The sequence below is a fragment of the Phyllobates terribilis genome, unplaced genomic scaffold (assembly GCF_046119375.1).
Source record: "Phyllobates terribilis strain yellow unplaced genomic scaffold, ASM4611937v1 Scaffold_5__5_contigs__length_657084704, whole genome shotgun sequence".
NCBI lineage: Eukaryota > Metazoa > Chordata > Amphibia > Anura > Dendrobatidae > Phyllobates > Phyllobates terribilis.
In genome coordinates, this window is record NW_027362765.1 from 37255740 (window position 1) to 37327828 (window position 72089).

Consider the following 72089-nt stretch of genomic DNA (forward strand, 5'->3'; position numbering starts at 1 on the left):
ACCTGCTCTCCGGGTACCAGGGGAACAGCGGGAGCATACTGGTTGTAAGTTTTCTCTTGTCTTTCCCTAGCCTGACAGAGACTTCGCTCCACGCTCTCCTGTACTCTCCGGTACTGCTGCTGCCTCTCTGTGTCCCAGTCTGCTTCTGGTGAAGTGTCCTCGGGTATCAGGACTCCCATTTCCAGGTCAACAGGTAACTTACCAGGTCTTGCCCTCATTAGGTAAGCCGGGGTACAGTTGGTGGAACCTACCGGGATGTGGTGTTCTACCCCCTTGACTCGCCCGAAGTCTAACGGGTGTTTACTAAACACTCTCTCGTACTCTTGAACCACCCGATAGACTCCCTGTTTCTGATGTGAGGGAGTGGAGTCAGTACCCAAATGTAGTTGCTGACACCAGTCCTCCATTGTTTTCTTAGAGCCGTTACCTTCCTCCGGGTGAGATGGAGGCAAGGGTTCCACAGATTGTATAGCATTTTGGTTAATGGTATATAATTTGGCTAGCGTGGCATACCGGGGCAGGTACACTTCCCTCTTCCCGATATTGATTATGCGAACGGGCACCCTTCCATGGCGTACATTAACCACCCCCCGTGCTGTCAAGATGGTGGGCCTACTGTCTGAGTAAACTGGTTCTACCATTGCCTGGTAATCTCTACCTCTCAGACCAATAGCTGCCCGGCACCAAATCATCATTTCACTTTTTGGGGGCATGGCAATAGGGAAAGGGTCACACATTCTCACGCTACCAATCTCACCGCCGGAGAGTTCCACCTGTTGCCGTCGCATCAGTGCCCGGATCTCTTTTTGGAGCACTCGCTGCTCGCCGGAGCTGGCGTTCTTGGCAACCTGCTGTAAAAGGAAAATCACCTCTGCAAGACAATTTTCAATTACATTAGTTCCTAGAGTTATCTTTGGGTGACTCTCGTGTTTGTCAATGTCTACAATGATCAGTCCCTGTGCTGCCAGTTCAACTCTACCAATTTTAATGGTCACCTCTTTAAATCCGATCTGTGGCACGGGCTGACCATTGCTGGCGATGATACTCAAGTCGTCGTCAGGGTAGCGGGTTATATCCGAGTCATTCCAGTACTGCTTGAAGAGCACGTACGGGATGGTGGTGACCTGTGACCCGGTGTCCAGTAGGGCACTCATAGGGATGCCATCCAGTACCACAGGCAAGACTGGACGTCCTTCGACATATTTGTCGTGCCAGTTCGATGGGCTTGGTGATCTTTTTCCTGGGGGTTGGCCCTCTACCCCCAGGTTGTGCCAGTTTAAAGGACAGTACCTTGCCATATGTCCGGGTTGATTGCAGCGGCGGCAGATGGGTCGTCCGTCCTCGTTGTACCGGTCACTGGGTTTTCCTCTGTCCGGTGGGGTCCTCCTTGGTCGACGCCACGGGATGTTCTCCGGTCCGGATGCCAGCTGGATCTTCCCTGGAGTGGAAGCCTGTAAAGACTGCACAGTTCGGGTTAACGCAGCAACGCTTTTAGCTAGCTCTTGGACCTGATGGTGCAGGTCTGGAGCCGGGTCATTGTTCAAAGCCTGCGCATCAGCCCCTACAGGCCCTGCCGACAAGGGCGCCGCCTCCTGGTGGTAAGTGATAGCTGGGCGCCTGTGGGTCACAACGCCATCCGGTGCCGGTTCTCGGAGCACCCGGATGGCTCTGTCCTTGAACTGTGCAAATCCCAGATGAGGGTCCTGTAGGGCCATTGCCCGCAACTGGGTTCGGTGGGCATTGCAATATAAACCCTCTATAAATTGTTCAGTCAACAGCCTGTCCTCATCTCCCACGCCGTCAGGGTCGGTCTGCTTAACGGCTCTCAGGGCCTCTTGTAGGTTCAGGGCATAGTCCCTTATACTCTCATGGGCCCGCTGTTTGCACCCGTAGAATCTAAGCTTGATCTCGGCTGAGGTGCGGGTATCAAAGGTGTCCCTCAGCCGGGTTAGTATCCCTGCGACAGTCCTCCCCCCAGGTGGCCAGGACTTTACCTCCCTTTGGGCTGCCCCGGTTAATTGGGCCACCAGGATGCTTACTTTTTGCTCTTCTGTGAGGGGGTACACTTGGAAGAGGCTATCCAGTTTTTCTCTAAAGTCCTGCAGGGTATGTGACTCCCCTGAGTACTGGGGTAGCCAGGCTGCCCCCGGGATATAGGGCATGGTGAAAGGCATGACCGCAACAGCGGTGGCGCTGGCGGGGGTTGGAGCGGTGAAGCTCTCCTCCGTATCCGACATCCTTCTCCCCCCTAGTGGACCGTGGCCTACCTTGCGATGATCCTCTTCCGTAGGCCGCGGCTCCGCAGTGGATCGTCAGGGTTGAGGACCTTCCGTCGCGCTCCTGTGACGTCGGCGTCTGCTGGGCTCCTTCCAGGACCTTACGCAACGTCCGGACGTGAGGCGGGGCTTCAGTTCTCGCGCGTTTTCGGAGTCCACGCCCCTCTTCTTCCCGCGCGGCGTCCTCAAGATGGCGTCCAATGGCGGGAAAACTCCACGGATGGCGGGAAGAAGGCCGAAGATGGCGCCGGATGGCGGGAAAACTCCACCGATGGCGGGAAGAAAGCGGAAGATGGCGCCAGATGGCGGGAATCTTCACCACGGGTAAGTTTTCACAGTCTTTTTCAGGCACGCAGTACCCGGTGGTTGCGGGCACGAAATCCTGCCGACTACGCCAAAAGTTGACGCGCCCCTGGGCCTTCTGTGTCGTGCGGCATCGCGTGCACGGGGGCTTACCCGGAGCCGGATCAGATGGGGGTAGTAGTCTCGTGGCGGTGACCCGGTCCGTGCCCAGGGAGTCAAACTAAGTGGCGCTGTTTTAGCGGTAGATGTTGGACGACTACGCCACCCGTTGAGTGCAGCCAGGGAGCTGCTGCTGCAGGGCAGACCGCTGAGGCCGGTGGTAGGATTGTGCAGCGTGATAGTATAACCCCCAACGGGAGGGGTATGGCCTCAGGGCAGCCGACGTGGATGATGGGGGTAGCAGGAACCACTCAGAGACGATGCGTGTAGTTCAGGGTCTTTACTGGTGACAAAGATAGACCCTCCCGGAGTACTTGCTAGCGATCGGGGCCTGGTCAGTCCTTGAGCAGATGGGATCTCCCCTGGCCAGGCGGAGTTGTAGGCCTTCCCAGCTAACTGTACTCTTCTGGCTACCTTGCTAGAGGCGGGTAAAAGTAGCCCACGTCCCTGAGTGTACCGTGTGGTGCTCACCCGTATGGCCGGTGACTCGGGGCCTTCTAATGGCTTCCGCTCCACGATGGCGGTGCTGGTCCCACGCGTGTGACCGTGCCTTCGGGTTTCTGGGCCAGAGGACCTGCAATCCCCTGCCGGTCGGTTTCTGCTGCTGGATAGGAGTTAGTCCCCACAGCCTCGGACTCCGGGTCCGGTGATAACTTCTCAGTCAGGGCGAGCTCTGCAGCTGCCAGCCCCTGACTCCTTGTAACACTGCTCCCACAGAGCTCCTGTTGTTTCTTCCTATGCTGCTTCTCTGTCTCTACTTCTTCTCTACTTCTTCTCTACTCCTAACCCTGCCTCAGCCCCGGGTTTATATAGGGGAAGTCCTTCCCCTCCCAAGACTGGGCAGGAGGTGTGGCATGCACAGGATCCCTGACCAAAGGACCTCCCACCTGCTCTCAGACATAACATTACATTACTGTGGGAAACCAGACCCCTGGGGTGCCACACATGCAAAAATGCTTGACAAACGCTTCTACCTGGCAGGAAAAACGCATGTAAAATCCGCATGCGTTTTTCCTGCCAGGGAGATGCAGAAAAAATCTGCAGCATTTCTGCATCGTGGGCACTTAGCCTTAGGGGCTCTGTATATGGAGTCTACAAACTATTCTATGAAAATTTGTCAAACAGTGCTCCATCCCTCCCGCCATATGGCTAAGCTGTACTATGTGTACAGTACTACAGCCACATATTTGTTATTGCCACGTTCAGCAGAAATTGTGACAAATTTTGGTGCAATTTTACCCCAAGTGACAATGTAAAATCTGGGGCTAAAACAAAATTTTTGTGGTAAAAATGTAATTATTTTTTCTTCACTGCCCAATGGTATAAAATTCAGTGACACACCCGTGGTGTCAATATGATCACTGCAGAGGTGTAGTTTGTAAAATGAAGTCACTTATGGGGGTTCTGCTGTTCTGACACCTCAGGGGCTCTCCCAGTGGGTGATGGCATCCTCAAACCATATCAGAAGTGAAGGAGCGCCATAGTTTAGTGCAGATTTTACTGAGTTTTGCATTGTGCCTGAAGAGTAGTTTCTGATTACATATAGGGTATTGGCGCACTCAGCGAGAATTGCACAACAAACTGTCAGGTTAACTTTTCCTATTAGCCCTTATAAAAATTAAAAACTTGGGGCTAAAACAATATTTTAGTGGTAAAAATTTAATTATTTTTTCTTCATCATCTAATGGTATAAAAGTCTGTGAGGCACATGTGGTGTCTACATGCTCATTGCACCACTAGATGAATTCAATGAGGGATATAGTTTGTAAAGTGGGGTCATTTATGGGGGGTCTGCTTTTCTGGCATGTCAGGGGCTCTGCCAATGTGACAGGGCATCCTTAAACCACTCCAGCAAATCTGCATTCCTTAATACATAGTAACATAGTAATGTAGGTTGAAGAAAGAACTAGGTCCATCAAGTTAAACCTTTCTCCCCCAATTGTTCTCCCTACACTAACACTACACTAACGTACTGGGACTTCGCCTCACAAATGTATTATTGCTATTTTTATTATTGCTGCACTATTACAATTAAAAAATTACCAGTTTATAATTTTTTTAGTTAGTTTTATCTTTTGTATTACTCTTGTGTTTTTAATAATGGTATTACTAAAATCCCTATGCCTAAATCTGTTGATCCAGAACAAGGCAAAAACCCCAGGACAAATTCAGCCAATTTGCGTCACGGGGAAAAATTCCTTCTTGAACTTGAGAAATGGCAATCAGTCCTAGAACCCTGGATCAAACCTAATTATAATACTAGTTATTAGTGTTGAGCGAACATGCTCGACACTGCTCGGTACTCGCCCGAGCATCACGCTACTCGGGATGTTCGGCGAGCACCGAGCATTTCCGGGTTACTCGGGCGGGAGCTCGGGTCTCCGCCCTGCATGTTTGGCGCTCTTTACAGAGCCAATGAACATGCAGGGATTGCCAGCCAGTCACTGTAATGCTGCAGCCATGTTGGTTGTGGGCATTACAGTGATTGGCTGGCCGCACAGCGTCACCTCGAGTATTTAAAACCGGGCGCCGCCATCTTGGACACAGTCGCTCCGGATTAGACAGTGTAGGGACAGCACTGCTGATTTAGGGAGAGATATAAACTGCGAAATAGTTAATGTAGGGTCTGTAAAGGCTGCCAGAACAAACAAACAGTCCTTTTCAGGACTAATATCCATCCCAGATACCAGGCAGGCAGGCTGTATAGGAGACACAGTGGTTATACCAGCAAACGCTGCATTACAGTCCTGTGTGCTCCTGTTGCTGAAATTGCTGGACTTAGCACCAGGTGTCGGGGGCCAGGAAAAATCCTTTTTTTTTCATCTAAATCCTCCTTTTTTTTTTCCTCCTTCACACTGTACAAATACCCTTCTTATTAACCTTTTGGTGTGTCGTCCCCCCCCCAAAAAAAGCGTGTCTCTGATTTTTCAGACACAAATATAACTGTTGAAAATAGTCTGGTGTAGGCTAGAGAAACAGAAGTGTTGTTTTGCACTTCCACAGTTCAAACCTCTGTATTATCCATTTTGGGCCATTTGTATCTAAAAAAAAAAAACAGTTTGAGTGTGTCGCTCACTGTTCAACAGCAAATATATATATTTTAAAAAGTCTGGTATACCCCAGTAAACAATAACTGTGGTTTTGCCATCCCACGGTAAAAAATCTCTATTATTCAGGTTTTGGTATATTTTCCGTAAAGAAAAACAGTAGTGTCTCCTGACTGTTGTGGCACAAAAATATATCTGTTGAAAATAGTCTTGTGTAGGCCCGACATCCCAGTGTGGTTTCGCAGTTCCACGGGTCAAATCGCTGTACTATCCAGTTTTGGGCCTTTGGCATCTAAAAAAAAAAGCAGTTTGAGTGTGTCGCTCACTGTTCAGCCGCAAATATCTCTATTTAAAAAAGTGTGGTATACCCCAGTAAACAATAACTGTGGTTTTGCCATCCCATGGTAAAAAATCTCTATTATTCAGCTTTTGGTAGTTTTTTCCGTAAAGAAAAACAGTAGTGTCTCCTGACTGTTGTGACACAAAAATATATCTGTTGAAAATAGTCTTGTGTAGGCCCAACATCACAGTGTGGTTTCACAGTTCCATGGGTCAAATCGCTGTACTATCCAGTTTTGGGCCTTTGGTATCTAAAAAAAAAGCAGTTTGAGTGTGTCGCTCACTGTTCAGCCGCAAATATCTCTATTTAAAAAAGTGTGGTATACCCCAGTAAACAATAACTGTGGTTTTGCCATCCCACGGTAAAAAATCTCTATTATTCAGCTTTTGGTAGTTTTTTCCGTAAAGAAAAACAGTAGTGTCTCCTGACTGTTGTGACACAAAAATATATCTGTTGAAAATAGTCTTGTGTAGGCCCTACATCCCAGTGTGGTTTCGCAGTTCCACGGGTCAAATCGCTGTACTATCCAGTTTTGGGCCTTTGGTATCTAAAAAAAAAGCAGTTTGAGTGTGTCGCTCACTGTTCAGCCGCAAATAACTCTATTTAAAAAAGTGTGGTATACCCCAGTAAACAATAACTGTGGTTTTGCCATCCCATGGTAAAAAATCTCTATTATTCAGCTTTTGGTAGTTTTTTCCGTAAAGAAAAACAGTAGTGTCTCCTGACTGTTGTGACACAAAAATATATCTGTTGAAAATAGTCTTGTGTAGGCCCTACATCCCAGTGTGGTTTCGCAGTTCCACGGGTCAAATCGCTGTACTATCCAGTTTTGGGCCTTTGGTATCTAAAAAAAAGCAGTTTGAGTGTGTCGCTCACTGTTCAGCCGCAAATATCTCTATTTAAAAAAGTGTGGTATACCCCAGTAAACAATAACTGTGGTTTTGCCATCCCACGGTAAAAAATCTCTATTATTCAGCTTTTGGTAGTTTTTTCCGTAAAGAAAAACAGTAGTGTCTCCTGACTGTTGTGACACAAAAATATATCTGTTGAAAATAGTCTTGTGTAGGCCCGACATCCCAGTGTGGTTTCGCAGTTCCACGGGTCAAATCGCTGTACTATCCAGTTTTGGGCCTTTGGTATCTAAAAAAAAAGCAGTTTGAGTGTGTCCCTCACTGTTCAGCCGCAAATATCTCTATTTAAAAAAGTGTGGTATACCCCAGTAAACAATAACTGTGGTTTTCCTCTTCCACGGTTCTAATCTACTCTTTATTACCCTTTTTCCATTGATAGTGCAAGTGTAAGCTATTTTACTTCATTTACAATGGGCAAGGCGCGTGGCAAGGGACGTGGAAGTGGACGTTCTGGTGATGGTTCGTGCAGAGGACGGGGCCGTGGCCAAGGTGAAAATGTGCCACAACCAACAGCCACATCTTCTCGCTCCCACTTCTTGACCGAATTACTAGGGAAGCACAGAACAACACCAGTATTGAGAACTGATCAGTGTGAACAGGTTATTAATTGGATAGCAGATAATACTTCCAGTTACCTGGGCACCACCACCTCCGGTCTGTCTTCCACACGGTCAACTCTTAGTAGCCGTGAGTCTCGACCGCATACTCCTCCTCACCCTGATGCTCCTTCCTCCCACCATGCCGAGTGTCGTCAGACAGCAAGTGATCCCACACTTGGACACTCTGAAGAGCTGTTCACTGGTCCATTTCCATATTTGGGCCCCTCGCCTGATACGCTTGAAGTGGTGGAAGAGGAGATCCCATGTTGCGATGCCCAAATATTTGAACAGCCACGGCCACAGGAAGTCGACGTTGGCAATCTGTCACAAGAGGTGGACGATGAAGAGACACAATTGCCAGGAAGTGAGGAGGAGGATCGTGGTGCGCAAGTGGAAGAGGAGGAGGTGATGGATGATCTAGTAACTGACCCAACGTGGAAGGAGGACATGCAGAGTGAGGCCAGCAGCACACAGGGGGAGGCAGGCAGAGTACCGCAACAGGCAGGAAGAAGCAGTGTGGTGGCCGCAGACAGAAGGCAGGCAACCGTTCCCCGTAACACCAACACGAGGGACGTTGCCAGTACAAGCGGTAGGTCTTCCAGAGTCTGGAATTTTTTTAAAGACTCTGCTGATAACCCCAAAAAGGCCATATGTTCCACCTGCCATGCCAGCATCAGCAGGGGTGACAAAACTACCAGCCTGACCACCACCAGCATGATCAGGCACATGGCAGCAAAGCACCCGACTTTGTGGGGCGAAACCCAGGGTCCACGACCAGTGTCAGCGGGTGTCACCACTGCTTCTTCCACTGTTGTGCGTGCAATAGAACCCCCTGTTGTGTGTGCAAGGCAATCCCCTGTCCATACTGCATGTAAAGATGCCCCCTCCTCTCAGTCTTCACTTGTTATGGCAGTATCTCAAGAAACAGCATCAACGTCCACGTCTACGTCCCACCGCAGCGTTCAATTGTCCATATCCCAGACCTTTGAACGAAAGCGGAAATTCGCAGCTAACGCCCCACAGGCCACAGTCCTAAATTCGCACATTTCCACGACTGCTTGCGTTGGAAATGCTGCCTTTTAGGCTGGTGGAGACGGAATCCTTCCGCAATCTTATGGCGGTGGCCGTCCCTCGGTACTCGGTCCCCAGCCGACACTATTTTGCCCGGTGTGCCATCCCCGCACTACACAAGCACGTGTCCCAAAGCATCTGCCGTGCCCTCAACAACGCAGTTACTGGGAGAGTCCACCTGACAATGGACAAGTGGACAAGTGCTTGTGGCCAGGGACAGTACATCTCTCTGACGGCACACTGGGTAAACATAGTGGAAGCCGGGACCCAGTCGGACCTTGGGACGGAACACATCCTCCCCACACCGAGGATTGCGGGCCCTATGTCAGTCAGAGTTGCCCCCACAGTGTACAGCTCCTGCGCATCCTCCTCCTCCTCCTCATGTTCAGCCTCCATCTCAGATATCACCACATCAGTTACAAGCTGGAAGCATTGCAGTACTGCCTCCGCCAAGCGGCAACAGGCTGTGCTGAAACTCATAAGCTTAGGTGATAAACCTCACACTGCTTGTGAGTTGTGGACAGCTGTGAAAGAGCAGGCAGATCTGTGGCTGAGACCGCTGAACCTACATCCCGGCATGGTCGTGTGTGACAATGGCCGTAACCTGGTGGCGGCTCTGAGGCGAGGTGAGATCACACACGTACCATGCCTGGCTCATGTGCTTAACCTCATGGTTCAGCGGTTTCTTAAATCGTACCCCGAGTTGCCAGATCTGCTCGTGAAAGTACGCCGCCTGTCAGCTCATTTTCGCAAGTCGGCTACAGCTTCCGCCACCCTTGCTGTGTTGCAGCAGCGTTTGCAGCTTCCGGCACACCGACTGGTGTGTGATGTCCCCACACGTTGGAACTCTACCCTCCACATGTTGCAAAGGATTTGTGAGCAGAAGAGAGCAGTTGTGGAGTACCAGCTGCAACAAGGCCGTCGATATTCAGGTCAGACTCCACACATAAGACCTCAGGAGTGGACCTGGATGTCTGACATATGTACCATCCTGACAAACTTTGAGTGGCGATGACGTCATCATTAGTATCAGCATCCCACTTGTCTGTCTTTTGCAACGCTCTCTGCAGAGAATTAAAGAGGAGGCATTGCAGCCAGAGTATGATGAGATGGATCAAGAAGCCGTAGCGGGCGATTACACACAGCCCAGCCTCATCCCAACGTGCATTGGGGGACAATGAGGGAGAGGAGGAGGAGGAGGAAGAACAGGAGCTGCTATCATGCGTTGTAGACGGTAGTACCTGTACAAGTGTCATACCGTCGGTTCAGCGTGGGTGGCCAGAGGACAGGGGGGAGGAGGAAGAGGAGGAGGAGGAGAGCATGGTCAGTCGTCATCTTGGTGAGGACACGGAAATCTTGCCCGTTACCAGTCTGGCACGCATGGCTGACTTTATGTTACGCTGCCTTAACCGTGACCCTCGCGTTGTCAAAATGTTGGGTGACAGTCATTACTGGTTGGTGACACTTGTAGACCCCCGCTACAAGGAGAACTTTCACTCTCTTATTCCTGAGGTGGAGAGGTCTACAAAAATGGAGCAGTACCAGAAGGCCCTTGCTGCAGAACTCTTAAAAAAATTCCCATCTGAACACGCTAGCGGCAGAGGTCACAGTTCGTTGCCCAACCAAGGCGTACAGGCGAGAGAGATGCAACTCCAATCCAGCAGAGGCAGGGGAACACTGTCAACGTTCTGGGACAGTTTTCTGACACCCGCCCAGCTTATAGGCCCTGAGGCGCGGGGTACTCTCACAAGGAGTGGAAAGTTTCAAAAGATGGTGAGGGAGTACCTTTCCGACCGTACCAGCGTCCTCCGTGATTCCTCTGTGCCTTTTAATTATTGGGTATCCAAGCTGGACACTTGGAATGAACTCGCTCTGTACGCCTTGGAGGTCCTGGCCTGCCCTCCCGCTAGCGTGTTATCGGAGCGTGTTTTTAGTGCCGCTGGGGGAATTATAACTGATAAGCGCACTTGCCTGTCAACTGACAATGCTGACAAGCTGACCCTTATCAAAATGAACAAGGGCTGGATTGGGCCAGACTTCTCATCACCACCAAATGACAGCAGAGTAACATAAAGTGAAATCCACTGTGTTATTTCGGGAGGTGTATTCACATGCACCGCTTCACACCCACACATGGGTATACGCTTCCTCGTTTCGGCTGTTTTATCTTCTTCTCCTTATCCTCAGCCTCCACCACCACTATACCACCAGGGTGCCAGCATTGCAAGTTCCTCCATCTTTATTTTTGGCAGCTTTTGCTTGCAAGGCATAAGCAAATACTATGGGACACCCACTCCCCAATAATGGGACTTATGTTTGTAATATGCTGTACTGCATGGCTCTTGTAAGGGGCATTGCAAGTTGCTCCGTCCTAATTTTGGGCAGCTTTTGCTTGCAAGGCATAAGCAAATACTATGGGACACCCACTCCCCAATAATGGGACTTATGTTTGTAATATGCTGTACTGCATGTGACGCGCCCCCTGGGCCGTGTGTACACGTGTGTGGGATACCCGGTGCCTGGTCTCTGGGGTCTGTAGTCTCCGTGGCGGTGACCCGGTCCCGTGGCTCAGGCTGGTCAAACCAGTGGCAGTCTTTCTTAGGTTTTGAGGTTAATTGTCCGACTGCACCACCCGTGGATTGCGGTCAGGGAGTACCACCGCTGCGAGGCAGACCGCTGAGGCTGGTGTTGTGTGCGCAGCAGAGAATGGGATAACTCCCCACGGAAGGAGTATAGCCTCAGGGCAGTGAGTGTGGATGATGGGGGTGATGGTGCACGAGCGCAGCAGGAACGACTCAGAGTCTTTGCAGTGCAGTTCAGGGTCTTTACTGATGATTATAAGGTAGACCCTCCCGGGAGTACTGGCTAGCATAAGAGGCCTGGTCAGTCTGTGAGCAAGCAGGAGTTCCCCTGGCCAGGTGGAGTTGTAGGCCTCCCCGTCTGTCTGCACTCTTCCTGGCTACCTTGCTGTAAGCGGGTAGAAGTAGCCCACGTCCCTGAGTGTACCGTCTAGTGCTCACCCGTATGGCTGGTGACTTGGGGCCTTCTGTTAGCCTCCGCTCCACGACGGCGGTGCTGGTCCCTTGCTTGTGACTGAGCCTCCGGGCTTCTATGGCCAGAGGACCTGAAGTCCCCTGCCGGCTGGTTTCTGCTGCTGGATATATAAGTCCTCACAGCCTCGGACTCCTGTGTCCGGTTCCTATTGTCTTCTGCCAGGGCGAGCTCTGCTCAGCTTCCAGCCCCTGGTCTTTAGCTCCTAGCTCCTACAGAGCTCCTTGCTGTTACTTTCCCTTGCTCTCACTCTGACTCTGGCTGTTCTCTGTTCTCTGACTCACTCAACGCCGCCCCAGATCCAGTTTATAAGGGCAGAATTCTCCCCTCCCAGGACTGGGGCAGGAGGATGTTGCATGTTTAAGGGATCCTGACCAGGAAACCTCCCACTTGCTCTCCGACGTAATATCTCTATTACTGTGGTGACCAGACCCCTGGGGTGCCACACATGGCTCTTGTAAGGGGCATTGCAGTTCCTCATAATTTTTGGAAAGCCTTCCATTCACTGCTTAGGCCAACAGTGCACAGGAGACCCAGTTGCTATAAATGGAAAAAAAAAAAGGTTTAGTTAACGCCCTCTGACTTCCATGTCATTTCCAAGGGGCATTGGAGTGCCTCGAAATTTTTGGTAGGCATTGCACTCACTGTATGCCCTATAACTGTGTAGCCGAACCGCTCCTTTTGTTACAGAAACATATCCTACAAGGCATATCTGGTTGACTGGCCTGATATTGATGTGAATGGTCCCTGTTCCTCCTGCTCTTTCTCCTTTGCCACTACCTCATCCATCATTTATCACCTGAAGCTTTGTTTTAACGGGAGTCATAGAACTTGGATAGTAGCAGGAAAACATCCAGCAAGGTAGGATATGCGCCAAAACGCTGACCACCTCAGGCTTAGCCGCTACTACATACATGCGCTTGCATTACAACAAAACAAAGCAGATGCTAACTTCTATCATCCTCATCATGCTCCTCACCTTGGCACTCTCAACTCCCCTGATGGAGAAACCAGGGCCCACTGGAGGAGTCTGATAGTCCGGTGGGCTCGGCCAATGCTGCCCTAAAGCAGGCCAGGCTGGGGCGTGGCCTAGCTCTTGATGTGAGAGGTCGGGTGGCAGTGCCTCTCCACCACCATTAGCTTCAATTATCCTGCACAGAGCCCGAACCAGCCAAATCCCTTATCAGGAACTGCTGTCTGAGGGTCCCGGGAGTCAGAGGCGAGCTTCTGCCAGACTCAGAGAGTCCAACATGGGCCGCAAAAGGCAGAAGGATGCCGGGGCCTGCAGCAGTGCCTCAGCCCAAGATGGCACCGAGACAGAGGAAGAGGCGGGAAGGAGGAACACAGCCTATGCACGGAGGCTGGAGGCTTCAGCACGGCTGCACAGGTATGCGAGGGGCATGAAGGCAGATGAAGAAGGAAGTGAAGGCAGTGAGAAGCATGGAGATGAGGAGGAAGATGGTGAGGAGATGCCTGTGCCTGTGCTACATAATGAACAGCAGGAGGAGGGGGATGGTGACACTGTGCTGGCAGCTGAAAGTTCAGATGAGGCAGAGCCGACTCTGCGAGATGTATTCCAGGCTGTCTTATACTGCAAGACTGCTTTAACTGCTCTGACAAAGCAGGTGAATGGTCTGAAAGCCGACATGGGAGGCATTGAGGCTTCTATGCAGAAAGTTACAGCCAGATTGACTGAGGTGGAGGGCAGAGTTGGTGTAACAGAAGATCATTTAACCTCAGTGCAAAAGACGCAGCAACAGCACACTCAGAGGATCACGGTAGTGGCTAACAAAAATGATGACCTGGAAAACCGGTCACGCAGGAACAATTTGCGTATTGTGGGCATCCCTGAAAGAGCTGAGGGTGCTGACCCCACAACCTTTGTTGAAACCTGGCTGCTGGGAAAGTTTGGGTCTAATATCCTGTCGAGGGTGTTTGCTGTGGAGCGTGCCCATCGAGTGCCCATGAGACCCCCAGTGCCTGGAGAGGGCCCTCGTACGATGTTAGCCAGAATCCTGAACTGCAGAGACCGGGACACTATCTTACGTAAGGCCAGAAAATTGACAGATCTTACCCTGGAGGGCAAACGCATTGAAATATACCCGGATTACTCGGCTGAGGTGCAAAAGCTGCGGCTACGGTATGGTGAAGTGAAGAAACAGCTCCGCTCTTTGAATGTGAAATACTCTACAATTTATCCTGCCAAATTAAGAGTGGAAGCCTTTGGAAAGGTCAATTTTTTCCCGTCACCGGTAGAGGCCGCCTCGTGGTTGGAGCGGAACCGGAGCAAATTGAGAGAAGCTGAGGACTCGGCACGGTGAATGCACGACCCTGCTATCCTGACCACTGGACAGGGTTGTGGCTCTGCATTGCTCTGCGAAACCGCAGAGGAGGGGGAGAAACCCCCGCTGGGATCTACGTTTTATAGTTTTATAGTTAATTTGTTTGATTAATGGTTCGGGACTATGCATACTATTGATTATGTGGTGGAGAGACTGCCAATGCTGGAGGAGGACACGGCGCATGTTGATATGCGGTATACTACGATGTTGCTCAGGTTCTTTGAGCTCCCACTTTCACGTTGGGAAGAGAGTGACAAGAGAAGGGTGGGGGGAGGGGGTGGGGGTGGGGGGAGGGGGAGGGAGGGGGGGAGTTGGATGGGTTGGATTTGCGGGAAAATGGGGTTGCTTATGCTGTTTGACCTGGTATGCTTGGGAACAAAATGGAAAGATGTTACTTGATGATGGTGGATTGTTTTTTCTAATGCACAATGAGTAACCGTACGGTTCGGATTTTAAGTTGGAATGTACGTGGTATATCTGACAGGATTAAGAGGGCAGCAGTTCTGAATCACATCAGATCTTGTGATCCTATGATTGCGTGCTTACAGGAGACCCATCTCACTAGAGATACTAGGCACTGGCTATCGAGAGGGTGGATGTTAAAGACATATCATTCCACTTATTCCTCGTACTCCAGGGGGGTGTCAGTCCTAATACACAAAAACGCACATTATGAAGAGCTGGCAGTGCAAGTAGACAGTGAAGGGCAGTATGTATGGATTGCGTGCAGATTGTATGGACACAAAATGATTTTAGTGGCGTTATATATCCCTCCACCTTATTCTAAAAAGGAACTTCAAGCAGTAATGGACTTGACGGCCAGATGGGGGGAGGCTCCGATGTTGATTATGGGAGATGTTAACAACACCATGAATGATTACTGGGATAAAGTACGTCCGGCAGGTATGGAAGCTGGACGGGACGGAATGACTGCATTTGGCACCTACGTGGGGGAGCTGGGGCTGGTGGATCTGTGGAGAGTACGAAATGAGGGTAAGAGGACCTACTCGTGTCATTCGGCTACACACGGAACACTGTCAAGGATAGACCTGGCTTTTGGGGATACTGCTATGGATGGGATGGTTGGGGAGGTGGAATACCTACAGAGGACTCTATCGGATCACAGTCCTATGGTTGTCACGCTTCTAGTGGGATCTGCTCAGGGTCAGAGGGGAGGTTGGCGTCTTCACCCGACGTGGCTTAAAGTGGTGGATATGGGTGGCATAACCAAAGAACTAGAGCACTTCTTCCAAGTGAATGAAGGGAGTGCTGAGGCCACAGTGGTGTGGGAGGCTATGAAGGCATTTACGAGGGGACTCTTTATAAGTGAGATCTCACGGTGTAAGACCAAAACTAAATTGGCAGATCAACAAATAAAGGATGACTTGACAAGGGCAGAGGCAGACATGATTTTGGCGCCAACGAGTGTAGCTCACAATAGACTAAAATTGGCACAGGAGGCAGTTAATAAACTGCACATGATGCAAGCTGAGAGGAAAAGGGCATTTCAGCAAGCCTAATTCTTTGAGGAAGGAGAGAGAGTGGGTCACTTGTTGGCGGTGATATCTGCGGCACAGAGGGAGTCTTCCAGGGTGTACAGGTTGAGAGACCAAACGGGGACGACTCTGACAGACACAAAGGACATATTGGAGGTCTTCAAGGAATATTACATGGCACTGTACAATTCAAGAGTACGGGACACGGAGGGGGCCGTAGAGGAATTTTTGGAAGGCATCTCACTGTCTAAATTGTCTGAGGAAGATAGGATGAGGTTGGATGAACCTGTGAGTGTGGAGGAGGTGGAATGTGCAATTCTGTCTATGCCCAATAACAAATCACCGGGTGCTGATGGTCTACCTGGGGAGGTGTACAGGGAGCTGGTGGAACTGCTAGCTCCAAAATTGAAATCTGTGTTTGATGAGGCTTTGGTGAAGGGGGCGTTACTGAGATCAATGGAGGAAGCGGTGATAGTGGTTCTGCCAAAGGAGGGGAAAGACCCCATGGATGCGGAGTCGTATAGGCCCATATCGTTGTTGACAACGGATGTCAAAATACTCGCTAAGATCCTGGCCACCCGGCTCACCGGGGTTGCGCATACTGTTATTCACGAGGACCAGTCGGGCTTTATGCCCAACCGCTCCACGGCTGTTAACTTGAGAAGATTATTTCTTAATATGCAGCTGCCTGCTGATAATGGTGGCGGGAGAATAGTGATGTCATTGGACGCTAGAAAAGCATTTGATAGCGTGGAATGGAAATATTTATGGAAAATCATGGAAATAATGGGATTTGGCCCCGCATTCATGGCCTGGGTGAAGTTATTGTACTCATCCCCAAGGGCGGTAGTTAAGGTGAATGGTGAACGGTCCGGGATGTTTGACTTACATAGGGGCACAAGGCAGGGGTGCCCGCTGTCCCCGCTATTGTTTGCGGTGGCAGTGGAGCCCCTGGCGGCCAAAATAAGAGCTGAGAGAGGAGTGGTCGGATTTAAATTTGGGAGGCTGGAAGAAAAAATATCACTGTATGCCGATGACATCCTGTTATTTCTGGAAAATGCAGGAGAGGCATTGGGGTGCACGATGGATGTAATTAAACACTTTGGGAGCATTTCGGGACTGGAGATAAACTGGCACAAGTCTTATGTCATGGCTGTAGATAGACCAATAAAAGCGGAGGAGATAGATGAGAGGGGGAAGCAGCTCCAGCTGGTTTCACAATTTAAATACCTTGGGATATGGGTGGCGCTTCCATTGACACGATTCACGGATCTGAATTTAGTTCCTCTGCTAGAGAAATTTAAAAAGAAAATAGGCGCATGGTGCCAATTGGCTTTGACGGTGACGGGTAGAACTAACCTGATTAAGATGGTCCTTATGCCACAACTAATGTACGTTTTGCACAACTCACCGATATGGCTACCAAAAAAACGGTTTCAGGGTATTGATTCTATCTTCAGATCCTTGATATGGGGCAAGAGGCAGGCAAGGATTAAATTGGGAACGCTGCAAAATGGGAAGGAGGAGGGAGGATTGGCCGCACCCAATCCCTGGGTCTATTTCTTGGCAGTACAGGGCCAGCATGTCAGGGGATGGAGAGAACCCGATTGTGGAGGGGCAGCTTGCCGGGTGCTGGTACATGTGTCGGGGAGACGCCCACTGGTCCAGGCGTTAGAGGATGGTACCTTTAAGAAATTGGGAGCAATATATCCTACCTTAGGCTTGACTCAGAAGGTATGGGACACTATTAAAAAGATCAGGGGGGTGGACGGGCTGACTAAGTACTCACCGGTGTTGGGCAATGAACATCTGCCGGAACTTAATAAGCTGTGTCAAATGGGCAATTGGAAGGCGCAAGGAGTGAGATATGTGTGCCAGCTGCAGAGTGGAACGGACCTGAAGACCTTTGAGAAATTGAGAGAAGAATTTGATTTGCCTTTGGTATGGGGATTTCAATACTATAGGCTTCGACATGCTTGGAGGGCACAGTGTGGATTGGGAGCCATGACGGTTCAGGGTGACATTGTACTAGACTCTGTATGTATGAAGGGAGGGACGAGGGGAGTCATATCTAGCTTATATCATGACCTACTGCACTCCTATCTGGGGGGAAATCACTTCATTGCAAAGAGTAAATGGGAAAGGGAGGTGGGTACCCTCACAACAGAACAATGGGAGGCAATTCTAGAATATGTCCCGAAGATCTCTCTAAGCGAGCAGGCACGGATCTCCCAATTATACATAATACATAGGACATACAAAACACCGCTGCGCCTGTACAAGGCGGGCTTGAGGGGAGATTCCAGTTGCCCTAGATGTGGCACGGACCAGGCCGGACTGCTACACATGCTATGGTCATGCCCACGGCTAGTGGTTTATTGGTTGGTCGTTGTTAACAAAATTGAGAGGGCTTATACATGTACAATTGACAGAAACCCGGTGCTGTGTGTTTTGGGGGAGGTGGATGGAATACCTGTCTCAGAACATTACAAAGTGGCGATAGCGCGATTGCTATATGTGGCACGCAAACTAATAGCACGAAAATGGACAGATTCGGAACCCCCCACTAGGAGGGAATTTATTGCTCAGACACGTACGGTAATGCATTTAGAGGAAAGCATTTACAGGCGGAGGCATGGAGAGAGAACTTTTGGGAAAATATGGTCCGCATGGATGGCGGTAATATGATTGTCAATGTTCCCAGGTATGCCCGGCATAAGGAGTATTGGCGGGAGGGGGGAGGGGGGAGAGGGTTTTGACTGTATTACTACACGTTATGTGAATTGTTATATGTATATTGATAACTGTTTGCTGTAAATTTTTGAAACCTAAATAAAAATAATTGGTTTAAAAAAAAAAAGCAGGCCAGGCTAAGAAAAGTGTGGGAAAGGTTACTGGGACAAATAGGGGTGGCTGGGGACCGAGTATGGACACCCGGCCATCCCCTGGAGGCTGGGGAGCAAGCGGGGACACCCGGCCACCAGGCGGCTGGGGACTGAGTATGGATACCAGGCCGCCGACACAGCCATGGCGTGGTGGCCAGATTCCGCCTCCACATGCCTAAAAGGCCCAATTTAAAGTGCAAGCACGCAAGCAGTATGGTATTGCAGCCTGGGGGTGGGTGGGTGGCAGGCTGCCTACTTGCGCTTGCATTGCAAGGAATGGGAGAGGTACAATTGAACACTGCCCTGGGACAAGGACTTGAATGGGGATAGTTGCAAGTCTGCAACAACAGGTGCAAGGTGGGAGGCATCTTCGCATGTACCATGAACAGGGGTTTGGCATGCACACACTACAGCGGAATAGGCTCTCCTTCCCACTAAATGCACTGGGGAGGGCACAGGTAATGTTTTGGTATACGTGCTTAATCTTATCACCAGGACAAATAGGGGCGGCTGGGGACTGAGTATGGATACCTCGCTGCCGAAGCAGCGATGAGGTAGTGGCCAGCTTTGGCCTCCTCCAAACTAAAAGGCCCCATTTCAAGTGCAAGCTAGCAGTATGGAATTGCAGTCTGGGGGTGGGTGGGTAGCAGGCTGCACACTTACACTTGCATTAAAAGAAAACATAGCAGATGCTAACTTCTGTCATCATCATCATGCTCCTCACCTTGGCACTCTCAACTCCACCGATAGGGAAGTCAGGGCCCACCGGAGGAGTCTGGTTCTCTGGTGGGCTTGTTCAATGCTGCCTAAAGCAGGCCAGGCTAAGAAAAGTGTGTGGGGGGATGTTCCAAGGAGGGGGACCGTTTATGGACACCCGGCTGCCCCCAGGCGGCTGGGGACCGTGTGTGGACACCCGCCCGCGGGGCGGCTGGGGACCGAGTATGGATTCCAGGCCGCCAACACAGCCATGACGTGGTGGCCAGATTCCGCCTCCACATGCCTAAAAGGCCCAATTTCAAGTTCAAGCAAGCAGTATGGTATTGCAGCCTGGGGGTGGGTGGGTGGCAGGCTGCATACTTGCGCTTGTATTGCAAGGAATGGGGGAGGTACAATTGAACACTGCCCTGGGACTAGAACTTGCATGGGGATAGTTGCAAGTCTGCATCTTCTGATGCGGCAAGGATCACTTATGATGGGCACACTTTTAGACAGTGACCTGGGAGTCAGAAATGCTTCCAGGGGTCCCCATGCTGTTCCCATGTCTTTTCAGCACTTTATGCATGTGTCACACAGCACATGGCCAGATAAGGTTGTAAAATGTTAAAATGACATTTCCCGGTGAATGCATTTGTCATAGTTGAAAGCAATACAAAAGTGCAAAAACGCATAAAAAATGCTACTTGTGAACATAGCCGAAGGTGTGGAGGAGTATTTTTGTTTTTGGTCATTTATTTTAACTTATACACAAGTCTTTTCCCTGGAAAGGATGTTCCTTAACATATTTCACAGGAAAAAAGTTTCACTTTCGTTTTTGAATGTTTTATTGTGAGCCCGTAAAAGTGGCTTAATACCTCTGACCACGTTGTTGACAGCAGTGACCTGGGGGTCAGAAATGCTTCCTGGGGCGATCCCCATGCTGTCCCCATGTCATTTGAGCACTGTCACTATCATTTTGGGCACTTGTTAGGCTTTTAAAAGACTGCCGGGGGTGCCACCGCAAAAATGCTCGAGTCTCCCATAGACTAACATTGGACTCGTTGCTCGGGTCGAGCACCCGAGTATCACGGCGAGCTCGGCCCGAGCTTTGAGCACCCGAGCATTTTAGTGCTCGCTCAACACTACTAGTTATGTTAATTACTATTACCGTACTAAATGTACTACTATACTATAGGTGTAACATTTTGTCTAATTTAACTGTAACCCACAATGTTACCTGTATTGAGGAAATCATCCTGCCCTTTTTTGAAAGCGGTTATAGTGTCTGCCATCATTACCTCTTGCTTTAAGGCATTCCACAGTCTGAGTGCTCTGACTGTAAAGAACCCTTTCCTGTTTAGGCTCCAGAATAGCCTTTCTTCCTCCTTAGTATTTACTTTGGAAGGAATAAGTCATGTGCTAATCCTTTGTGCTGACCACACATATATTTATACATGTAAATGAGATCCCCTCTGAGGTGTCGTTTCTCTAAGCTAAACAAGCTCAACTTTTCCAACCTCTCATCATGAGAGGCCTTCTATCCCTTGTAATAATCTAGTTGCCCACCTTTGAACTGACTAACTTCTGAATATCCTTTTTAAAATGTAGAGCCCAAAACTGGATCCCATATTCCACATGTGGCCTCACCAGTGATTTATAAAGGGGCAACAGTACGTTGAAATCGCAGGACTTTATTTCTCTTTTTATACATCCTAAAATCTTGTTTGCTTTTGCGGCTGCTGCTTGACATTGAGTACTGCTACTTAGCTTACTTGTAACTAGAATACCCAAGTTCTTCTCCTATTCTGTAGTCCCGAGTATACTCCCATTTAATGTGTATGCAGCAATAGGATTACTCCGTCCGAGGTGCATTACTCTACATTTATTTACATTATACCTCATCTGCCAAGTGTTTGCCCATTCAGTCATCTTATCCAGATCTTTCTGCAATATCGTAATGTCAAAATCAGATTAATATCCTACAGTTTGGTATCGTCAGCAAAAACTGACACTTTACTCTCAATCCCATCCCCAAGGTCATTAATAAAGGTTAAAAAGAATCAGTCCTAGCACAGATCCCTGCGGCCCCCACTGCTAACTATATCCCATTTAGAGAACATACCATTTATGACAACTCTTTGTTTCCTATTATTTAGCCAATTCCTTACCAATCTACATATAGTTCCCCCAAGTCCTTGCTTTTGTAGCTTCAGTATAAGGCTGCTATGTGGTACAGTATCAAATGCCTGTGGAAAGTCCAGATAAATCACATCAGCCGAATTACCAACATCCAGATTTGCACTTACCTCCTCATAGAACCCCAACATGTTGATCAGACACGACCTATTCTTCATGAATCCATGCTGATTATCATTTATTATAATATTCTCTGTGATATAACTCTGGAGGTCATCTCTTATGATGCCCTCAAAAACATTGCACACTACTGATGTCAGACTTACCGGACGGTAGTTACCTGGATCCACCTTTTTACCTTTCTTAAATATCAGTACCACATTGGCTATCGTTCAATCCTGTGGCACTACTCCTGTTACAAGGCAGTGTAAGAAAATGAGATTCAGCGGTTTGTCAATTACTGAGCTCAATTCCCTCAGTATCCGTGGATGTATACCATCTGGGCAGGATACTTCTTTTTGTGTTAAACTAGTTATATTAGGTGGTGAAATTTAATTTTTGCTCTGTTGAGGATCCCTGGAACAGACGATTTGTTGTTGAACATGGATGAAAAGTGCCTGTTTAATATCTCAGCCTTTTATTTGTCCTCTATAATTATCTTGTTATTATCATCTTTTAATGGGCCAATACCATCTTTTTTTTTCTTTTTGGCATTGATGTATTTATAAAAATTTTTGAGATTTATTTTAATGTCGCTGGCGATTTGTTTCTCTGTAGATAATTTTGCTAGCTTGATTTCTTTTTTTACATTTCTTATTTAGGTCTTTATACTCCTGAAATGTTATTTGTGTATTCTCGGCCTTCAAGATTTTGAATGCCCTTTGTTTTTGTCTTATTAAACTTTGTACTGTCTTATTTATCCATAATGGTTTCTTTTTATTCTTGGACATTTTATTACCAGAGGGTATACATTTTCTACAGGATTCGATTCTAGTAGTATTTCCTTAAACATGCCCCATTTACGTTTGGTGTCCCCAGTTACCATGACATGGTCCCAGTCTACATGATTAAGCGTTTCTTTTAATTTGTTGAAATCAGCTTTTCTAAAGTTCCAGGTTTTTGCATTTCTTTTTTGAAATGTTTTATTGAATATTACATTGAAACTTACCATATTGGGGTCGCTCACGGACCTATAGATCTGAAATTGTATCTGGTCTATTTGACAGCACCAGATCCAGCAGATTACCTCCCCTGGTTGGTTCATCTACCAGCTGAGAGAGGTAATTGTCCTGAACTGTGGATAAGAACTTGCAGCTTCTAATCCACTCCTTCCCTTCTGAGCTCCGTCTCTTCAGAGCTTTGCACTGTGCCTCAAAATTAGTTTTTCACCACATATCACATACTCAGGAAAAATTGCGGAGCAAATGGTACCATTCGTTGTCTCCTATAACCCATTTTGAAAATTAAAAATTTGAGGCTAAAGCAACATATTTGCTTGAAAAATGTGATTTCTTATTTTCACGGCACAACTTTAAATTTCTGTGAACGTAAAAGTCTGTGAAGCACCTGTTTTGTTCAAGGTGCCCACCACACCTCTAGATAAATTCCTTGAGGGGTCTAGTTTCCAAAATTGGTTCACTTGTGAGGGGTTTTCACTGTTTAGGCACATCTGGGGATCTGCAAATGTGTCATGGTGTCCGCTATCCATTTCAGCCAATTTTGAGATCCAAAAGTCAAATGGTGTTCCTTTTCTGAGCCCTGCCATGCGCCCAAACAGTACTTTTCCACCACATAAGGGATATCGGTGTACTCAGGAGAAATTGCAGAACAAATGTTGGGGTCTATTTTTTCCTGTTACCCTTGTGAAAAAAAAAATTGGGGCTAAAGCAACATTTTTGTCGGATAAAGTAAAATTTTCATTCTTTCCTTCCACATTGCTTTAACTCCTGTGAAGCACCCAGAAGGTTAATACACTTTTTGAATGTGGTTTTGAGCACTTTAAGGAGTGCAGTTTATAGAATGGTGTCACTTTTGGGTATTTTCTGTCACATAGGCCACTCAAAGTCACTTCAAATGTGATGTGATCCGTAAAAAAATTGGTATGGTAAATTTTCTTGGAAAATTAGAAATTGCTGATATACTTGTATCCAAAGAAATTAAGCTGATATAAAATAGGCATGTGGTAAATGTTATTTATTAACTATTTTGTATAATATAATTATGTGGTTAATGAAAATTAAAAGTTTGAAAATTTCACAATTTTCCCAAATTTTGCCAAAATTACAATATTTTCACAAATAGACGCAAACAATATCGACCTGCATTTACCACTAATATGAAGTACAATAGGTCAGGAAAAATAATCTCAGCATTCCAGAGTTATTAATACATAAATTGACACTGGTCAGAATTGAAAAAAATTGGCCTGGTCAGGAAGGTGAAAATGAGCTCGGGGTGAAGGGGTTAAATATAAAACTATAATAAAATATATCTGATTGCTTTTTCTTTCTTACACTATGAATGTTACTCCGGTCTCTATCTGGAGTACTTTTTCTGGTGAGGCGCAAAAACGAGTCTAAATGAATCAGGGCCTACAACTTTGTTTTACGAAATCCAAGGTTTAGAATTTTATAGGGAATCCGTTCCACATAATGGTGAAAAACCTACTACACTTATCACGAAAAATGCTTTTAAAAAAATGGATCCCACGAGATGTTCCTACAAAGAAGGAATGGATCGTAGATGTAAATAGTAATTGCAATATGAACATGTTTATTATCGTAATATACATAAACTAAAGATATTTGTTCAGACATTGAGATTGTGGATTTAAAGAAACTGTAATGAATGGCAGATCACTAAGATTGAGCGTTAGGAAAGAAGAGGAAGGAGGAAATGTTGGGTATTTTTTGTGAGGGGGGGGTGTAAGGGATTGTAATACTCTTCATATAGTGACTATATAAATATATAACAATGTGAAATATTCAATGCTAATGTTACATTGCTGTTTTAGATAAGAGATATCTATTAGGAACTACCTTACATATATTTTAATTCTAATATAAGTTCTAAATTGCTTTTCTTTCTCATTTACTTATTTGTCATTTCTTTGACTGTCTATGTTATGTGTTTTCTTGCAGTTTGTCAAAATATATGGTTTCTCCCCGTGTTGAGTTTTTTGATGGACAACTAAAAGTGATTTCTGTTTAAAACATTTCCCACATTCTAAACATGAATATTGCTTCTTCACTGTGTGAGTTTTCTGATGTCTAACAAGATGTGATTTAACTGCAAAACACTTCCCACATTCTGAACATGAAAAAGGTTTCTCCCCCGTGTGAGTCCTTTGATGAACAACTAAATCTGATTTCTGATTAAAACATTTCCCACATTCAGAACATGAATATGGCTTTTCCCCTGTGTGAAGTTTTTGATGTCTAACAAGATGTGATTTATCTGCAAAACATTTCCCACATTCTGAACATAGAAAAGGTTTTTCCCCTATGTGATTTCTCTGGTGTATAACAAGACTTAATTTCTCGCCAAAACATTTCCCACATTCTGAACATAGAAAAGGTTTCTCCCCTGTGTGAATTCTCTGATGGACAACTATATCTGATTTTTGTTTAAAACATTTCCCACATTCTGAACATGAAAAGGGCTTCTCCCCTGTGTGAAGTATGTGATGTCTAACAAGATTTGATTTCTGTTTGAAACATTTCCCACATTCTAAACATGAATATGGCTTCTCCCCTGTGTGAATTCTCTGGTGTGTAAGAAGCTTTGATTTAGTTGCAAAATATTTCCCACATTCTGAACATAAAAAAGGCTTCTCCCCTGTGTGAATTCTCTGATGGACAACTAAACATGATTTCTGATTAAAACATTTCCCACACTCTGAACAAGAAAAAGGCTTCTCCCCTGTGTGAAGTGTATGATGTCTAACAAGATTTGCTAGATTTGCAAAACATTTCCCACATTCTGAACATGAAAAAGGTTTACCCCCTTTGTGAGTTTTCTGATGGATAACTAAAGCTGATTTAATTTTAAAACATTTTCCACATTCTAAACACGAAAAAGGCTTTTCTCCTGTGTGAATTCTCTTATGGACAACTAAAGATGATTTCCAATTAAAACATTTCCCACATTCTGAACATGAAAAGGGCTTCTCTCCAGTGTGAATTATCTGGTGTGTAACAAGCTTTGATTTCCGTGCAAAACATTTCCCACATTCTGAACATGAAAAAGGTTTCTCCCCTGTGTGAGTTCTCTGGTGGACAATTAAAACCGATTTCCGATGGAAACATTTCCCACATTGTGAACATGAAAATGGCTTCTCTCCTGTGTGAATTCCCTGGTGTCTGACAAGCTTTGATTTATTTGCAAAACATTTCCCACATTCTGAACATGAAAAAGGCTTCTCCCCTGTGTGTAGTTTTTGATGTTCAACAAGAATTGATTTATTTCCATAGCATTTCCCACAAACTGAACATGAATATGGCTTCTCTCCTGTGTGAATTTTCTGGTGTTTAACGAGAGCTGATTTATCTCCAAAAAATTTCCCACATTCTGAACATGAATATGGCTTCTCCCCTGTGTGAACTCTCTCATGTCTAACAAGCAGTGATTTTTTGTTAAAATATTTCCCACACTCTGAACAAGAAAATCTTCTCTCCTTTGTGTGAATTTTTTTATGTGTAACAAAAGACATTTTGAGGGAAAATGTATTTCTTTTTTCTTCACTTGATAATGGCTTATTTGCTGTAAGAGCAGTTTGATTTTGAATGCCTCTTTTGTGACTTTTATTTTTCTTAATAGTCTGTGATGAATCAGAAGCTAGGACCTGTTTAAAAGGATCAGATGATAGATCTTTGCTGTGACGGGTTGATATATCTGAAACAGTGGCATTCACTTCAGTTATTTCTTGTATGATATCAAGGTCATCTGATTTAAAAATTGAAGAGGTCACTTGTCCCTCTGATCTTCTAGCACAGTCACCTGCCAATAATAAAGATGATTATGTTTTAATAAAATAGCCTTAAAAATTATATATTTATAGCATTTATAAAATATACATAGAAATTGCAAGTTATGTAGAAAATATTTTTTTTGCTAAGTCAAAAAAACAGTTCACAATCCAACAGTAGACCTCAGGGCAGGGCACAGGACAGCATGATATTTGACCCTTTGTTCATTCTGCCTCCCAAATACCAGAATAATAAGTTGTGAATCAAGGACACGAGAAAGAGCTGAAAATCTGTTCCTCCCAGTTGCTCAATGACCCCTCGCACAGCAGAAGGTCTGTGGTGCAGCAACCTCCTTTGAAGTAATCAATACCAATATGAAATTCCGAGCCCCCCACTCGAATACTCACTTCTCCCCATTCCCCGCAGCTCCAGTCTCTTCTGCGTCTTCTGACTCTCTGTGACCTCTCAGGGCAAAGGGCGCGAGGATGTCACTATGGGGCCATTATAGATTCTATGGAGCAATATATGGGGCCATTATATACTCTATGGAGCAATATATGGGCCCATTATAAACTGTATGGAACTATATATGAGGCCATTATAAACTGTATGACTCAATATATGGGGCCATTATATGCTGTACTCTATGGAGCAATATATGGGCCCATTATAAACTGTATGGAACTATATATGAGGCCATTATAAACTGTATGACTCAATATATGGGGTCATTATATACTGTATGGAGCAATATATGGGGCTATTTTACTGTATGGAGCATTATATGGGACCCATTATACTGTATGAAGCAATATATTGGGCCATTATATACTGTATAGAGCAATATATGTGGCCATTATTTACAGTATGGAGCAATATATGGGGCCATTATACTGTATGGAGCATTATATGGGGCTCATTATACTGTATGGAGCAATATATGGGGCCCATTATTTTCTATAAAAATGAAGGGAAAAACGATCCAGCGGAAATAGAGGCTTTCTTTAAAAAATAAAACTTAACATTTATTCAAGTATAAAAAAAACTCCAAGTGTACAGGTGATGTAGTATAAAATACTTTTAACAGGACCTACTAGTTTCGGCACTTTAGTCTTACTCATGGACGGACCCATGAGTAAGTGCTCTGCACTTCAGCAGAGATTGTGCAGTGATCTGAATTTCTTAGGATCGCAAACATAATGGAGTTTGTGACGTGCAGTGATGCCATTAATCCAGGGTTACAAGCCATGCTAACACATCTACTGAAAATGTTAATAAATGTACACTACCGTTCAAAAGTTTGGGGTCATTAAGAAATTTCATTATTTTTGAAAGAAAAGCACTTTTTTTTCAATGAAGCTAACATTAAATGAATCAGAAATACACTCTATACATTGTTAATGTGGTAAATGACTATTCTAGCTGCCAACGTTTTGTTTTTATTGCAATATCTACATAGGTGTATAGAGGCCCATTTCCAACAACCACCTCTCCAGTATTTTAATGGTACATTGTGTTTGCTAACTGTGTAAGAAGGCGAATGGATGTTTAGAAAACCCTTGTACAAGTACAGTGCCTACAAGTAGTATTCAACCCCCTGCAGATTTAGCTGGTTTGATAAGATGCAAATAAGTTAGAGCCTTCAAACTGCAAACGAGAGTAGATTTTATGAACAGAAGCATAAATCTTACAAACCAAAAAGTTATGTTGCTCAGTTGAATTTTATTAATTTTTAAACATAAAAGTGTGGGTCAATTATTATTCAACCCCTATGTTTAATATTTTGTGGAATAACCCTTGTTTGCAATTACAGCTAATAATCGTCTTTTATAAGACCTGATCAGGCCGGCACAGGTCTGTGGAGTTATCTTGGCCCACTCCTCCATGCAGATCTTCTCCAAGTTATCTAGGTTCTTTGGGTGTCTCATGTGGACTTTATTCTTGAGCTCCTTCCACAAGTTTTCAATTGGGTTAAGGTCAGGAGACTGACTAGGCCACTCCAACACCTTGACTTTTTCCCTCTTGAACCAGGCCTTGGTTTTTTTGGCTGTGTGCTTTGGGTCGTTGTCTTGTTGGAAGATGAAATTACGACCCATCTTAAGATCCTTGATGGAGGAGCGGAGGTTCTTGGCCAAAATCTCCAGGTAGGCCGTGCTATCCATCTTCCCATGGATGCGGACCAGATGGCCAGGCCCCTTGGCAGAGAAACAGCCCCACAGCATGATGCTGCCACCACCATGCTTGACTGTAGGGATGGTATTCTTGGGGTAGTATGCAGTGCCATCCAGTCTCCAAACGTCACGTGTATGGTTGGCACCAAAGATCTCGATCTTGGTCTCATCAGACCATAGAACCTTGAACCAGTCTGTCTCAGAGTCCTCCAAGTGATCATGAGCAAACTGTAGACGAGCCTTGACATGACGCTTTGAAAGTAAAGGTACCTTACGGGCTCGTCTGGAATGGAGACCATTGCGGTGGAGTACGTTACTTATGGTATTGACTGAAACCAATGTCCCCACTGCCATGAGATCTTCCCGGAGCTCCTTCCTTGTTGTCCTTGGGTTAGCCTTGACTCTTCGGACAAGCCTAGCCTCGGCACGGGAGGACACTTTCAAAGGCTGTCCAGGCCGTGGAAGGCTAACAGTAGTTCCATAAGCCTTCCACTTACGGATGATGCTCCCAACAGTGGAGACAGGTAGGCCCAACTCCTTGGAAAGGGTTTTGTACCCCTTGCCAGCCTTGTGACCCTCCACGATCTTGTCTCTGATGGCCTTGGAATGCTCCTTTGTCTTTCCCATGTTGACCATGTCTGAGTGCTGTTCACAAGTTTGGGGAGGGTCTTAAATAGTCAGAAAAGGCTGGCAAAAGAGATCTTTAATCCACACATGTGAAGCTCATTATTCTTGGTGCCTGAACTACTTCTTAATACTTTAGGGGGACCAAACAGAATTCTTGTGGTTTGAGGGGTTGAATAATAAATGACACTCTGAATTAACTTTTAACGTTTTAAACAAAAAAAAAAAAAAAAAATTTGCTGCAGTGCATTTCCCACTTCCAGGCTGATCTACAGTACAAATGTCACAATGCCAAGTTAATTCCGCATGTGTCAACCAGCTAAATCTGCAGGGGGTTGAATACTACTTGTAGGCACTGTATGTTAGCCCAGCTGAAAACGGTTTGGCTGATCTGAGAAGCTATAAAATTGACCTTCCTTTGAGCTAGTTGAGAATCTGGAGCATTACATTTGTTTGTTCTATGAAACTCTCAAAATGGCCAGAAAAAGAGAACTTTCATGTGAAACTCAACAGTCTATTCTTGTTCTTAGAGATGAAGGCTATTCCATGGAAGAAATTGCCAAGAAACTGAAGATTTCCTACAACGGTGTGTACTGCTCCCTTCAGAGGAGAGCACAAACAGGCTCTAACAATAGTAGAAAGAGAAGTGGGAGGCCCCGCTGCACAACTGAGCAACAAGACAACTACATTAGAGTCTCTAGTTTGAGAAATCGATGCCTCACCGCTTCTCCACTGGCAGCTTCATTAAATAGTACACGCAAAAAGCCAGTGTCAACGTCTACAGTGAAGAGGCGACTTAGGGATGCTGGCCTTCAGGGCAAAGTGGCAAAGAAAAAGCCATATCTGAGACTGGCTAATAAAAGGAAAAGATTAATATGAACACAGACATTGGACAGAGAAAGATTGGAAAAAAGTTTTATGGACAGAAGAATCAAAGTTTGAGGTGTTTGGATCACACAGAAGAACATTTGTGGGACGCAGAATAACTGAAAAGATGCTGAAAGAGTGCCTGATGCCATCTGTCAAGCATGGTGGAGGTAATGTGATGGTCTGGGGTTGCTTTGGTGCTGGTAAAGTGTGAGATTTGTACAAGGTAAATGGGATTTTGAATAAGGAAGGCTATCACTCCATTTTGCAACGCCATGCCATACCATGTGGACAACGCTTGATTGGAGCCAATTTCATCCTACAACAGGACAATGACCCAAAGCACACCTCCAAATTATGCATGAACTATTTAGGGGAGAAGTAGGCAGCTGGTATTCTATCTGTAATGGAGTGGCCAGCGCAGTCACCAGATCTCAACCCCATTGAGCTGTTGTGGGAGCAGCTTGACTGTATGGTACGCAAAAAGTGCCCATCAAGCCAATCCAACTTGTGAGAGGGGCTTCAGGAAGCATGGGGGTAAATTTCTCAAGATTACCTCAGCATATTAACAGCTAGAATGCCAAAGGTCTGCAATGCTGTAATTGCTGCAAAGGGAGCATTCTTTGACGAAAGCAAAGTTTGAAGGAGAAATTATTCTTTCAAATAAAAATCATTATTTCTAACCTTGTCAATGTCTGGACTACATTTTCTAATCATTCTGCAACTCAATTGATAAATAAAAGTATGAGTTTTCATGGAAAACACAAAATTGTCTTGGTGACCCCAAACTTTTCAACGGTAGTGTATATTAGAACTATCAACCACACATCTTATCATGGCAGAGGTATAATGTTTTTTGTGTAGTTTATCGCAATCATCTTTTCAGTTATTCCATTTATTTCTCACAGAAACTGAAAAGTCATCTCTGGACTTTTCAGTATAAGGTAGCCCTTCAAGCCGCGTCCAGGCCTCGGAGGTCACGTCACATGTTAAGTTTGTGGCGCACATCTTAATGTCACCACGTCAAAGACTTATAACAAACAGTAACCTCCAAGGGCTGGATGCGGATAGAAGTCCTGGTCTATAGTAAAGAGGACAGATGGAAAGAAGATCGAAAGTCAGCCATCAAGCAGCAAGGCGGCCAGAGAAGTCAGCGAGGAGATGAGTATTAGATGTTTTTTTGTGTTTTTTTTGCTGGCTCTGAACAAACCTACAGAACCTATTTGGTAACTGCCTGTATTTACAAATACGGCTATTAAAAGAGGGATTTGTTATACAAGTAGGATTAGAGGATTCAGATTTCTTTCCTTATCTGCAGATAAGACGTTCTATTCAGTCTCTGGCTTTTCGTTTTGGGGGAACAAATCCTTTCATGGATTATTTATTGTCAAGTGAAATCTGTAAAGGCAGAATTATTTCCCTATAAAAACATTTGATTAATCGACTTTCAGAAGAGAATAAATTCTGGGATCAGATCTTGGATTTATCTTAAACAAAGGGAAATAATTGTAAATTTTGCTAATGTTCTTCTCTACGTCACATGAGAGAATGTTCCAATTTATGGTTATTCACAGGTTGCTCCGTCCCCGGCTTTTATACAGAAGATCGGATATATTAAATATTCTAGATGTCTCATGTGTAACTCAAAGAATCTATCTCATATGTATTCGGACTGCCGGGAAATTAGGGAATTTGGTAAGAAAGCTGTTTTGTTAATGAATTTTTTTTTTTATTTCGTTATTTCATAGGAGTCAAGGTGGATTGTCCTACTAAAGTATCTAATTACTTCACTCTTTATAAATATTAACTTCTAGAAATACTATATTTTAACAACAGGTTAAGTTACACATCCCAATATATTAAATGCTGGGATATTTAGAAGCAAAGAATATGGGTAAGAATAATTGATTGAAGGGTTTTCTCTTCATTTCTCTTGTCTGAATGGTGGGGTGTCGGGGAAGTGTTTAAATAGAAAAAGAATGGAAAAAAATGTAATATATAAAAGATAATTGTATTATATTTCCTGTGTCTACTGTTTATATTTTTTTTTATGTGTCTACTGTTTATATTTGAGCATATAAATTAAAAGGATTTGGACTGGTGTCTCGTCATAAAAGCAAGGTCCACCATACGGAATATATTTTTCTTCACATGATTTTCTATGTTGTCAGCACATTCTATGTATATTGTCATTTGGCTTTGCAGTGTAGAGATCTGAGAAGGTAAGGGTCAGCATCTTCTCATTCCAGTGAGTAGGGTGGATCCTCTGGGCTGCCAAGGGGCAGGTCTCACTCTAACCAAAGGACTTCTAATGCACAAAGTAATGAGGACAGTTTTAGTTTAGCAGGAGAATGGGGACCATTTGATTGTGAAGTGGCCGGAGTGCATAGAAGTTAAAGTAACGGCAACCAAAATAATCTGTGACTTTTCTGCAATTAGTGGTTACTACTCACCTGGGTAGTCATATGTAGGAATCTCCTCTTTACATCGCTCATCACCCCTCATATATGTCTCTGTAGTATTAATAGGGGTTAGATCTTTACCCTGAAACAAATGTTGTAAATGTCACAGACAGACTGAGAAGTCACATCTATGATCAGCTCTAATCCTGCCATCTCCACCATTCTCATTACACAAGTATAAAACATATTATACTGGTGGATAAAACAAGACTGAGCACAAGACCTTCACAGCCGTCTACACATCATAGGGGAGATCTCATGACACCTTCTTTCCATCTACCTGATGATCCTCAGGAACATCTGGATATTCTTGTTTATAGTCCTGAGGAAGAAGAGGATGGGGACATCTCTCTGGTGTTGTCCTCTTACTGGATAGAACTGGAGGAAACACATACAGGGACTGAATTCATTCTTTACATACAGATAATTATAGGCCGTGTGTATTTAATCCTGTCTATTACCTGGTGATGTGGGGGGCTGGGGATCCTCAATCATGACGTCCTTGTACAGATCTTTGTGTCCTTCTAAATATTCCCACTCCTCCATGGAGAAATAGACGGCGACATCCTGACACCTTATAGGAACCTGACACATGCAATGATACCATCATCACCCCTATCCCTTTATAGTGTTACTATATAATATCCCAGCATTCCCAGCAGTGTCACCTCTCCAGTCAGCAGCTCAATCATCTTGTAGGTGAGTTCTAGGATCTTCTGGTCATTGATGTCCTCATGTATCAGGGGGTGAGGTGGAAGCCCCGTGATTGAGCTCTGGGGTCTTCCCCATCCCTCAGACACAGGGTCCTGACAGCGCTCACTAGAGGTCTTCTTCACTATTGTGTAAACCTGGTTATGGAGAGACACATTAATAAATCTCACTACAGACATTTCCAGATTCCTCACCTCTCCAGTTCTGTCCATCTGTTATTCCCATAGATAAGAGTGATGTAATGTGACGTCATCAGAATCTCTCACCTCTCCAGTAAGCCGAAAGAGGATCCCTTGGGTGAGGTGTAATATCCTCTCCGCCATCTTGTCTCTGTCCCTATCCATCTCTTACATAGAAAATCTCCACTGAGAGAATCAGATATTGTAGGACCTGAATGGGTAGAAGATGAGCTGATGTAACATCATAAGGTATCCCGTGTAATACTACAATTACTGGAGATAATAAGGGGAAACATATGAGGAGATAGAATGTGTAGATGTTGTATTGTTAGTTTGTATACACTGGAACATTAGATGAATTAGTGACAGTCAGCTTGTCCAATTCACTGACTAATTTGGTCACTGCTTCAGCTGCTGACTGGCTGTAGAGATCACACGTGACCAAGATATACAGAGACTGACGGGGTACCCAGCAGTGATGGTACAGGTATTGTGGAGATCATTAATGTGAGTAGTAATATTTATACTGTTTTCCAGTTTTTTCTTCTCAACATTTATTTCCTACTACGGCTCTATAAACATATTTGGCCAGAGTCCGTCCCCGACTATATCTCCACCAGCAGCTTGTATGAATGTTTCCCGTCTTCCCCGGTCTGTAATCTTTTTATAATCTTAATAATAATGTTTTTATTTATATAGCGCCAACATATTCCACAATACTTTACAATACAGACAATTTAAAGACATTTTCGGCACTGTCCCCATTGGGGCTCACAATCTAAACTCCCTATCAGTATGTATTTGGAGTGTGGGAGGAAACCGGAGAACCCGGAGGAAACCCACGCAAACATGAGGAGAACATACAAACTCCTTGCAGATGTTTATTGTGTTAGATCTCAAGTTTGATTCACATACTAAAGATTGAGGCATTTTTCTTTCCAAAAACACAGCGGACAGGAGTTATTTGTAACCTACAGCAATAACTCTTATAAAGTCTACATGGACAATATTGTGACATTTTTTAAATGTTTTTCCCCTTGGGTATTATATTTGATTCTGGAATTTTCCCTTTAGGCTTTACTATATTACAAGAAATTCGCCAGTCAAAAGCAGTGTGTTAAAATGTTATAAAATAAAATTGGTAGGAACAATTTTTATAAAAACCATGGAAAAAGCACAAAACACACGTTGCCTCTTTTTATCGAATGATAAACATTAGATTAAAATAAATTAATTCTCTTCGGCAACAAAACGGTCATGCTTTTGACATGGTATGGGCACGGCTGCAACGATAATCCCAACTGTTTAATTATTTGCTTCTGACAAAAACAGTCATAGCATTTAAGAAGGTGGTCAGAGTTACGTTGCTCCTTCGATCGGCCCATTGCCCCCGTTACTATTCGACGGTGGAGTGCTGCTGAGTTGCTATGGTATCTGAAGGTTTAAAAATGGTCCCTGAGCCTAGAACATAGGAAAGTCTATTAGGCCCTGCCAGAGGCAGAGTGTAATAAGGTACCTCTTAGGCACCATAGACAGACTAAATTCAGGTAAAACCGCTGATTTGAGCAAGATCGGCTGCCTAATGTATATGGAGGCCTCCTGACAGATGATAGGTGAGTGAAGGATCAGTTATGCTTTATTACAGAGGCCGATCCTTTTGTTCTCTCTGGAGATAATCCTCTGCTACAGGAATCTGCCAGCAGCTCTCTCATACAGACCACAGGAAGGTTAGAGTGTTCATGTGTATGGGGGAGTCAGGAGAAATAGCCGTCAGCTGCATGATCGTTTGGCCGACAGTTATCTAATGTGTATGGGGCCATTAGTATTACACTGACAGGAGGGATAATACACCGCACTACAGTAGTGCAGTGCATCACCAGAGCAATCAGAGGCTTGTATGTTGTATAATCAGACTAATGAGAGATGTGGAAAAAAGCTTAAAAATAGGTTGTAAGTGAATAGAAAACACAAATATCACAGTTTTATCAGTAAGAAATATAAATCACTGTAGGGAAACAATCTCCCTGCACAATGTTGGTGAAATGACATCCACAACGACTTTATTATACTCCATTATCCTGTACAACTATCGTGTGGTGATTATCTCAACTGTCCCGGGTTCAACTGTACAGACATTAAGAATAGGACTAAACGAGTATTTATTAGCTAGTGGGGTGGGTGGTACCAGACTGTGGGGGGCAGCCTGTAGTATCATATTGTGTGTGGGGGGGGTGGCGGTATATTGTACTGTGTGGTGGGTTGGCGGTACTGGGGGAACATTATACTGTGTGAGGATATCGCAGTACTGTGGCAACATTATACTGTGTAGGGGGATGGCGGTACTGTAAGGGGCACAGGGTGGTAGTCATGGCGAGGGATTGCTGTTTCCTCCCACACCCTGGCTCCCCACAAATAAAAAAATAAAGTCCTGTTCTTCGTGTCAGCTGTGTGTAGTAGATAACACTTATTTATTCCGTTGGGGCTCCCACCTGCTCTGGGACTCCGACCTCAGCTGCAGGCAAACAATCAAGCACAGTTTATTGTCCCTTATTTAACAGTTCAACTTTACTTAAAATGTTTAGTTCAATTTTGGTTGTAGTTACAGCACATTGGGGTACCATAGACACAGTTTCAGCCTTCTTCAATACCCCTTTCACTCCTAACTCTTTGTTCCCCAGGTATGATCCACCCAGTACCGCAGCTTTCCAGAACCCAGTTCTGCTTCCTATAAGGATGTCGCTGTCCATTTCCCCTTCTTGGGAAGTGAGTAAGGCTGGCTCCTCCATGCTTTCTCTGGGCCGTAGGGAAGTTGCCTTGCAGTTTACCGCTCCTTTTTCCATAGTGCTGGTTCTCTCTTTCTCTGCCCCTTGCTACATCACTGTTGACCTACAGCCACTGGCCTTGAACTTCTTCACTCCTCTCAGTTGTCCCTCCTGCACATACTGTTTCAAAAAACTCTTAATCTCTGACTAAACTGACTCACTAACTGAAAAAAACCTGTTGCTCTACTCTGACCCAAACTCCTCCCCCTTTTGACTGGACCAATCACCAACTTCAGTTGCTGGGCAGAACTTCTCCGTTACTACTAGTGATGAGCGAGCATGTTCGCTACTGCTCGGTCCTCGCTGAGTATTTCTGGGGTTGCCCAGTGGGAGCCTGGGTCTCCTCCCTGCAGGTATGGCACTCTTAAGAGCACCAATGAACATGCAGGGTTTGCCTGCCACTCACTGTAATGCTGTAGCCATGTTGGTTGTGGCATTATAGTGATTGGCTAGCCGCACAGCGTCATTAGGTCTATATCAGATCTGGTGCCGCCATGCTCTTCACAGTCACTCCGGAATCAGACAGTATAGGGAGAGGTGCTGCTGAGCTAGGGAGAGATTTGCTTGTTTCTAGTTAGTGTAGGTGTACCAAACTATATTAGAGACACATATCCATCTCAACAAACAGTCCTTCTGAGAACTAATCCATCTGCAGAGATATCAGGCAGGCGGTGCATATAGCACAAGAGGCTCCATTCGAGTTTTGTCTGCTGCTGCTGTTAGATATTTCTAGAAATAGGGGCCAGGAATAATTTTTTTTTGGATCTTAATCCTCATTATTTGCTTAAAAAGCAATCCAGAGAACACCGTTTTTCTACACCATTTGTTTGTTGACACTGCAGAACACAGTCAGGTCCTTTCTATATTACAGCGCTAAAAATTGAGCTACTTAAAACTGTGGTTTGACCGTTACACAGATCAAATACAGTGCTGGCCAAAAGTATTGGCACCCCTGCAATTCTGTCAGATAATACTCAGTTTCTTCCTGAAAATGATTGCAATCACAAATTCTTTGGTATTATTCTCTTAATTTAATTTGTCTTCAATGAAAAAAACACAAAAAGAATTGTCCTAAAGCCAAATTGGATACAATTCTATACCAAATCTAAAAAAGGGGGTGGACAAAAGTATTGGCACCATTTGAAAAATCATGTGATGCTTCTCTAATTCGTGTAATTAACAGCACCAGTAACTTACCTGTGGCACCTAGCAGGTGTTGGCAATAACTAAATCACACTTGCAGCCAGTTAACATGGATTAAAGTTGACTCAACCTCTGTCCTGTGTCCTTGTGTGTACCACACTGAGCATGGAGAAAAGAAAGAAGACCAAAGAACTGTCTGAGGACTTGAGAAACCAAATTGTGAGGAAGCATGAGCAATCTCAAGGCTACAAGTCCATCTCCAAAGACCTGAATGTTCCTGTGTCTTCCGTGCGCAGTGTCATCAAGAAGTTTAAAGCCCATGGCACTGTGGCTAACCTCCCTAGATGTGGACGGAAAAGAAAAATTGACGAGAGATTTCAACGCAAGATTGTGCGGATGGTGGATAAAGAACCTCGACTAACATCCAAACAAGTTCAAGCTGCCCTGCAGTCCGAGGGTACAACAGTGTCAACCCGTACTATCCGTCGGCGTCTGAATGAAAAGGGACTGTATGGTAGGATACCCAGGAAGACCCCACTTCTTACCCTGAGACATAAAAAAGCCAGGCTGGAGTTTGCCAAAACTTACCTGAGAAAGCCTAAAACGTTTTGGAAGAATGTTCTCTGGTCAGATGAGACAAAAGTAGAGCTTTTTGGGAAAAAGCATCAACATAGAGCGTACAGGGAAAAAAAAAGAGGCATTCAAAGAAAAGAACACGGTCCCTACAGTCAAACATGGCGGAGGTTCCCTGATGTTTTGGAGTTGCTTTGCTGCCTCTGGCACTGGACTGCTTGACCGTGTGCATGGCATTATGAAGTCTGAAGATTACCAACAAATTTTGCAGCATAATGTAGGGCCCAGTGTGAGAAAGCTGGGTCTCCCTCAGAGGTCATGGGTCTTCCAGCAGGACAATGACCCAAAACACACTTCCAAAAGCACTATAAAATGGTTTTAGAGAAAGCACTGGAGACTTCTAAGGTGGCCAGCAATGAGTCCAGACCTGAATCCCATAGAACACCTGTGGAGAGATCTTAAAAAGGCAGTTTGGAGAAGGCACCCTTCAAATATCAGGGACCTGGAGCAGTTTGCCAAAGAAGAATGGTCTACAATTCCAGCAGAGCATTGTAAGAAACTCATTGATGGTTACCAGAAGCGGTTGTTCGCAGTTATTTTGGCTAAAGGTTGTGCAACCAAGTATTAGGCTGAGGGTGCCAATACTTTTGTCCGGCCCTTTTTTGGAGTTTTGTGTGAAATTATCAATGATTTGATTTTTGCTTCATTCTCTTTTGTGTTTTTTCCTTGCAAGCAAATTAAATGAAGACAATAATACCAAAGAATTTGTGATTGCAATTATTTTCAGGAAGAAACTGAGTATTATCTGACAGAATTGCAGGGGTGCCAATACTGTATAATTGCGCTGAAAATACTGCCATTTCTGGCCTCCATTAAAAAAAATTTCAGTGTGTCAGTGAAGCAATTGGCACCAGCTGGCTGTTCAAAATAGTTACCTACAGGCCAGGTATTTAAAACTGTGTTTTCTCTGTCACACGGATCACATATAAGTTCGCTCCAAATTAAGTCATTTGTAGTGAGCGTGGAAGATATTGTCCTCCATATAAAATGGGCAAGGTGCGTGGCAAGGGATGGGGAACTGGACGTGATGGTGATGATGGTGCATGCAGAGGCTGAGGCCGTAGGCTAGCTGAAATTGTGCCACAACAAACACCCACATCTTCTCGCTCGACCTTCCTGTCCCAATTAATAGGGGACCGCCGAACACCACTATTGAACACAGAGCAGTGTGAAAATGTTATTGGTTGGATAGCAGATAATGCTTCCAGTCACTTAGCCACCACCACCACCTTGTCTTCTACACGGTCAAGTCTCAGTAGCTATGAGTCTGGACCGCATATTCCTCACCCTGATCCTCCTTCCTCCCACCATGCTGAGTGCCCAGAGACAACTGATCCCACACTTGGACACTCTGAAGAGCGGTTCACTTTTCCATTTATAGATTCGGGCCTCTTGCCCGGTCCACTTGAAGCAGGACAACAGGAGATCGCATGTAGCGATGCCCAAATATTTGAGCAGTCACGGTCACACAAAGGCGATGGTGGGAAAGTGTCACAAGAGGTGGACGATGATGAGACACAATTGCCAGAAAGTCAGGAGGAGGACCAGAGTGCGGAAGTGGAAGACGAGGTGGTGGATGATATAGTAACTGACGAGGACATGCAGAGTGAGCACAGCAGCACACAGGGGGAGGGAGGCAGAGCACCTCAACAGGCAGGAAGAAGTAGTGTGGTGGTCGCAGAAAGAAGGCAGGCAACCGTTCCCCGTAACACCAACACAAAGGAAGTTGCCAGTACAACTGTTAGGTCTTCCCGAGGCTGGTTGTTTTTTAAAGACTCTGCCCATAACCCCAAAAAGGCCATTTGCACCACCTGCCAGGCCAGCATCAGCAGGAGTGGCAAAAAGACCAGCCTGACCACCACCAGCATGATCAGGCACATGGCAGCAAACCACCCGACTTTGTGGGCCGAACCCCAGGGTCCAGGAACAGTGTCTGCGGGTGGCACCACTGCTTCTTCCGCTGTTGTGCATGCAAGCCAATCCCCTGTCCATGGTGCATGCGAAGATGCCCCCTGCCTTGCACACTCTCAAGTAGCAGCATCAGGAAGCACATCCACTTCCCAGCGCAGCGTTCAGTTGTCCATACCCCAGTCCTTGGAACGCAAGCGCAAATACGCAGCCAACGCCCCACTACTAAATTCCCACATTTCACGACTGCTTGCACTAGAAATGTTGCCTTTTAGGTTCGTGGAGACGTAAGCATTAAGCAACCTGATGGCGGCGGCCGTTCCTCGGTACTCTGTCCCCAGCCGCCACTATTTCTCCCGGTGTGCCGCCCCCGCATTACACAAGCATGTGTCCCAAAACATTAGCCGTGCCCTCAACAACGCAGTTACCAGGAAAGTCCACCTAACCACGGACACGTGGACAAGTGCTTGTGGGCACGGATGGTACATCTCGCTGACGGCACACTAGGTTAACATAGTCGAAGCCGGGACCCAGTCGGACCTTGGGACGGAACACGTCCTCCCGACGCCAAGGATTGCGGACTCTAGGTCAATCAGGGTTGCCCCCATAGTCTACAGCTCCTGCACCTCATCCTCCTCTTCAGCCTCCATCTCCTAAATGACCACATCAGTCACAAGCTGGAAGCACTGCCTTGGCCAAGAGGCAACAGGCTGTGCTGAAGCTAATATGGTTAGGTGACAAACCGCACAATGCTGAAGAGTTGTGGACAGCTCTGAAAGACCAGGCAGATCTGTGGCTCACACCGCTGAACCTACAGCCAGGCATGGTCGTGTGTGACAATGGCTGGAACCTGGTGGTGGCTCTGAGGCGAGCTCACACACATACCATGCCTGGCCCATGTGCTTAACCTCGTGGTTCAGCAGTTTCTCAAATCCTACCCGGAGCTGCCGGATCTGCTTGTTAAAGTACGCCGCCTGTGTGCCCATTTTAGAAAGCTTCCGCCGTCCTTGCCGTGTTTCAGCAGCGTTTGCAGCTTCCGACTCACAGACTGGTGATGTCCCCACGCATTGGAACTCTACACTGCAGATGTTGGGAAGGATTTGTGAGCAGAAGAGGGCAGTTGTTGAGTACCAGCATCAACAAGGCCGTCGGTATTCAGTTCAGACTCCACACATAAGACCTCAGGAGTGGACATGGATGTCAGACAAATTTACCATCCTCCAAAACTTTGAGGACTCCACCAAGATGGTAAGCGGCGATGACGCCATAATTAGTGTCACCATCCCACTTCTCTGTCTTCTGAAACGTTCTCTGCTCACAATCAAAGAGGATGCATTGCAGGCGGAGCACAATGAGATGGAGCAAGGAACCATACAGGGTGATTACACACAGCCCAGCCTCATCTCATCCCAACATGGATTGGGTGACAATGGGGAAGAGGAGGAGGAGGAAGTAGCTAGTTTCATGCGCTATAGATGGTACTACCTGCAAAACTGTCATATTGTCTGTTCAACGTGGATGTCCAGAGGACAGAGAGGAGGAGGAGAGCATGGTCAGTCATCCTCTTGGTGAGGACACGAAAGTATTGCCTGTTAGTAGTCTGGCACGCATGGCTGAATTTATGTTACGCTGCCTTTCCCATGACCCTCGCGTTCTCAAAATTTTGGGTGACAGTCATTACTGGTTGGTGACACTTCTAGACCCACGCTACAAGGAGAACTTTCTATCTCTTATTCCTGTGGCGGACAGGTCTACAAAAATGGGGCAGTACCAGAAGGCCCTTGTTGCAGAACTATTAAAAAAATTCCCATCTGAAAACGCTGGCGGCAGAGGTCACAGTTCGTTGGATAACCAAGGAGTACAGTCGAGAGAGACACAACTTCAATCCAGCAGAGGCAGGGGAACACTGTCAAAGTTCTGGGAGAATTTTCTCAGCCCCTCCCATCGCACAGGCCCTGAGGTGCGGGGTACTCTCACAAGAAGTGCAAAGTTTGGGGAGATGCTGAGAGAGTACCTTGCCGACCGTACCAACGTCCTCCGTGATTCCTCTGTGCCTTTTAATTATTGGGTATCCAAGCTGGATACGTGGAATGAACTTGCTCTCTACGCCTTGGAGGTCCTGGGCTGCCCTGCCGCTAGCATTTTATCAAAACGGGTCTTTAGTGCTGCTAGTGGAATTATAACTGATAAGCGCATCCGCCTGTCAAATGAAAATGCTGACAGGCTGACTCTTATAAAAATGAACAAGGGCTGGATTGGGCCAGACTTCTCAACACCACCGAATGATAGCAGCATAACAAACTCAAATCCAGTGTTTTTTTTTGGGAGGTGTATTCTCATGCACCTCTTCACACCCACACATGGGTATATGCTTCCTGATTTTGACTATTTGCTCTTGTCCTCCTCCACCACTATATCACCAGGGTGACAGTGGTCCATGATGCAACACCCACATAATTTTTTTAAAGGGTGTTTATGATGTAAAAAAAAAAATTTATACAGTATGTTTATGTATACCCCCCAGGGGTAAATGTTTGTCAGCTCATACACTTAGTGCATGGGCATTACAAGTGTAGGAGACCCGCTCCTTTCTAATGGGAACAATTTCTATGAGGCCCTCTAAGTCTCTTCCAAGGGGCATTGGAGTGCCTCCCAATTTTTGGCAGCCCTTGCATTCACTGCATAGGCCAACACTATGTGAGACCCTCTCCTTTCTAATGGGAATTTGTAATTACTGTGGCCTTGCTCTATGTGTCTTTAAATTGTTAGTGGGGTTTTTCCTAAATTTGGTCAGCCGTTGGGACTCACTGCATACCCTATAACTGTATAGCAGACCCTCTCCTTTCTAATGGGAATTTGTCGTTATTGTGGCCCTGCTCTATGTGTCTTTAAATTCTTTATGGGTTTTTTCCTAAATTTGGTCAGCCGTTGGACTCACTGCATACCCTATAACTGTATAGCAGACTCTCTCCTTTTTATTGGGAATTTGTCGTTACTGTGGCCCCGCTCTATTTGTCTTTAAATTCTTAGTGGGGTTTTTCCTAAATTTGGTCAGCCGTTGGACTCACTGCATACCCTATAACTGTATAGCAGACCCTCTCCTTTCTAATGGGAACATGTCGTAGTCGTTACTGTGGCCCTGCTCTATGTGCCTTTAAATTGTTAGTGTTTTTTTTTTCCAAATTTTGGCAGCCCTTGCAGTCACAGCATGGGCATTACCACTATAGGAGACCCTCTCCTTTATAATGGGAACATTTTTTTTACTGAGACCCTCCTCTATGTCTCTTCAAAGGGGTATTGGGTTGCGTCTGAATTTTTGGCAGCCCTTGCAGTCACTGCATATGCAATAACAGTGTAGGAGACCCACTCATTAATAATGGGAACAACAAAGAATAGCCGGCTGATGGCTCTCTAACAATAGCGTTGGCCGATTGCTGGCCTTTTAAGAATAGTAAGGGCAGCCTGATGGCCCTATAAAAATAGACTTTGTGACTTTCAGAGTCCCTCATCATAAATGAAACAGGATGTGTCTGATGATGTGTCACACACCACATTGCCAGATAAGGTTGTAAAATGTTAAAATGACATTTCCCGGTGTCTTAAAAAATAACGTAAAAAACAAACAAACAGTAGGATCTTTCTTTAGTATAAAAAAAGAGTCGCCAATGTAACCTCAATGTAATCATATTGTTCAGCTCCTGCACCTCCATCTCCCAAGTGACCACATCAGTCACAAGCTGAAAGCACTGCAGCACTGCCTTGGCCAAGCGGCAACAGGTTGTGCTGAAGAGAACATGCTTAATGCTTAGGTGACAAACCGCCCAGCGCTGCAGAGTTGTTGATAGCTGAAACACAGCAGCCTGATCTGTGTCTCTCACCGCTGAACATACAGCCAGGCATGGTCGTGTGTGACAATGGGCGGAACCTGGTAACAGAGAAATAACAGCCGGAGTAGATACGGTTTCCCTCTATTCCAGTCCTTTCACCGAGCTAAAGAATATGGCTGTGGTGAAATACAACTCCCACTGAGAAGCTGTTTCAGATTGAAAAACATTGTGCCCACCAGAGGATTTGAGCCCCATAGCAGCTGCAAAGTTAACGCCATCATGAACTCTCCTGATGTAGAAGCCAGGGCACACCAGAGGATTCTCTAGTTGGACCGTCCAACCCTGCCGATAAGCAGTCCTGGCTAAGAAAAGTGTGTGGGAAGGTTCCCGGACGCTCTATGGCTGCTTTTTTACTGAGGTGGAAACCCACACAAACACGGGGAGAACATACAAAGTCCTTGCAGATGTTGTCCTTGGTGGGATTTGAACCCAGGATCCCAGCGCTGCAAGGCTTCAGTGCTAACCACTGATCCAATGTGCTGCCGTTCACCCTCTAATATCTAACAGGCTGGAGAAACTTGCACCTACTGACACTCTATCTTCAGCTTCTTTGTGAGAAACTAATGTATTTGGGCAGCCACTCAGTCTACCCAATAAAATTCCTGAGAAGGAAATTGGGGATGGCTTCGCTACTGGTACTGGGGGCAGTGCTAATACCATGGCGTCGTACCATAGTTTACTGGAAATATTCCAGGCTGGTAGGAGGCAATCAAATTCCCACAGAAAAGTACCAGCAGTAATGTTCAGGGACCCGCGCTTGTAGAAGGCGGAGACAACACCGGGAGAAATAGGGACGGCATGGGACCGAGTATGGACACGAGCTTTCGCCTCCACGAGCCTAAAAGGCCACATTTCAAGTGCAAGCAGCTGCCCAGAAATCTGGCAGTTTAGTATTGCGGCCTATGGGTGGGTGGCTGGCTGCCTGCATACTTGCGCTTGCATTCCAAGTAACAGAAAACTAAGCAGATGGTGGCCTTTATCATCATCATGGCATCACCTCGGCACTATGAACTCTCCTGAAGGAGAAGCAAGGGCCCACCGGAGGAGTCTCCGGTTTTCTGGTGGGTAAGTCCAACGCTGCCAAGAAGCAGCCCTGGCTAAGAAAAGTGTGGGGGAAGTTCCCGGACACTCTATGGCTGATTTTTTAATGTGGATCGGACGTGCTTATGCATGTTATTTCTCAAACCGCATTGCAGATCAGGCCATTGCCCAACTCTGTAGTCATGAAATTAAATGAGCAAAGAAAGAGGTTTTTGTGTCAAAGCACCACCGACAATTGCGAGCTGATGTTGGATGGGCTGCCATTGCTTCTGCAACAAGCTGCATTAGAGGACTTCCTGGGAGAAATAACACCCAGAGAAGATACGGTTTCCCTCTATGCCAGTCCTTTCACCGAGCTAAAGAATATGGCTGTGGTGAAATACAACTCTCAGCAAAAAAAGCTGTGGACTGGCTCCGTACCATCCCTGGCCACATTCACCTGTCCATGTGTTTGTGGTTAGGCGGTCCTTCCTCGTGAGTGCACTGGGGAGGGCACGGGTAATGTTGTGGGACCCGTGCTTGTGAAAGGCGGAGACGATACCGGGAGAAATAGTGGCGGCTGGGGATCGAGTATGGACACCCGGGCGCCGCCAGCATGAGGTTATGAAAAGCTTTCGCCTCCACGAGCCTAAAAGGCCACATTTCAAGTGAAAGTAGCTTTAGAGGACTTCCTGTGAGAAATGACAGCTGGGTAGATATGGTTTCCCAAGCCTTTTCACCAAGCTAAAGAATATGGCTGTGGTGAAATACAACTCAGCAAAAAAAGCTGTGGACTGGCTCCGTACAGTCCCTGGCCACATTCACCTGTCATCGTGTTTGTGGTTAGGCGATCCTTCCCAGTAAGTGCACTGGGGAGGTCACGGGTAATGTTGTGGGACCCGTGCTTGTGGAAGGCGGAGACGATACCGGGAGAAATAGTGGCGGCTGGGGACCGAGTATAGATACCCGGTGCTGCCGCCATAAGATTGTGGACAGCTTCCGCCTCCACGAGCCTGAAAGGCCACATTTCAAGTGCAAGCAGCTGTCAAAAATTTAGCAGTATAGTATTGCAGCCTGTGGGTGGGTGGGTGGGTGGCCGCATACTTGTGCATGCATTCCAAGGAATGGGGTAGGGACAACTGAACGCTGCTCTGGAACAAGGACGTGGACGGTGATTGTTGCAAGTCTGCAATGACAGGTGCATGGCGGGAGGCATCTTCGCATGCGCCAAGGATCACTTATGATGGGCACACTTTTAGGCAGTGACCTGGGAGTCAGAGATGCTTCCAGAGGTCTTCCCCATGCTGTTCCCATGTCTTTTCAGCACTGTATGCATGTGTCTGATGATGTGTCACACACCACATGGCCAGATAAGGTTGTAAAATGTTAAAATGACATTTCCCAGTGAATGCCTTTGTCTTGGTTGAAAGCAATGCAAAAGTGCAAAAACGCATCAAAAATGCTACGTGTTAACATAGCCCAAGGTGTGGAGGAGTATTTTTGGTTTTGGTTATTTATTTTGCCTTATATACAAGTCATTACCCTGGAAAGGATGCTCCTTAACATATTCCCCAGGAAAATCCATTTTGGTTTCGTTTTTGTATGTTTTATTGTGAGTCTGTAAAAGTGGCGTAATACTCTGACAACGTTGTTGACAGCAGTGACCTGGGAGTCAGAAATGCTTCCAGGGGTCTTCCCCATGCTGTTCCCATGTCATTTGAGCACTGTTCCCATAGATTTGGGCAAATTTTAGGCCCTCTGCAGACCGCCGGGGGGGGGGGGTTGCCACCGGAAAAATGCTCGAGTTTCCCATAGACTTACATTGGGCTCGTTGCTCGGGTCGAGCACCCGAGTATTCCAATTGGCTCGACCCGAACATCGAGCATTTTAGAGCTCGCCCATCACTAGTTACTACCTTACTGCAGTCACTAAAGCTTCTATATCTAAGGTGCCCCCAACTAAATCTTCCCCCTTTCTAACTTAATCCCTAAGTCCTATGCTATGCTTTATATCCTATACACTAATAGGCCCATCACTGCCTATCTGCCCTAATGTTTCTATCACTAACTAAACCCTGAACTATATCCTATGCTTCCCCTATACTCTATACACAGACTCACATATTAATTGTCACGAAAATGCAATAAAACCATGCACTTGGTACAAACACAGTTTAAAGAAGGAGAGGCATATGACAGCCCCTGTCACACCCTTACAGTACTGTGGGAACATTATACTGTGGAGGGTCCAAAAAAACGGCCCTGTACTGTGTGAGGAAAATGTCTTTCCATGTTTCCTGTCTTGCCGGTTGGTTCATAAGTATCTGTTACTGTAAAAGTCAGAAGGCCGGTAAAACCTAGGATTTACCGGTCAATCTGGACATTTACCGAGGCCGTCGGTAAAAGCTCAAAATGAAAAGTAAAATTGGACTTTTACCGGTGAAGTCTTGGTAAATCTTAACATTTCTCAACAGCGTTGGTAAAAGTCAGATGTATTCTATATAAACGAACGATTTTGGACTTTTACCTGGGCGAATTGGTAAATCTTTACATTTACCAGCATGTGTTGGTAAAAGTAACTACCAGCATGTGTTGGTAAAAGTAACTTTGAGCCACAGAATTCTGACTCTTACCAGCAGATGATGGTGGTAAAAGTTAACTAAACGCAATTTCCGACTCTGATGAAGGCCTTAATCGTTAGAAATATTTTTATTCTTCAAAATGCAAATGCAAATGAACAAATACAAATAGGAAAAAGCAAATAGAAAACATTTATGTAGGAAAATACTTCTCAAAAATGACAAATTACCGCAAATACAAGAATAACGCAATTTCAAAACTATGTAATTCTGAATGCAAATAGGAAAATGCAAATAGGAAACATTTATGTAGGAAAATACTTCTCAAAAATGTCAAATTAACGCAAATACAAGAATAATGCTACTTCAAAACTATGTAATTCTGTAATTGTGACTAGGGATAAGTGGATAGATCCGTCCAGACCCGTTATCTGAGCGGATAACGGGCTGTACGGATACGGATAATCCCGATATCTGTCGGATATATCCGTGCCTTCCGATAATGCATGTTTCATGCATCATCGGAAGGCATGGATGGTGCGAGTGTGCAGGGCAGACAGGTATAAAGCTAAATAGTCCCCACTTGGTAGAAGTCATCTTCTTTTTTTATAATAATCGCAATGATCGACTTAGCATGGATGGTGCGAGTGTGCAGGGCAGACAGGTATAAAGCTAAATAGTCCCCACTTGGTAGAAGTCATCTTCTTTTTTTATAATAATCGCAATGATCGACTTAGGGTCCATTTTTGAACGGTCGACGTCTGGAATTCTGATTCTGATGTTCTGTCCAATGTTAGGTTCGGGTAATTTTTGACTGGAACATTTCAACATTTTCTTGGCCTGTGTTTCAAGTCCTTCTCTTGCAGCTTTTCGAACTCTTCTGACCACACCAATTCTTCTATTGATTGTATGCGAAATCAAAACGTCAGGTTGCTGATCATCATGAAGTTCTCCATCTTTCTTTGAAGGCTTTGACTCGACACTTTTTTCTTTTAGGTCTTCATTATTCTTGGATGGCAAAATTGGTGGAGTTTCATATGCTGTTAAGGTGTGCGGACAGTTGGATAAATCCAAAGCTTCTCCTTCCGTTGTGAACAGCTGATGACAGTTGGATTTATCCGAAGCTTCTGCTGCTGTCGGTGCTGACGTGTGATGAAAGTTAGATTCATCTGACCCTTCGGCTTCTGTTGGTGATGTCGGATCACTAGGTTCCTCTTGCAAACCAACAAACATTTTTTCAAGATCTTCTTCTGAAGAGAGATTTCTGATCCCATCACTAGGAATTTTGGAGGTAGCTAGACCCATCTGCATTGGTACTCCGAACATAGGTTCATAGGGCGAGCATTTTATTCCCTCATGGTATGCTCTATTTTTCATTGCTTGTACAAAGCGAAGGCCCTCAAATCACTTGGGTGTCTTATTTGTTTCCATCCACGTTGACAACATGTTTTCAATGTCTTGATTTGCTCTTTCCACGGAGCCTTGGGACTGGCTGTGTCTTGGTTTACTATGCACTATTTTCATATCAGGCCACATCGCGCACAAACTCTGTATGACCTTGTTACAAAATTCCCTCCCATTATCAGAATGCAGAATACACGGGGCACCAAAAGTGGAAAAAATGTCAAGGAGGTGGTACGCAACCTCTTCTGCTCTTTTAGTGCATAAAGCACGTAGAAGAACAAATTTAGTGACGTGGTCTTGATAGACGAATATGAACTTGAAATCATTATCACAATTGGATTGCATGTCAATGAGATCGACTGGAACACAAGAATTCATTTCACTGTGTAGGATGGGTTTCACAACAAGGCCTTTTTTGGTAATCTTCTGTTTTTTTTCTGGCATGGCTGGCAGAGTCGCAGATAAATAACTATTGACTCCGTTGTGACATTTTTGAACTTACGGTTCACCTCCTTTAGGATCCTGGTCCGCCCTCCGTGGCCGGTACTGATGTGCGCATTATGAATGACACTAAAGAGTTCTGCACACCGAACGTAACGCAACACGTTGTCTTTTTCACACGAGATTGGTGCAATTAACTTTTCATCACTTCCGACAGTCATGATGTCGTACCTCTTCAAACGCCTGTAGTGAAAACTCTGTTTAGGTACCGCCACCTTAGCCTCCTTCACTTCTTTCAATATATTCTCGTATTTATCGTCCGTGAGATAAAAATTATTATCTCGCTTTTTCTCCACCACTTCATTCAAGAGCTCCGAAAAAAGATCTTTCATTTCCTCACTCATGATCTGACAATCAGCTAGTGCCTGTGCAGCTTTGACAGGCAGTCGGCTATGCAGCTTTGAGCAGTATGTGCAGCTTGCAAAACACTCAGGCAGTTGTCCAGCATGAGGACACAAACCGGAAGTACGCCCATTTACCCACACTGCTTGGCAAGAATCCCATGTTCTTTTGTAATAGGGTTACTCAGCATTGTGTGAAAGACTGTACAACAGCACCATCTACTGGTCTAACACTGCCATTGATGAGTTAGTGATTTTCTTCAGGCAGTGATTGGGCAGCAATCTAAGAAGAGAACCCCAAGAAACTAGGACTTGAGGCAGGAGCTATTTTAGGGAGAGTGAGAGGACTGGTGCTGTGCTGACTAGACTGAGTCCAGACAGGGCTGTTGCGCTGTTTCCTTCCAGCCTTTTCTCGGAATGCGCTGTCTTCCGATTCCCCTGATCAGAGACTACGGTGCTCGGGTGGAACAGACCGTTCATAGCACCCAGCAACTCCGGCTCAGAGCTTATCTGCATATCTTCTGGTTCTAACACATTGGCGCGGCAACGGTAAATCGTGTGAGCGGTGTTAGCGTCCACCTTGCAAGGGGCCCTTGGAAAGACTTTGGACTCTGCGCTCTACAGGAAGGTAAGTACAGGACAATTTATACACTACTACACCGGCAGCGTGTGTACTTCTTGTAACTTTTTGTGAGAGGGTGCTGCGGAACACTGATACCCTAAGATTCATAGGACGTTCTCTTTTGCATATTTTAGTGTGGGGTTAGTGGTTGTATGTTAGCGGGAAGTGGGCACTTTTTGTATGATCGGAACAATAATCATAGGATAGTCAGGATTGACATCTGTATATATAGAACGTACATACGTTAAGGATAGTCAGGATTGACATCTGTATATATAGAACGTACATACGTTACAGGGTAGCAGATACCTTACAGGGTAGCAGATTTTGTTCATTGTTATTACCAGATTTTCCCCATTTACTCTTATTACATTTATAAAAACTTTGAACACTGTGTCCTCCATTTCCTCTCCGTATCTGCCTAATCAGACACCTTTCCCGCGGTGGCTTACACTTTTTATTACACCCTTCTCAGCTACATTTACCAAGAAGCCGTGGTAAATGTGCACATCTACCAACTGCGCTTGGTTAAAGTCAGATGTTCCATCTTCACACCTGATATTTCTGACTTTTACCACGCTCAACGGTAAATGTTAACATTTACCAAGACTTCACCGGTAAAAGTCCAATTTTACTTTTCATTTTGAGCTTTTACCGACGGCCTCGGTAAATGTCCAGATTGACCGGTAAATCCTAGGTTTTACCGGCCTTCTGACTTTTACAGTAACATATCTATCAGAGGCTACAGTCACACTATCAGTATTTGTAAGCCAAAACCAGGAGTGGGTCAAAAATGCAGAAGTGGTGACGTGTTTCTATTATACCTTTTCTCTGATTGTTCCTCTCCTGGTTTTGGATCCCACTGCTGAGAAAAAATACTGACCGCATACTGACCAAATACTGATAGTGGGGCTGTGGCCATAGGAAAAGAAAAACTCTGTACATCTTAGAAAATGGCAACAAAAAAAGCCCCAAAAAGTCTCAGCGCTGAAGGGGTTAATGCGGCACGCGCCCAGTAATGGGGAATCTCCACATACCTCCACCTGCAGAGCCGCCACCACATATATGGCTGTTCTGTGGCACAGGACCTGTGATGAGGTCACAGGAGGGGAGGAGTCAGGGGTCACATGATCAGGGGCCTCAGTGGATGCAGGACTCTGCTGTGCTGGTTGTCATGGTGCTGGATGAGGTGAAGTTTATGTGTGGGGTCAGGAGGGGTTTACAGTGTGGATGTAGCCGAGCCGTGTGTGTACGAGGTGTACGGAGCGGAGCCGCGCGTGTACGAGGTGTACGGAGCAGAGCCGCGTGTGTACGAGGTGTACGGAGCGGAGCCGTGTGTGTACGAGGTGTACGGAGCGGAGCCGCGCGTGTACGAGGTGTACGGAGCGGAGCCGCGCGTGTACGAGGTGTACGGAGCGGAGCCGCGCGTGTGCGAGGCGTTCGGAGCGGAGCCGCGCGTGTGCGAGGCGTACGGAGCGGAGCCGCGCGTGTACGAGGCGTTCGGAGCGGAGCCACGCGTGTACGAGGCGTTCGGAGCGGAGCCGCGCGTGTACGAGGCGTTCGGAGCGGAGCCGTGCGTGTACGAGGCGTTCGGAGCGGAGCCGTGCGTGTACGAGGTGTTCGGAGCGGAGCCGCGCGTGTACGAGGCGTTCGGAGCGGAGCCGTGCGTGTACGAGGCGTACGGAGCGGAGCCGCGCGTGTACGAGGTGTTCGGAGCGGAGCCGCGCGTGTACGAGGTGTTCGGAGCGGAGCCGCGCGTGTACGAGGCGTTTGGAGCGGAGCCGTGCGTGTACGAGGCGTTTGGAGCGGAGCCGCCATCAGGGCATTACTGCCCTTACTATTGTATGGAGCCTAGTCATGATGGCAGGCTGGGGCCCCTCTCTTTGCTTCTGCTCACCGGGCCTCAGGGGCACAGTTCAGCGCTGCCGCCGTACGCCATATGCATGATGCACCCGGTGGACGGACACGGGTGCTGTACCTTTAAGCAGCGGCCAGGTGCATCATGGTCCTGACTCCGATCTCCTGACATGCTGCGCACTCAACTTCATTCCTGAGCAGGGCAGCGTGCCTTGGAGGTGGCAGCCAGCAGTGTGTGAGCAGGAGGAGGAGAAGACTGCTGAGTCTAGTGCTGAGGTGAGGAGAGTCTCATGGTGAGGGGGAGGCTCGTGGTGGTGAGGCGGGTCTGCTAGTGCTGAGGGGCCCTGGTGGTGGTGAGGGGGCTGCTGGTGCTGAGGGGGCCCTGTTGGTGCTGAGGGGGAGGCTACTTGTGCTGAGGGGGCACTGGTGGTGGTGAGGCGGGCCTGCTGGTGCTGACGGGCCCTGGTGGTGGTGAGGGGGAGGCTGCTGGTGGTGAAGGGGGCCCTGGTGGTGGTGAGGGGGAGGCTGCTGGTGGTGAAGGGGGCCCTGGTGGTGGTGAGGGGGAGGCTGCTGGTGCTGGGGGGCCCTGGTGGTGGTGAGGGGGAGGCTGCTGGTGCTGAGGGGTCCTGGTGGTGGTGAGGGGGAGGCTGCTGGTGCTGAGGGGTCCTGGTGGTGGTGAGGGGGAGGCTGCTGGTGCTGAGGGGTCCTGGTGGTGGTGAGGGGGGAGGCTGCTGGTGCTGATTTCACTTCTTATATTACATGAGTGATATCTATTGTACACTCCACAATAGCTCAGAAACTGGCGAATCGCTCCATACAGAATACTGGCCCCTATAAAATGCTCCATACAGGATACTGGCCCCCATATAACACTCCATACAGGATACTAGCCCCCATATAACGCTCCATGCAGGATACTGGCCGCCTTATAACGCTCCATACAGAATACTGGCCCCCATATAATGCTCCATGCAGGCTATGCCCCCCACATAATGCTCCATGCAGGATGTCACTCCCCCCCTTATAATGCTCCATGCTGAATGTCATCCCCCACCTTATAATGCTCCATGTAGAATGTCATCCTCCACCTTATAATGTCCCATGCAGGATGTCATCCCCCACCTTATAATGTCCCATGCAGGATGTCACCCTCTCCCCTTATACTGCCCCATGCAGGATGTCACCCCTGCCCCCCTTTATAATGCCCTATGCAGGATGTTACCCGCCCCTTTTAATGCTCCGTGCAGGATGTCACTTCCTTCCCCTTTTAATGCCCCATTCAGGATGTCACTTCCCCCCGCCCCCATATAATGCCCCATGCAGGATGTCACCCCACCCTCCTTATAATGCCCCATGCAGGATGTCACCCTCCCCCTTATAAGCCCCCATGCAGGATGTCACTTCCCCCCCATTTTAATGCCCCATGCAGGATGTCACTTCCCCCCCATTTTAATGCCCCATGCAGGAAGTCACTCCCCCCCCCATATAATGCCACATGCAGGATGTTACTCCCCCGCCCCCCCATATAATGCTCTCCCCATATAATGCTCCATGCAGGATGTCACCCACCCTCCCCTCCCCCCTTAAAATGCCTCCATACATTTTAAAAAAAATCAAATACTCACCTCACTTCTCACCTGCTGCCGCTGCACCGGTCTCCTCACCCACGCCGGCGTCTTCCCGCTCTGCGCTGTGACGGCTCAGGAGAGGGCACGGTGGAAAGACGTCAGCGCGCCCTCTGACCTGAGACATCACAGTCAGAGGACGCAGAAGAGACCGGAGCTGCTGCGGAGGCCCCAGCACTTGCCCAGGTGCGACGGGTGCTGGCGTCGGGCCTGGATACAATCATTCCCTCCAGGAAGGGGGGAGGGGAGGGAATGATTGATATAAGTGTACACACGTGGTCAAAATTGTTGGTACCCCTCGTTTAATGAAATAAAAACCCACAATGGTCACAGAAATTACTTGAATCTGACAAATGTAGTAATAAATTAAAAATCTTCGAAAATGAACAAATGAAAGTCAGCTTTCAACTTTGCTTCCACAGAATTTTAAAAAAAATTAAACGCATGAAATAGGCCTGGACAGAAATGATGGTACTCTTAACTTAATATTTTGTTGAACAACCTTTTGAGGCAATCACTGCAATGAAGCGATTTCTGTAACTGTCAATGAGACTTCTGCACCTCTCGACAGGTATTTTGGCCCACTCCTCATGAGCAAACTGCTCCATTTGTCTCATGTTTGAAGGTTGCCTTTTCCAGACGGCATGTTTCAGCTCTTTCCAAAGATGCTCAATAGGATTTAGGTCAGGGCTCACAGAAGACCACTTCAGAATAGTTTTGCTATTAGCCATTCTTGGGTGTTTTTAGCTGTGTGTTTTGGGTCATTATCCTGTTGTAAGACTCATGACCTGCGACTGAGACCAAGCTTTCTGACACTGGGCCGCACATTTCTCCCTAGAATCCCTTGATAGTCTTGAGATTTCATTGTACCCTGAACAGATTCAAGACACCCTGTGCCAGATGCAGCAAAGCAGCCCCAGAACATAACAGAGCCTCCTCCATGTTTCACAGTAGGGACAGTGTTCTTTTCTTGATATGCTTCATTTTTCCATCTGTGAACATAGAGCTGATGTGCCTTGCCAAAAACTTCCATTTTTGTCTCATCTGCCCATAGGACATTCTCCCAAAAGCTTTGTGGCTTGTCAACATGTAGTTTGGCAAATTCCAGTCTGGCTTTTTTATGATTTTTTTTCAACAATGGTATTCTCCTTGGTCGTGTCCCATGAAGTCCACTTTGGATCAAACAACGACGGATGGTACGATTTGAGCCTTTGGAGGGAGTTGAAAGTCCGTGTTGCCCAGCGACAGCCCCAAAACATCACTGCTCTAGAGGAGATCTGCATGGAGGAATGGGCCAACATACCAGCAACAGTGTGTGCCAACCTTGTGAAGACTTACAGAAAACGTTTGACCTCTGTCATTGCCAACAAAGGATATATAACAAAGTATTGAGATGAACTTTTGTAATTCACCAAATACTTCTTTTCCACCAAAATTTGAAAAAAAATTCTTTCCAAATCAGACAATGTGATTTTCTTTTTTCTCATTTTGTATTTCATAGTTGAGGTCCACCTATGATGTCAATTACAGGCCTCTCTCATCTGTTAGTGGGAGAATTTGTACAATTGGTGGCTGACTAAATACTTTTTTCCCCACTGTATATATTTTATCGCTACCTTTTATACCTTTTAATTTCTTTGGCTGATCAGGTATTTTTTCAATGCAGTGTTTTTTTTTTAATGTGGTGTGTCAAAAGCTCTGTTGTGAACAACACAAACGAACGTCTCCTTTGAATAGCGGCCATGGGCCGCTGTTCAAAGGAGGGTGTTCATGACAGCAACAGGGGTCATCATGTGATGCTAATACTGTTATGGCAATTGTTACATGTACGCCACTAGGTTCAGATAGAGTGAGACAGGTTACATGAATTCTTTGGAATCCTGGGGGAGCCGTTACTCAGGGCGACCATAGACCATATGCTGCAGCTTCTCTCAGGAACACAGGGGTATTGACCCTCAGGCACAGACACGTAGGTTGTTTCACTTGCTGACCAGACACACTTGACAAGAGTCCTCATAAACGGTAGAACAGTAGCATTTAATAAGAAGCCGCACAGCCAGTGCAAGTTAAGTCTTATGAGCAACAGGCTCCAGTGACAAACAGTACAGTTTCCTTAGCAGCACAGCAGATCGCAGTCTTCACAGTAGTACAGGACAGCACAGTTATAATGCAAATGCACATTAATAAACACAGCATTCCTTACAGCACAGTGAGATGGAGTGTTACGGGTCAGGGTGGTGGAACCTCTGTGCTGAGATGCAAGGAGGGACCAGAGGGGCATAACTAAGTGCCAACTCGGACTGACCCTGGCCACATGGCGGCTTAGTCGACTCTGTGAACCAAGGAGGGACCGGGCAGGTGAACCAAGTGCCACTCTGGGACTGACCTTGTGTGAGAGCAGGCGATTCCCACGGGTCAGGTGGCTGAGGCTGACAGGTACAGCGGATGAGCACGCCATGTTGCCTGATGGGTGACCCGGGTAGGCAAGCAGGCGGGCACGGCAAGTAACCAGACAGGTGAGCCGGGTAAACAAGCAGGCGGGCACGGCTGATAGACAGGCTGGCGGGCATGGCTGATAGACAGGCAGGCGGGCACTGGAACCTGAGGGCTGAGGAGAGTATTAGCACACAAACAACAACCTTGCACAGGCACCTCCATTTTGGAGGAGGTACTTTAAATAGGAGTGATCCTCTGGCCATTAGCCGGGGACTCTTTAGGACGGCGCGACGGCCCCTTTCAAGAGGGAGGGAGCGCGCGCGCGCTCTATGCACAGTGCCCGGGAAGCTGCGCGCGCTGCGCGCAACAGCAGCAGGGGAGCTGGAGGAGAACGGACCAGGACCACGACGGTGAGGGGAACGGCATCTCTACCCGGCAGGAGGCAGAGATGCCGACGCTACATGGAGGAGGGGGGGTTTGCTGAGGGAGATGATCCCTGTGACACCATTTCTTCCAGTCCTTATCTTTCTTCCTGACAATACTCTGCACTGCTAGTTCAGGGACTCTACCTGACCTGTGCTTAGCTTCACTCCTGACTTGAATCCTTTTCACTTGCAGGGGCGCTTCTGTGAGATACAGACCACACACACCACCTTTCTCTTCAGCTGCAGACAGACAGTAAACAACTTACCCACAATCCCCCTGGGGCTCTGCTAAAACACTCCCCTTCTCCTGTGACTGTATTAACCTTTCTAGTTGCTGGATGCTTCTGGAGCACAACACCTTCTGTCTCCTGTGCTTGTGTTGCTTCTAATAGTTGCTGAATGCTTTTAAAGCAACAGCACTACTTCTGCATGTCACACTCTTCCCTCCTTTTTGAATGTCGTCCTCGACATTCGTCTTAATTGGTCAATCTGACCAATTCTGGGACAGTGGTGAAAGTTGGATAACTTTATATACAAATTAGCATTGTGAAATTGGTATAACATTCATAAACATTGATAACAACCTAATCTTATGACCTTTTTCTTGTAGGATGCCTGTAAGAAATAAACAATTAACACAAATTAAAACAATCAGCATCTCTTCAGCTGGAGCTTTTCGTACGTCTTCAACCAGCTCTCTCTCTATGCTTTAGCAGTTCTTTGTTTCTACAAAGTATTTTAAGGAAAATCAAAGCATGAAAACAAGTCTTTCCACCAGGCAACATTTTCCATACTGCCTCTCGGTGGTGAATACCACTCAAGTGGGCTTACCTGGTCCGCAGGCAGAGATACCTGTTTCTAGTGGACAGTCCTTGGCACTTGACTTTGTTCACCAAGTGTCTCATACGTCAGCATCACGGGCCTCCTCACTTCTCGAGTCGACATCCTCCTGGTGGGTTGTTCCTCAGAGACCACGGGTTCTTCGGTCACAGAAGTTTCTGCTGCCTCTGGAATTCTGCTGGAGCTGAACTGAGCCCAAACGGTATGCGGATCCACTTGTATAACCCCCACGGTGTGATGAATGCTGTTAAAGGTCTACTGGACTCTTCAACAAACCCTTGATGGTATGCTTTACCCTGATCGAGGACAGAGAACCAGGTACTTCCTGATAGGCTATCCAGCATATCTTGAATCTTTGGTATCGGATGCCGATCAGGTACTGATTTTCGGTTTAGTTCCCGGTAATCACAGCAGAGTCTCAACGTACCTCTGTTGATTAGGTCTTGTAAATAATCTTTCACTTCACGGTGTAATAGACAGTGGACACACACTGTACTCTGATTTGATAAACGGCACGCTTCACAAGCCGAGTATCTTCTGTTTTGGAACCCACTCCTGGGTCTGAGGGATACAGGCTCTGGCTTGGAACGAATCAACTTTTTCACCTCAATCAACTCAGCTCGCAGTTCTCCTATTACTTCTTCCCAGTCAGCGCTGGCTGTCCTCTCTTTTGTTGGTGCTTTAAGGTTCCCTCTCGGATGTGGCACTGGAGGGTCTCCATGATTATTTTCACACTGGCCACTCATTTTGGTGATTTTAGGAGCTTTAACTTTTGTTCGCTCTCTGACTCCAAACTAGCTGCCTCATTCATTTTTCCAATTAGGACTTTGTCCAGAATGGCAGGATTTTCTACATACTGTTTCAGCTGCAACTTGATGTTCAATTGCTCCGAACGAGAAACTATGGGGTGATTCATTATTTTTCTGTGAGAGGTTGATGAGTTGGTGAAATAATTCTGAAGTACTCTCTTATTTTATAGTGCCCTTTTAAAATCATCCTCAGCTGTTACAAAGTCAATTGATTCTTCATTTCTAGCATACTACTGAGATTCACTCCTGGGCTGATCGCTTTCACCACCCCCTCAACTATCTCATCTGGCTGGTAGCCTTTCTGTAAGCCTGCATTGATATGGTGCAACAAGTTCATATAAGACACCTCGTGGGGTGTCCTTGATCATGAGGAAGGTGAGAGATCAGCCTAAAACTACACAGGGGAACTTGTTAATGATCTCAAGGCAGCTGGGACCACAGTCACCAAGAAAACCATTGGTAACACATTACGCCTTAAAGGTTTAAATCCTGCAGTGCCCACAAGTAGGCACATGTGCAGGCCCGTCTGAAGTTTACCAATGAACACCTTGACGATTCTGTGAGTTATTGGGAGAAGGTGCTGTGGTCAGATGAGACAAAAATTGAGCTCTTTGGCTTCCAAAGATGACGGAGGCATTAATTTCCCAAGTATCAGAAATTACAATCTTGCTTGCCTTTCCTAGTATATAATAGACTGGTTCCATAAGAGACGTACATATTCTGATGACACGTTGGAAGCCGATTATGCATACCCCTTTGACTTGGTTTCCCTCCTTCATTCTCGATTCACCTCCCTCCCCTTGGCAGTTAAAAAGTCAACAATTCTTAGGGACACAATTTCTGCATGGAAGGCAGTCAGGAAAAAATACGGTCTTTCAGGATTTCAAAGCACCTCCCGATATGGCAAAACCCAGAATTCCCCCAGGGTAATGAAAATAAACTATTTCTACAATGGCGACAAGCAGGTGTAGATAACGCATCCCATCTTCTCCACTCAAGTGAGCAAAGATGGATGACATGTACCGAGTGTTTAGACAGAATCTACCTCCCCAACATTATTTCCAATATGAACAAATCAAACTATCCATTATGGCCAATTGAAAAGATGTGACCTTTGAGGTCTCCCAAAATGTCTTGGTTGTCATTCTGTTGTCTCTAATGGGTACCCCTTCAATTTCTGTCCTTTATTCTGTAATGAGATCCAATCTACTAGGAGTTCACCCAGATACTTTCTTCAAATATTGGAGACAACAGTTGGAGGATGTGGAAATCTCTGATAAGATCAGGTCAGGCTGGAATTTAATAAGAAAACACATTATAAACAAAGCATCGAGAGAAACGCAATATAAAATCATGCATGGCGCCATCTATGCATTTAACATACCTAGAAAAAAAAGACCTGCTTTCAAACAGGCTAACAGCTTGTCCTAAATACCACCTTCCACTATCCGACCTCATGCATGGCCTATGGTCATGCCCGGCTTCAGTTTCATATTGGGGACAAGTATCAGCTATGATCGACACAATATGGGGTCCGGGTTATACTCTTTCCCCTTATCCAGCCTTGTTACATTTTTGGAACAACACAGAAAGTCCTGAGGGGAAGAGGGGAAACCCTCCGAAATTGCTCCACACCCTACTTATCCTGGCAAAAAAACAATTACTTACATATTGGCTAGAACCCAACACCCCCCATTGAAGAGTTAACAGCTCAAAGGAAACATTTTATGGGAATAGAGCAACAAGACGCCCTTAGTAATAAGGAAACGCAAGCTGGCAAATTTCTTCCGAAATGGAAACAGTTTATTGTAAATTGCTGCTCATTAAATGGAAAAAAAGAAAATGGTGGAACCCTTCACTTCCACAGCGTGGTACATTCTGGAAGATCTTGGGGATAGCCTAGGTCCATGATGCCTGGATTGAGGGGGAGGAAGGGGAGAGAGTGGAATGGAGGGATCATTTGGTGAAGGTCTATAATACAGTACTAACATAGGTGGTCTAATCTAACAAGATGGCTTCAATAAATTGTAGTATCAACTGGATTGCATGTTAATTAAACTGATGTAAGTTAAATTGTTATTAAGTTCTTATATTGTTTTGCTTTACCAATAAAATATGTAAGAACTATCTCTTTATACAGTGTCTGCGAACAGGTATCTGATTATCACCTTAATCTGGTATGTTTTGTTCCTTTTTGAAAAAGTTAATAAAAATTATATATTAAAAAAAAAAATTGAGCTCTTTGGCATTAGCTCAACTCGCCGTGTTTGGAGGAAGAAGAAGGATGAGTACAACCATAAGAACATCGTCCCAACCGTGGAGCATGGTGGGGGAAACCTTATACTTTGGGGGTGCTTTTCTGCAAAGGGGACATGACGACTGCACCGCACTGAAGGGAAGATGGATGGGGTCATGTATCGCAAGATTTTGGCCAACAACCTCCTTTCCTCAGTAAGAGCATTGAAGATGGGTCGTGGCTGGGTTTCCCAGCAAGACAATGACCCAAAACATACAGCCAAGGCAACAAAGGAGTGGCTCTAAAAGAAGCACAGTAAGGTCAGGGAGTGGCCTAGCTAGTCTCCAGACCTTAATCCCATCCAGACCTTAATCCCATCGAAAACTTATTGAGGGAGTTGAAGCTTTGAGTTGCCAAGCAACAGCCTCAAAATCTTAATGATTTAGAGATGATCTGCAAAGAGGAGTGGACCAAAATTCCTCCTGACATGTGCGTAAACCTCATCATCAACTACAAAAAACGTCTGACTGCTGTGCTTGCCAACAAGGGTTTTGCCACCAAGTTTTAAGTGTTGTTTGCCAGAGGGATCACATACTTATTTCTCACTGCAAAATGAAAAAGAATTTATCTAATTTATACAATGTGATTTTCTTGATTTTTTTGGGGGTGGATATTCTATCTTTCAATATTAAAATTAACCTACCCTTAAAATTATAGACTGTTCATGTCTTTGTCAGTGGGCAAACTAACAAAAGCAAGGGATCAAATACTTATTTCCCCCACTGTATGAATCCTGTTATGTTATGTTTCGCAGTAATATTGAGCCGCGGACTAGATATGAAGTCTGATTACACATATTTATATACAGGCGACGTTTATAGCGAAGAATTTTACCCTTAATTGTCCCATTTCATTTACTGGTAATCATTTTTTGTAGCACGACCACAGATTTTTCCATGCATGTACGTAAGAGTGTTTTTAACCCTTGGGCAATTTTTCCATTTTTTTTTTTTCATTTTCATTTTTTTCCTCCCCATAATGGCAGGCGCTGCACTATATTAGGAAAGGGCCTCGGACTGCAGTGCCTCTCCCCAGGCTGTGGCGATTGGTGGTCCCCTCCGCTGCCTCTTACTGACTAAAGTGAAATAGGAAGTCCTGAAAGGACCAATAAAGTGAAAAAGGGGTGGCTGTCACAAGCCGTCCCATGGGTATATAAACATGGAGATTTCCCAACCTCCTTCCTTTTCCCCTGTGGTCCTGAAAACAATTGTTCGTGGATCCCTTGGAAGTGCTGCTGCTATGGAGAAACCAGGTCAGCTAATGGAAGCCCTGCAGGCTGGGTTAGCACAGGGGAATTAGCGCTGGCTGCAAGCCCTCCTTTTTGGGCTCAGCACTCATCCCCCTGTCCCAAGTGCTCAACTCTCCGGTTCCCCAGCCCCCCAGTCCTTCATGCCTGCTCCCCACACGACACAAAGCCCCCCACCGTTCCCACACTCTATTGCCCAGCCTACCATGCCGAGCACAGCCATACTGCCCCCACACCTCACTCCCGCAGCCACGGCGCTGCAAAGCCCCCTGTCGCTGCCGCTCACTGTCACACTGCTCCCGTTCCTCACGCCTGCTCCCACTGCGCCTCAAAGCCCCCATCGGTCCAGCATGCGGCCTTCCTGCCACCCATGTGGACCGCATCCATGCTACAGCTTAACACGTCCCCCCTGCCTGGCATCTCAGCCGGCTCTCCAAGCGCCGGTGGCAATGACGTCCAGGGCGGTGCCGGCTATAGGCCCCTCTCCCCAGCCACCGGCAGTAGTCCAAGTGCAGACGCCGCCGCAAACCCCCACATCGCCTTCACCTCTCCAACAGCATTCGGTCCCAACGGCACATCCTGGAGAGCGCCGGTTCAGCAGCCACCCCTGCATTCTAGAGCACTTAAGGCGGAGCACGCTACTGTCTGAAAGCTCTCACCGAAACCGCCACCCAAACATTTCGAAGGCACACAAGCCACCAGATATAATAAAAGTAAAAATAAAAGTCTCCAAAAAAGCACACTCGAAAACACCACACCGACATGCGCTGCAGGGGACGCATTTAACCCCGTGTGAAGACCCGGGGTCTTCCGTGGGCGTTACACTACTCAGACTACACAGGGTGCGGCTAAAACAGTTTGGCAATACTTTATTTAACCACAAAGAGGACAATAAACACATAGAACAGTCGCAGCAAATACCCAAGATGGTACATTACACAGTCTCACCCTTCCTTCTCCGCCTGCTTGGGATAGAACAGTTGGGACTTTGTAGTCTTCTACGGCTGACTACCTCAACCAGTGGCCCCCCACTTCTGGTGGGCCCCCACAGAGAGGAGGTAGCAGCAAGCTTAGGAAGCTAGCAGTCCATCGAGGTACAAGACCAGGAGACCCAATGGTCCCACCCTGGCCTCTCCGAGAGTTTCCATGGGGCCAGGCGACCGGTCGGTCCCTCCTGGCAACTCCAAATGTCTCCATGGGTTCTAGGCAAACGGTGGGTTCCTCCTGGCAACCCCAGAACAACATATCCATGGAGCCAGGTGACTTCTTTGTCCTCTCCTGGTCTCCCCAAAAGTATCCACGGTCTCTCAGATGGTTGAATGGAGTGTAAAGGGAAGTGTCCCATGTTGTATATACATGTATTTGCATGCTAACCATGCATGTAAATACATACAGTACAGACCAAAAGTTTGGACACACCTTCTCATTTAAAGATTTTTCTGTATTTTCATGACTATGAAAATTGTACATTCACACTGAAAGCATCAAAACTATGAATTAACACATGTGGAATTATATACTTAACAAAAAAGTGTGAAACAACTGAAAATATGTCTTATATTCTAGGTTCTTCAAAGTAGCCTAGGTTCTTCAAAGTAGTCATCAAAGCAAAAGGTGGCTACTTTGAAGAACCTAGAATATAAGACATATTTTCAGTTGTTTCACACTTTTTTGTTAAGTATATAATTCCACATGTGTTAATTCATAGTTTTGATGCTTTCAGTGTGAATGTATAATTTTCATAGTCATGAAAATACAAAAAAATCTTTAAATGAGAAGGTGTGTCCAAACTTTTGGTCTGTACTGTATATATGTATACATTATGTCCCATGTTCTCCCCCCTCACACATGCTGTATTCCCACATGAAACAATGTCCCCTCCAGTGTTGAGATATGCCCAGGACAAGTAAAGTCTGGGTATATCAAAAGTTGATAGACAGATGTCCACCTATTGTCTGTGGCTATATGCGGACAGGGTTAATTACCATGTCAGTAGATGGCCACCACACTGCTAAGACAAAAGAATCAAGGTGATCCTTTGTTCTGTCTACAGCCACTGCCTGCAGGTGTCTGAGCACCTGCACTGATATAATCATATCAGTGCGGAAGCTCTGCACTTCAAATTGCCCTCCGACAGGGTGCCTGCAGGGATGCTGGGCACACGCACCCTGCATGAACATCATGTGGGGGGCGTGGCCAAACGGGAGCGCGCCCAGCCGGAATTAAAGGATCCAGCAGCGGCAGCACTCTCTCTTCTTCCTCCTGCCCCCAGCCCCAGGTGTGTCTATCACCCCTCTGTCTCCCTCCAGCCCCACATGTTCTCCCTACCTCACCTGCTGCTGTCCCTCTATGTCCCATTCCATCCCCACGTGCCGCAGTCATCCTCTGCCCATAGCCCTGCTCTCACAGCTGTGTCCCCCTGTGTGTCCCTCAGCCCTGCTTCTTACCTCTGTGTGAAGTCTATCTTCATCCACACCAAGAACCGAAAAGCCCAGGAACATTCTCCCCATCAAGTGGCTGGGTATCACTATTAACCCTTGATTTTCCATAGGGATAGTATAGTGATAGGCGGGTGGGATATAACAATTAACGTATGTGTGACTGTTAAGGTAAGTGGGTGGGAAGTATATCTAGGTTATTGTGGGATTAATTGTATATCAATATTATTACTGTTATATTCAGTGTTAGTTGCCGCTTAGTATAGTGTATAGTAAAGGAATCGGAGTAAGTAACAGGTGAGGTATTAGCCGGATATTGGTTATTGATAGCCAAGCCTGACATTAATAATAAATATACGGAATACCGCCCTGTAACATGGAGCAAATCTGTATCTTTCTAGTCAGAGCCGATACTCTTAGACTAGAATCATGTAGAATACATATCTGTGTCTCCTTGGGTAATGCCATGCAATCCATCTGCTGTCCTGAAGGATGTCTCTCATTCTCCTTCTAAAGTCTTTGTGATGTTCCTTGATTCTCTGCCCCAAGACTGACACCTACAGAAGCATATCTCCTTTTTAAATGCACATCCACAGGTCAAGGGGTTTTTGGAGGGCAGCTTAACATGGCTCAGCTATCATTGTTTTAGCTAATCCATTTACATAGTTGGTATCCAGAGGGCTCTTTAAATCAACATTCATCTGGCTTTTAGTACAATTAACATATTAGCAAACAACTTTGTTTCCAACCCCAAAAAGAGATAACAATCATGGTTATACAAATACTGGTCTGTACTTATTGACCAGACACAAATACACAAAGATAATAGGGTATTTCTCTTGGATTAACAAATCTAAACATCTGGCTTATTAAGATTTTACTCGTCCCCTGTAACTATAGCAGCGCTGCCCCCAGCCAATCACCTCAGTTTCAATGTGCCCCTTACACCCCCAGCTGGCCACAATTAGTACCCACATGCCCCGGGGGGGTACCCATAAATGTAGCAGAATTCCCCCCCTCACAGAGAGAGAGACACCAGGCGCACTCACCGCAGTTCCTCTGAAAATACGTCCACATCGTCACACAAACACCGGTGCACACGTCGGCGAGGGAAGTGGGCGACACATTCATGATGGAGATCGGCATCCCATAGGAGGGGTCAGAGATTGCGGTCCTCGAGGTGGCGCTTTTCATCTTCAACATCCGAGATGTCGAGCACAATCGGCGAGCCCCGACAACCGGTCGCGTCGATCCCGTCCTTTGGGGGACAGAAGCGAGGGCACCCACTAGAGCTTCCAGCCTGCATGAGCCAATGACATCATGCAGGATTTCAAGCCGAGGCACGCCGCTCATCCCGAACTAAACAGGTGCCGGAGTTACTCCATACGTTGGAGTCCCTCCTCCAGTCGCAGGCACGGGTGAGTGCAACATAACAGGAAATAGCAACACCTACTTGATAACGACCCTTAAGGCCCTAGTGGACCAACTATCAGCGCCACCAGCCACACCAAATAATACTACAAAAATTACACCGCCATTAGGCGGTGTGCATAAGGACTCATTCTTTTGCGGGATTGGATGAGATGAGGAATAGATGAGGAAACCAAAACAAAAATTTGAAATGAGTACATCAACATTTGGTCACTAGTATCCGCTGACCAGCATACTATTGACAAAGAGAGAAGGGTAGCTGACAGACCGAAAAGCATAGACAAAACATCGCAAAAACAGTGAGCAACTGGTTGCAAGCTGTTACGCTCGCGCCCGGACTGACTAGCGTGAGCGTGATTAGTGATCCCACTGTACCATGAACCGAGGAGTGCCTGGAGGGCCGTAACTAAGTATCAACCCGACCCGACCAAGGTCGCACGGCGGCTCAGTCGACTCCGTGAACCAAGGAGGAACCGAGCAGAGGGACCAGGTGCTACTCCAGGTCAGACCGCGGTCACAGCTGTTGACCCACACCGGGAATGCAGGAACAGGCAGGTTAGACTGGCATACAGGCAGGTGGGTATTGGCAGGCACGGCTGGTATGCAGACAGGTGGGTACTGGCAAGCACGGCTGGTATGCAGACAGGTGTGCACTGGCAAGCACGGCTGGTATGCAGAAAGGTGGGTACTGGCAAGCATGGCTGGAGTGCAGACAGGGAGATACTGGCAAGCATGGCTGGAGTGCAGACAGGGAGGTACTAGCAGGTTTGGAGCGCAGGCTGGATAGGGTCCAGTACAGACTGGGAGACAGGAACGCAGGTGCGGAGGACAAGGCAGAGCAGAGAGGAACCGCCGGTGCGGTGAGCAAGCAGAGCAGAGCGAAAACCGCAGGTGCGGTGGGCAAGGCAGAGCAGAGAGGAACCGCCGGAGCGGTGGACAAGGCAGAGCAGAGCGAAAACCGCAGGTGCGGTGGGCAAGGCAGAGCAGAGAGGAACCGCCGGAGCGGTGGACAAGGCAGAGCAGAGCGAAACCGCTGGAGCGGTGGACAAGGCAGAGCAGAGCGAAACCGCTGGAGCGGTGGACAAGGCAGAGCAGAGCGAAACGGCAGGTGCGGTGGACAAGGCAGAGCAGAGCGAAACCGCAGGTGCGGTGGACAAGGCAGAGCAGAGCGAAACCGCAGGTGCGGTGGACAAAGCAGAGCGAAACCACAGGTGCGGTGGACAAGGCAGAGCAGAGCGAAACGCAGGTGCGGTGGACAAGGCAGAGCAGAGCGGAACCGCCGGAGCGGTGGGCAAGGCAGAGCAGAGAGAAGCCGCAGGAGCGGTGGGAAAGTCAGAGCAGAGAGAAGTCGCAGGAGCGGTGGGCAAGGCAGAGCAGAGAGGAACCGCCGGAGCGGTGGACAAGGCAGAGCAGAGCGAAAACCGCAGGTGCGGCGGGCAAGGCAGAGCAGAGAGGAACCGCTGGAGCGGTGGACAAGGCAGAGCAGAGCGAAACCGCTGGAGCGGTGGACAAGGCAGAGCAGAGCGAAACCGCAGGTGCGGTGGACAAAGCAGAGCGAAACCGCAGGTGCGGTGGACAAGGCAGAGCAGAGCGAAACGCAGGTGCGGTGGGCAAGGCAGAGCAGAGCGGAACCGCCGGAGCGGTGGGCAAGGCAGAGCAGAGAGAAGCCGCAGGAGCGGTGGGCAAGTCAGAGCAGAGAGAAGCCGCAGGTGCGGTGGGCAAGGCAGAGCAGAGAGGAACCGCCGGAGCGGTGGACAAGGCAGAGCAGAGCGAAAACCGCAGGTGCGGTGGGCAAGGCAGAGCAGAGCGAAACCGCTGGAGCGGTGGACAAAGCAGAGCAGAGCGAAACCGCAGGTGCGGTGGACAAGGCAGAGCAGAGCGAAACCGCAGGTGCGGTGGACAAAGCAGAGCGAAATCGCAGGTGCGGTGGACAAGGCAGAGCAGAGCGAAACGCAGGTGCGGTGGACAAGGCAGAGCAGAGCGGAACCGCCGCAGCGGTGGGCAAGGCAGAGCAGAGAGAAGCCGCAGGAGCGGTGGGCAAGTCAGAGCAGAGGGAAACCACTGGCGCGGTGAGCAAGTGGAGCCGAACAGGGCTGAAGGTGCAGGCAGAGAGGACAGGACTCTGTTCACATGGAACAGACTGGAAAATACAGGAAGATGGCTAGAACACAGGAGGTAGATACGGAGGAAGGGAAAAGTGACAAGCAGAACCAGATACACACAAGGTACTTACTATGAAGTAGCGAGTGGACACAAAACTCACAAACAGAAGTACAGAGACAACGAGTTGGAGTGAGGTGCAGGTTCAGACACTGCAAGAAAAGGGAAGGTATGGACATAGAGACAAACAGGTAACAGGCTAGGAGACAGTTCAGAAAGGAACTGATACTGCAACGAGATATAAGAACGAGCCTGGGTATCCAGCCCCCAGGGTGGCGGAAACAGACTAGAAGTCACAGGTAACAGGCCTGGGTATACAGCCCCCAGAGTGGCGGAAACAGACTAGAAGTCAGAGATAACAGGCCTGGGTATCCAGCCCCCAGGGTGGCAGAAACAGACAAGATACAGGACAGGACCTGGCAATTCAGTTGCAAAGACAAACTGAGTGAAGGTGTTGCTCAGGCCCCTCCTTCTGGTTGGAGGGGGTTTAAATATCTAGTGACGCACAGCAATAGGATGGGGACGCATTAGGAGTGCACCCACAGCAGCTATAAGAATCAGGAAGTAACCGGACCGCCGCCCTAAGCAATCAGACAAGAGACATACACACAGCATGAACTGGAGCAAGGTTTGCAGGCTGGACTGACAGGTAAGATTGCGGTCTTGCATAGTGGGAGGTGGTGCACTATGCAAGCATGCCGCCAGGGATGTTACACAAGCGTTCTCTGTGCTGGGTTGCATTATGGGCCAAAAACATCCGGAACACTGTTCGGAGCTATTCACATACCAAGATACGGTGTAAAACTCATACAAAGCCCTCGGCGGTTCAGCATGGTGGCACTACAACGAAGAGTTCCGGAGGCGGTTGGCCCTTTAACCACAGTTGGGCTCGGGGGTAAAAGCAACCGACGTCTGGCTGTGACTGATGCTGTCACAAAACACCATCCCTTTACAACAGCTGCTACTGGACAACCGACAACAGCAGGCCAAAATTCAGTGGTCGTACGTAGACCAGGTACATGGAGGCAGTATAATGAGGGACATTGTCGCTTCTTTGTCTTATGCAGATACAAGCACGAATGCTCAGCCTGTGGGGGAGCCCATCCCACGGCAAGATGTTCTCGTCCAGCAACCAAAGTATCAATTAAACTCTCACAGTCAGAATCCAAGGACTTCGGTGAGTGTAGCAGCGATGGGCCCCTGGCTAGACCGATATCCTAAAAAAGACGCGGTGGGGCAGTTAAGTTTTGGCTTCACACACGTTTTTTTTATCCCATTCAAGCTCAAAAAATCACCCACCTTTTCAAATAACCTAAAATCAGCAAGCAAGAGAGCAACCCGGAATACTTAGAAAAAAAATCCAAAAAGAAGTAGCTCTACGCAGAATAGCGGACCCCTTCCCAAAACCACCATTCAGTAACTTAAGAGTTTCCCCATTGGGAATAATCCCCAAAAAAGAGCCAGGTTCATTCCGCCTTATCCACCATCTGTCATACCCCAAAGGAGAGTCTGTGAATGACGGAATTTCATCGGAAGAAGCCTCGGTCTCCTACCCGTCCTTCGACAGAGCAGTGACGCTATTACGCGATGCAGGGCCAGGAGCGCTGCTCGCAAAATCACATAGAATCCGCCTTTCACCTACTACCGGTACACCCGGATTGCTACCACCTGTTGGGATGCCAAATGGACAATGACTGCTTCTACGACACTTGCCTTCCAATGGGCTGTGCAATATCCTGCTCCTACTTTGAGCTATTCAGTTCCTTCCTGGAATGGGTGCTGAGGTACGAAACCGGCAATAGGTCCATCACACATTACCTAGATGACTTCCTATTCATCGGACCCAAAAAACTCAAACCAATGCCAATCACTACTGAACGAATTTAAAAACATCTCGCACAGTTCGGAGTCCCACTCTGCCCAGCAAAAACCGTAGGCCCCACAACAAAGCTGTCGTTCTTAGGCATCGAAATTGACACCACAGCAAGGTTGTTCCGCCACCCATCGGAAAAAATGCAAAAAACATTACACGTGATCGAGGGATTTTGCACAGTATGGAAAGTAACACTGCAGCACATGCAAGTGTTACTAGGGCTCCTCGTTTTTGCGAGCTAGGTGATGCCAGTCGGCAGGGTCTTTTCTCATCGCTTAGCACTCGCAACAAAAGGGGCATCAAAACCGAGTCAAAGAATCAAAATCAACAGGCAGCTATGGGCAGACTTAGAATTGTGGAAAACCTTCCTACAGTCATTCAACGGTCACATGATATTCATGTCAGCAAAAACATCCTAAAATTATTCACCTGAGCAGCAGAATTGGGCGGTTACGCAGCGATACTAGGCACCCTGTGACCCTCATCTTGGGCTGAGAGGGACTGACAAAAAAACAGACGCTCCTCGAACTCTTTACAATAGTAGCAGCGCTAGAACTATGGGGCATGCGACTGGCTAACAAAAACATCAGTTTCCTAACAAAAGACACCAGCCTGGTGCACTGCATAAACAAGATGACATCATCGTCCCCTCCAGTACTAGGTCTCCTATGCTGGCTAGCACTCCTGTGCCTAAACCACAATGTATGGCTATCAGCTAGCCACAACCCGGAGGGGAATAATGCATTAGCAGTCGCGTTCTCACAATTTAATTGGCAGGTTTTCAGAGAGCTCCTCCCCAACGCCCATTCGTCAGGCTCCCTTTGCCTCCTCTCCCTCTGGGATCTAGTGGCGAACAACTGATGCCACTAATCCCAGCGTCAGTTGCGCCTTCGACGTGGCAAGCATACAGTAAGGCATGGGAACATTGGACACGATTAGTGGCAGACAGACGAGTCTAACAATGTGACCAAGCCAGATTAGAAGTCACCATAGAATTTCTCCACCAGCTAGTGAAGAGAGGCACAGCAGTGGCTGGCCGGAGTGGCATTTCATTTCCAACAACTAAATTGGGGAGACGTGACAAAAAGATTCATCATCAGACAAGCCTTAAAAGGGTGGAAAAGGGCTCAGCCAAGCAAGGAGTGCAGACATCCCGTGTAATTAAGATTGCTTACCTACATCATATCCCTAACATCAGTAACATGCCACTCCCAATTTGAAGCAACACTCCTGTCTGCGCCTTTGCTATCGCCTTCTTCGGGGTCCTACGTATAGGTGAATTAGTCCCCCGATCCAAAAACAGCGCCAGCGGAGGCTTATTACACGAAGACGTAGTCATAGCCAATAACGTTGTACGATTATGCATACGCAAATCCAAAATGGACCCATCCGGCAGGAGTACTTGGGTGGTGTTACACCCCACAAACGGGGCAGTGTGTCCAGTTAAAATAGTCAAAACATATCTAGCTATAAGGCCAAAAGGTAGTTTCTTCCTATCCCACCTCGACGGCTCTCCACTAACGAGGTACCAGTTCCAATCAATATTTAATAAATGCCTAACAATGGCAGGGAACCACCCCAAAGATTACGGGACACACTCATTCTGCATAGGCGCAGCCACGGAAGCAGCAAAAGCAGGATTGCCAGAAACAGGAGTTCAAAGAATAGGGCGTTGGCGATCTGCGTGTTTTGCTAGATACATAAGAGCTGACTTGTTAATCTGACCCGGTTTGTTTTCTTCCAGGTGACACAAAGCCGACAATTTGGGTAGTAGGTTACTCATTTATATACTGGGCAGAAAAACAGGCGAAAGGCCGCCCAGGCGGGAGGAATTTGGGTTTTGGGAAACAAAATTCAATTGGAAAGGCATAAGAGGCCTGCGGTGGCCACAGGTGCTCCTGGAGGTGGTCGACATCGGGAGAGAGGCAAGAGGTTCGGTCATCCTGGTCATACACGCCGGGTGAACGACCTCTGCCATCACAAGAGCACAGAATTGATCACAATGATGAAATTAGATACAGAGCGGTTCAAAGCATTTTTCCCCAAACTGAAAATAGTGTGGTCCGAGATTGTGCCGAGAGCGATGTGGTTAGGCGCACGAGACAGCGTGGCCATTGAACGAACGAGGCGAACAATCAATGCACGGATCTCAAAATTCGTAAGGATCAGAGGCAGAGTAGTGATACGGCACCGCCAACTGGAAGGGGACAACGCAAACCTTCTAAGTCCCGGTGGAGTTCACCTCACAGACATTGGACTAGACATATTCTTGTCAGGACTCCAGGACGGAGTCGAGCAAGTACTAAACAAGATGGGTGGGGTTCGGAGTCCTGCATACAGATATGCAGGATCCTCCGTGCCCTGGAAATAAAGAAAGGACATGTTGGAGATTTCCACTTGTTGGCTGACTTGGTGACGAGACACGGGGCATTTGGCAACGAGCTGGTTTGAGAAGTTATAATGCCTTTCTAACGAAATAAATGGATAATTAAAAAAAGCTG

General features: G+C 46.7%; 1 protein-coding gene across 3 annotated transcripts; it reads right to left on the reverse strand.

Moving 5' to 3' along the window:
• Positions 1-24067: 24067 nt before the first annotated feature.
• On the reverse strand, positions 24068-51265 carry LOC141270621 (uncharacterized). Of its 3 annotated transcripts, XM_073680692.1 has the most exons (7): positions 51190-51265; positions 33381-33504; positions 33072-33251; positions 32865-32988; positions 32684-32781; positions 32395-32485; positions 24068-26310 (listed from the first exon to the last, which is right to left on the reverse strand). In XM_073680692.1, exons 2-7 carry the CDS (start codon positions 33456-33458, stop codon positions 24407-24409), a joined length of 2475 nt encoding a protein of 824 aa, XP_073536793.1. In that variant the 5' UTR covers positions 33459-33504; positions 51190-51265; the 3' UTR covers positions 24068-24406. The 3 variants fall into 3 exon arrangements, with proteins under 3 accessions (XP_073536793.1, XP_073536795.1, XP_073536794.1); XM_073680694.1 differs by lacking the exon at positions 51190-51265 and having other exon boundaries at positions 33381-33452; XM_073680693.1 differs by lacking the exons at positions 32395-32485; positions 32684-32781; positions 32865-32988; positions 33072-33251; positions 51190-51265 and having other exon boundaries at positions 33309-33435.
• Between the last annotated feature and the right edge of the window lie 20824 nt (positions 51266-72089).

Coding starts and splice junctions, on each gene's coding strand:
- LOC141270621 (XM_073680692.1), bottom strand. CDS start 33,458: ATGGATAGGGACAGAGACAAGATGGCGGAGAGGATATTACACCTCACC. Junction 32,989..33,071: donor TTGAGCTGCTGACTGGAGAG/GTGACACTGCTG, acceptor TGCATGTGTCAG/GTTCCTATAAGGTGTCAGGA. Junction 26,311..32,394: donor TCCTACATATGACTACCCAG/GTGAGTAGTAAC, acceptor TATTATTGGCAG/GTGACTGTGCTAGAAGATCA.